The sequence below is a fragment of the Equus caballus genome, chromosome 27 (assembly GCF_041296265.1).
Source record: "Equus caballus isolate H_3958 breed thoroughbred chromosome 27, TB-T2T, whole genome shotgun sequence".
NCBI classification, from domain to species: Eukaryota; Metazoa; Chordata; class Mammalia; order Perissodactyla; family Equidae; genus Equus; species Equus caballus.
In genome coordinates, this window is record NC_091710.1 from 16,856,276 (window position 1) to 16,921,725 (window position 65,450).

Consider the following 65,450-nt stretch of genomic DNA (forward strand, 5'->3'; position numbering starts at 1 on the left):
GTGTTTCTGCACACTAACAAAAACTAGCAGGAGGAGAAATCAAGAATACAATCCCATTACATGGGAAATAGAGCAGTCGATCAGTTCATGTAAGTGTGCATTCACCCATGTGGTCAGTGATCTCAGCGTCAGGGAGAGAGGCTAAGGGTGACTCCCAGGTGTTGAATTTGGAGAGCACTGGGTGGACTTGACATCATATAACTGGAACAGAAGCTGAAGAGCAGAGTCAGGAAAATTTGGGGATCTGCTTTCTGTACACTATAAGGCACCATGGCAGCAGCACCCCCTACCTGGGCAAAGGCTGTCTCACTGCCAGAATGTGTGTGTCTGGGGAAGAGCATCTATTACTCACAGTTCCCAAGAGGAGGGGCTTGCTAGGCCTCTCAGGGCTGCACAGGGAAGTGCCAATGTCACAAAGGAGAGGGAGTGATGAGGAAAAAGGAAGATGATACCATTTACAGTTACAATTAAAAAATAAAATATCTGGGAATAAATTTAATCAATGATGTGAAAGCCTGTACACTAAAAACTATAAGGCACTGTTGAATGAAATTGAAGAAGACATAAAGAAATGGAAATATGTTCTAAGCTCATGGTTTGGAAGAACTAACATAGTTAAAATGTCCATATTACATAAAGCAATCTACAGGTTCAATGAAACCCCAAGAAGAATCCCAACATTTTTCATGGAAATAAAACAAAGAATCTTAAAATTTATTTGGAACAAGGAAAGACCCTGAAAGCCCAAAGCAATCCTAAGAAAAAAGAACAAAGCTGGAGGTATCATACTCCCTGATTTCAAAATATATGACAAAGCTATAGTTATGAAAACAGCATGGAACTGGCACGTAAACAGACACAGATTGATGGAACAGAATTGAGAGCCCAGAATTAACCCACACATCTGTGGACAGCTAATTTTCAACAAAGGAGCAAAGCATATGCATTGGAGAGAGGAAAATCTTTCCAAGATCTTTTGATCTTTGAATACGTTATTTTATAGCAAAGAGAGTTTAAGGTAGCAAGTGGGATAAGGTTGCTAATAAACTGACCTTAAAAATATTAGCCTTGCTTTGCAGGTGGAACTAACTTAGTCACATGGTTCTTTAAATACAGAAGAGAGAGACAGAAGAATTAAAGCGAGAGAGAGACTTGAAATTGTTAAGCTGCTGGTTTTAAAGTTAAGGGAAGAGCCAAGAGCCAGGGCATGCAGGTGCCCACTCGACCTGGAACAGGAGAGTAGTCTGATTCTCACCTGGAGCCTGCAGAAGGAACCAGGATGTGCGGACCTCGTTGTTTTACCACAATAAGACTCCTTTCAGGCTTCTGACAACCAGGATTGTAAGATGAAATTTTGTTGTTGTTAAATTGACTAGTGTGGTAATTTTTTATAGCAGCACAATAAATCTAAAACATTTATTTGTCTGATGAAATTTTGTTTAAGGAAACTGAATTTAAGCCTCTCAGTTTATTTAGCCTCCTTCGGGTAAATCATTTCGTGTTTGTTTCCCTCCTCAAGTAGAAGTAGAAATCTAAAGTCAATTTGGAGATATTGATCCTCATTATCTGATTCAGAGAATTTTGTATTTTAGAAATGAAAATGTGGTTCTGACTTTGAGGTTTGTGAGACACTAAGATAGAAAAAGTAATTCATTTTTAAATTTGGGATCACCTAGTCTACTTTAAATCCTGGATCTAAATTTCTACATTTCTTTAATGTCATGTTAATTTAAATGTTCATCCTTTCATTCCTATACCCTCCAATTTTCTTTCAAGTTGCCAGTAAACATTAAAGAAAGGATAGTAAATGCACTTGGGTATGTACATACGTGTGCATGTGGTTGTTTGAAAGACAATATATACAAGCACACCCCTACATGAGGACACATCTTCCTCTTGAACATTTTCTTGGGACTCAACAAAGTATTTCCACACATTTCATTTATTTCTTTAGACGTTTACCTAAAGTTATATTTATTATCTCATATTACATTCAGAAAAGAGGAAATTGAAGCTAGGGATTTTAAAATTTTAGGAATTACATAACAACATTGAAAGCTTACTGTGCATGCTCTTGAATATATGCAAAAAGAGTCAGGCACTATGTGCTCTCCTCTTTTGTATGGCTCCTTCAAACCTGCAAATTACACATTTTATTTAATTTTATCTTTTTCCAGCTCTATTGAGATATAATTGACATATAACATTGAGTAGGGGTACAACGTTATGATTTGATATAGACACATTATGCAAAATGATTGCCACAATAAGGTGAGCTAACACCTCCATCACCTCAGGGACTCAGTCCTTTCTCTATGGGTTAGAACATTTAGGATATATTCTCTTCACAACTTTTAGGTGTGTAATACACCTTGGCTCACTATAGCCTCGATGCTGTAAACTAGATCCTTAAAATGTATTCATATTATAACTGGAAGTTTGAGCATGAGTATTCTCTTTATTTGCATTTGTTTAATTTTTAGATTCCACATACATGTGATATCATACAGTATTTTCTTTTGCTGTCTGACATTTCACATAGCATAATATCCTCAATGTGCCTCCAAGTTGTTGCAAATGGCAGGATTGCCTACTTGTGGCTGAATAATTTTCCATTATATATATTTATACACAAACAGACACATATAAATGTGTATATACATATATCACATTTTCCTTATTCATTCATCCAATGATGGACACTTAGGTTTTTTCTATGTTGTAGATATTGTGAATAATGCTTCAATAAACATGGGGGAGCAGATGTCTCTTTGGGATTGCAATTTAGTTTCCTTTGGATATGTACCTAGAAGTGGGATTGCAGCATCACACGGTAGTTCTATTTTTATTTTTTATTTTTTTGAGAAATCTCATACTGCTTCACATAGTGGCTGTATCAATTTACGTTCTAACAAACAGTGCATAAAATGTTTACTTTTCTCCACATCCTCGCCAACAGTATTTATCTCGAGGATTTCGGATAATAGACATTCTAACAGGTGTGAAGTAATAGCTAATTGTGGTTTTGATTTGCATTTCCATGATGATTACTGACGTTGAGCATCTTTTCATGTAACTTCCGCATTTATATGTCTTTTTGGGAAAATGTCCATTCAGTTCCTCTGAGCGTTTTCTAATTGGATTATTTATGTTTTGCTATTAATTTGTATGTTTCTTATATGTTTTGGTTATTAACCCCTTATCAGATCCAAAGTTTGAAAATATTTTCCCCCAGTCCATATGCTACATTTGCATTTGGTTAATTGTTACTTTTGCTGTGTGAAAGATTTTTAGTTTGATGTTGTTCCACTTGTTTATATTAACTTCTGTTGCTTGTGTTTTCGGTGCCATATCCAAAAAACCATGGCTCGAACCAGTGTCAAGGAGATTTTTTCCCTATATTTTGTTCTAAAAGTTTTATGGTTTCAGATCTTATGTTAGAGTTTTAAATCTATTTGGAGCTAGTATTTGTGAGAGGTGTCAGATAGGAGTCCAATTTTATTCTTTTGCATGTGACTATCCAGTTTTCCCAGCACCATTTATTGAAGAGACAATCCTTTCCTAATTGATTATTGTGTCTCTCTTATAAATGTAGTGGCCCATATACACATGGATTTATTTCTGGGCTCACAATTCAGTTCTATTTGTCTATGTTGCTCTTTTTATGTCAGTACTATACTGTTTTTCTTTTTACTAATACTTTTTATTGAGTTTATGATAGTTTACAATCTTGTAAAATTTTAGTTGTACATTACTGTTTGTCAGTCATGTTGTAGCTGCACCCCTTCACCCTTTGTGGCAACCCCTCCTTTCCTTTGGTAGCCACTAATCTGTTCTCTTTTTCTAAATGTTTAAATTCCTCATATGTGTGGAGTTATACAGAGATTGTCCTTCTCTATCTGGCTTATTTCACTTAACATAATTCCCTCAAGGTCCATCCTTGTTGTTAGGAATTGGTCAATTTTATTCTTTTTTATGGCTGAGTAGTATTCCATTGTATATATATACCATATATTCTTTATCCAATCATCAGTTGATGGGAACTGAGGTTGCTTCCACGTCTTAGCTATCGTAAATAATGCTGCAAAGAACATTGGGGTGCGTGGGGCTTTTGGAATTGCTGACTTCAAGTTCTTTGGATAGATACCCAGTAGTGAGATGGTTGGGTCATATGGTATTTCTATTTTTAATTTTTTGAGAAATCTCCATACTGTTTTCCATAGTGGCTGCACCAGTTTGCACTCCCACAAGCAGTGTATGAGGGATCATTTTTCTAATGGGTGTAAGGTGATATCTTAGCATAGTTTTGATTTGCATTTCCCTGATGATCAACGATGGTGAACATCTCTTCATGTACCTATTGACCATCCATATATCTTCTTTGGAGAAATGTCTGCTCATGTCTCCTGCCCAATTTTTGATCGGGTTGTTTGATTTTTTGTTGTTGAGTTGTGTAAGTTCTTTCTATATTATGGAGATTAACCCTTTGTTGGATATATGATATGCAAACATTTTTCCCAATTAGTGGGTTGTGTTTTGTTTCAATCCTGTTTTCCCTTGCCTTGAAGAAGTTCTTTAGTTTGATGAGGTCCCATTTGTTTATTCTTTCTACTGTTTCCTTTGTCTGAGAAGACATAGTGTCTGAAAATATCCTTTTAATACTGATGTCAAACAGTGTACTGCCTACATTTTCCTCTAGAAGCCTAATGGTTTAAGGTCTTACCTTTAGGTCTTTGATCCATTTAGAGTTTATTTTTGTGAATGGTGAAACAGAACGGTCAATTTTCATTCTTTTACATGTGGCTTTCCAGTTTTCCCAGCACCATTTTTTGAAAAGACTTTCTTTTCTCCATTGTAGGCCCTCAGCCCCTTTGTCAAAGATAAGCTTTCCATAGATGTGTGGTTTTATTTCTGGGCTTTCAATTCTGTTCCATTGATCTCTGCACCTATTTTTGTACCAGTACCATGCTGTTTTGACTGCTGTAGCTTTGTAGCATGTTTTGAAGTCAGGGATTGTGATGCCTCCAGCTTTGTTTTTTTTCTCAGGATTGCTTTAGTAATTCTGCGTCTTTTGTTGCCCCATATGCATTTTAGGATTCTTTGTTCTATTTCTGTAAAGAATGTCATTGGGATTCTGATTCGGATTGCATTGAATCTATACATTGCTTTAGGTAGTATGGACATTTTATTCTTCCAACCCATGTACATGGAAGGTCTTTCAATCTCTTTATGTTGTCCTCCATTTCTTTCAGGAAAGCCTGGTAGGTTTTGTTGTATAGGTCCTTCAAGTCCTTAGTTAAATTCACCCTGAGGTATTTTACTGTTTTTATTGAAATTGTGAATGGTATTGTGTTCTGGAGATCTTTTTCTGTTAGTCCATTATTAGAGTATAGAAATGCTACTGATTTATGTAAGTTGATTTTATATCCTGCAACTTTGCTGTAGTTGTTGATTATTTCTAAAAGTTTTCTAATGGATTCTTTGGGGATTTCTGTTTGTAAGATCATGTCATCTGCAAACAGCAAGAGTTTCACTTCTTACCTCCCTATTTGGATTCCTTTTATCCCTTTCTCTTGCCTAATTGTTCTGGCCAAAACCTCGAGTAGCATGTTGAATAAGAGTGGTGATAGAGGGCATACTTGTCTTATTCCTGTTTTCAGGGGGATGGTGCTCTGTTTTTGCCCATTGAGTATGATGTTGGCTGTGGGTTTGTCATATATGACCATTATTATGTGGAGGTAATTTCCTTCTATCCCCATTTTGTTCACAATTTTTATCATAAATTGCTGTTGGATTTTTGTCAAATGCTTTCTCTGCATCTATTGAGACAATCATGTGGTTTTTATTTCTGAATTTGTTGATGTGGTGTATCATGTTGTTTGATTTGCGGATGTTGAACCATCCCTGAGTCCCTAATATAAATCCCACTTGATCCTGATGTATGATCCTTTTGATGTATTGCTGAATTCAAGTTGCCAAAATTTTGTTGAGAATTTTTGCATCTATATTCATCAGTGATATTGGCCTGTAGTTCTCCTTTTTTGTGCTGTCCTTATCAGGCTTTGGTATCAACATGATGTTGGCCTCGTAGAATGTGTTAGGAAGTGTTCCATCCTCCCTAATTTTTTGGAATAACTTGAAAAGAATAGATATTAAATCCTCTTTGAAAGTTTGGTAGAATTCAGCAGGAAAGCCATCTGGACCTGGGGTTTTATTCTTCGGGATGCTTTTGATTGCTGTTTCAGTCTCCTTCTTTGTGATTGGTCTGTTCAGACTGTCTGCTTCTTCTTGACTTAGCTTTGGGAGATTGTAAAAGTGTAAGAATTTATCCATTTCCTCTAGGTTATCCATTTTGTTGGCATATAGTTTTTCATAGTATTCTCTTAAAATCCGTTGTATTTCTGCAGAATCTGTTGTTATTTCTGCTCTTTCATTTCTGATTTTGTTTATTTGAGCTTTCTCTCTTTCTTCCTTTTTGAGTCTGGCTAGGGGCTTGTCAATTTTATTTATCTTCTCAAAAAACCAGCTCTTTGTTTCATTAATCCTTTCTACTGCCTTTTTTGTTTCAATAGCATTTATTTCTCCTCTGATTTTTATTATTTTTCTCCTTCTGCTGACTTTGGGCTTTGTTTGTTCTTTCTCTAATTCAGTTAGGTATAATTTGAGGCTACTTATTTGGGATTTTTCTTGTTTGTTAATGTGTGCTTGTATTGTGTTGAATTTCCTTCTTAATACAGCTTTTGCTGTATCCCATATGAGTTGGTATGGCATTTTATCATTTTCATTTGTCTCCAGATATTTTTTGACTTCTTCTTTAACTTACTGAATGATCCATTTCTTGTTCAATAGCATATTGTTTGGTCTCCACATCTTTGTCCCATTCTCAGCTTTTTTCTTATAATTAATGTCTAGCTTCATATCATTATGATCAGAGAAGATGCCTGTTATTATTTCAATTTTTAAAAAATTTATAGAGGCTTGCCTTGTTTCCCAACATATGGTCTATCCTTGAGAATGTGCTGTGTGCACTTGAGAAGAATGTGTATTCTGCTGTTTTTGGATGGAGTGTTCTATATATGTCTATTAATTACAGCTGTTTTAGCTTTTCATTTAATTCTGTTTCATTGTTGATTTTCTGTCTGGATGATCTGTCCAATGATGTGAGGTCCCCTACTATTATTGTGTTATTTTTAATATCTTCTTTTAGGTTTGTTAATACTTGCTTTATGAACTTTGGTGCTCCTGTGTTGTGTGCATAGATATTTATAAGTATTATTTATTCTTGATGTAGTGTCCCTTTGATCATTATATACTGACCTTCTATGTCTCTCTTTACCTGCCTTATCTTGAAATCTACTTTGCCTGATGTAAGTATTGCAACACCTGCTTTCCATTGTTTGCCATTATCTTGGATTATCATCTTCCACCCCTTCAGTCTGAGCCTGTATTTGTCATTGGAGCTGAAGTGTGAATCCTGGAGGCCACAGATTGTTGGATCTTGTTCTTTAATCCATCTTGTCACTCTGTGTCTTTTTATTGGAGTGTTCAATCCATTTACATTGAGGGTGATTATTGATGCATGAGAGCTTAATGCTGTCATTCTGTCACTCGTTTTCCGGTTTTCCTGCATTACCTTTGTTTCTTGTCCTGTGTGTTTTGGACTACCCATTGACATCTGGAGTTTCTTATTTCTTTACTTATTTTTTGTGTCTCTGTTCTGTTTTTAAGTTTAGTGGCTATGCTGAAGTTTGTATTCAGAATCTCGTGCATGACATAGTCCATTTTCTGGTGGCCTTTTATTTCCTTAGCCTAAACTGATTCAGTCCCTTTCCTCTTTCCCTCTAAAGTTATTATTGTCATCTCTTCTTCCAACTTGTGTTGTCTTTGTGGTTAAAGTGATAAGATTGTGTTTCTTTTTGGTCATTCCCTTCCCTTTATCCTATTGCTATAGTTGTATATTTGCTATTATATTTTGATGCTATTTGTCTCCTTACCTGGTGTTTTGTGACTCCTTTCTCCCATTTTTTCTTTTTTTGGTTATGAGGGCCTTCTTGAGGATTTCTTGTAAGGGGGTCTTGTGGCTACGAAGTCCCTTAGCTTTTGTTTGTCTGGGAAAGATTTAATTTCTCCCTCATATCTGAAGGATATTTTTGCTAGATAGAGTATTCTTGACTGAAGATTGTTATCTTTTAAAGTTTTGAATATGTCATTCCAATCTCTCCTAGCTTGTAAGGTTTCTGTGGAGAAATCTGCTGAAAGTCTGATAGGGGTTCCTCTGTAGGTTATTTTCTGCTGCCTTGCTGCCCTGAGTATTCTTTCTTTGTCATTAACTTTTGCCAGCTTTACTACTATATGCCTTGCAGTAGGTCTTTTTACATTGACATATCTAGGAGAGCTGAAAGCTTCCTCCACAAATATTTCTTTCTCATTCTCTATATTTTGGATGTTCTCTGCTATTATTCCTTTGAGCACCCTTTCTGCTCCATTCTCCTTTTTGCAGCCCTTGGGGATTCCAATTATTCTTGTATTGCATTTCATCATTGAGTCGTCTAGTCCTCTGAGATAGTCTTCATTCTTTTTTTATTCTTAAGTCTCTCTCTTTTTTTTTCTGCTTTATTTCCCCAACCCCCCCAGGGCATAGTTGTACATCTTAATTGCAGGTCCTTCTAGTTGTGGGATGTGGGATGTTGTCTCAATATGGCCTGATGAGCGGTGCCGTGTCCGAGCCCAGGATCCGAAGCCTGGGCCTCCGCAGTGGAGCACTCAAACTTAACCACTCAGCCACGGAGCCGGCCCCTTAAGTCTCTCTTTTATTCTATCTGCAGCCATTCAACCTTCCTATCTTCGATTATGCTGATTTGCTCCTCTATGGCATCCACACGGGGATTCAGGGATTCAGTATTATGTTTTATTTCTTCCATTGTATTTTTCATCTCTAGTATTTCTGATTGAGTCTTCCCTATAGTTTCAATCTCTTTTGTGAAGTAACTCCGGAACTCATTGATTTGTTTCTCATTGTTTTCCTTTACCTCATTGAGATTTTTGATGATAGCTATTCTGAACTCATTGTCGTTTAGTTTACTTATTTCTGAGTCCTCAGGGCATAATTCTGGATGCTTGTTTTCCCTGTGGTCTGGAGATTTGATGAATTGATGGATGCTGGAAGAAGCGTGGGTCTTCCCCATGGTGATATGATTTGGTTGCAGTTACAGCCGGTCGCCACTAGATGGAGATGGAGAGCTGTGTATTGTGAGCCCTCTGCCTTCAGCTGAGATGGTGGCACACAGCACGGGCTGGGGAAGGAGGAGCACTTTCTCTCACGCACAGACCAAGTTTCCAGATCAGCTCTCCCTATCTTGTCTCCTGGGGTTTTGGCTTGATGAGGTCACTCCATGCGAAAGCTTTTGCCCCATTAGAGGGCTTTCCTCTAGGCTGCATGGCATGGGACTCCTGAGTGATCCTGTGGACTTGCAGCCCCTCCCCTGCTCCTTCCCTCACAGAGCTTCCAGTGGCTGTGGTCCCAGTCTTTAATGGAGGTAGCGAAGTCCTCTCTTACCCCATTCCAGCTCCTCCGAGTGGGGTTCCAGCCTCTCCACCCTCCATTGTTTGGCTTCTGTGGGTCTCTGAGGATTCCTGTGCTATTAGAATTTTTTTGTTGGAATATGGTTACTCCTTTTTGTTGTATGTTGGAGGGGAGAGAGTCCCGGGTGAGCTTACTCTGCCATGATGCTGATGTCAGTCAGTACTATACTGTTATAATTAGCTTGATAAGAAAATTCAAAATTGAGAAAGGTGATGCCTACAGCTTTGTTGTTTCTCAGGACTATCTAGGATATTCAGGATCTTTTCTGATTCCATACAAATTTTAGAATCATTTTGTATATTTCTGTGAAAAATGGTTTTGGAATTTTGATGTGGATTGCGTCCAATCTATAGATGACTTTCAGTATTCAGGCATTTTAATAGTAAATCTTCTAATCCATGAACATGGGACACCTTTTATTTCTTTCCATCACTTGTGTATGCTTCAATGCCTTTCATCAATATCTTATAGATTTATGTGTATAGATCTTTCACTTCCTTGGTTACATTAATGTTTAAGTATTTTATTGCTTTTGATACTACTGTAAATGAATTCTTTCATTATCTTTTTCAGAAATATTGTTCATTGTTGGTGTGTAGAAATTCAACTGATTTTTGGACTTAGACTTTCTATCCTGAAACTTAAGTGAATTTATTTATTATTTCCAAAAATTTTTTGTGGAGTATTTAGGCATCTATACACAAGATACTATCATCTTCAAACAGAAACAACTTTACTTTTTCATTTCTCTTTTGCACCCCTTTCTTCTTTGTTTTTTAATCTAACTTGTCTAACTAGGACTTCTAATAGTACGTTGAATAGGAGAGGCAGGACTGGCATATTTGTCTTATTCCTGATCTTAGAAGCTTTAAACCTTTCGCTGTTAAATTAGATGTGACTTGTCATATATGTTCTCCATTATTTTGAGGTAGCATCCTTCTATACCAAATTTGTTGAGAGTTTCCATCATGTAGGGATGTTGAGTTTCCCAAAAGCATTTTCTGCATCTATTGAGATTATCATATATATTTAGATAGATAGATAGATAGATAGAAAGATAGATATTTACCTTTAATTCTATCAATGTGATGTGTCACATTTATCTGTTTGCTTACAGGGAAAAACTTTGCATTCTATAAATAAATTCCTCTGATCATAATATATGATCCTTTCATTGTGTTGTTCACTTCAGTTTGTGAGTATTTTCTTGCTAATTTTTGCATATATATTAATCAGGACTATTGACATGTAGTTAGTTTTCTTTTCTTGTAGTGTCCTTGTCTGGGTTTGGAATCAGGGTAACGCTGGCCTCATAAAATAAATTTTGGAATGATCCCTTCTGTTAAATTATCTGGCAGAGTTTGAGAGAATTTGCGTTAATTCTTTTTAAAAGTTTTGGTAAGCTTCACAAGTGAAATCATCTGGTCTTTATGTTTTCTTTATCTGGAGGTTGTGGGTTACTCATTCAACCTCCTTACTCTTCATTTGTTTGTTGAGTTTTTAAAAAATATTTCTTTTATGATTCAATCTTAGTTGCCTTTTTTCATGAATTTTATCCATTTTTCTAGGTTATCTAATTTATTTTGTATAATTGTAGTAGTTTCTTTGATTGTTTTTCTATTGTATCCATTGTAATGTGTTTTCTTTCATTTCCAATTTTATGTATTTGAGTTATCTCTTCAGTTTTCTTGGTTAGTCTAGCTAAAGCTTTCTCAACTTTATCTTTTCAAAGAGCCAGCTCTTTTTTTGTTGTTGATATTTTCTATTGTTTTTCTATTTTATTTATTTCTGCTCTGATATTTATCTCTTTATTTCTGCAAAATTTGGACTTTGTTATATTGTTTTTAACTCTTTGAAGAGCAATGTTAGGTTGTTTATAGATCTCTATTTCTCTTGGGTCTTAGAAATTTTTTATTTTGGAGGGTGGTCTCATATTCCTTGAATATTCATGATGCTTGTCTCCTTGATCTTCTGTCTGCACATTTGAGGAAAAAGACATGTCCAGTTTTGGAAGATTAGCTTTGGCAGGCAAAGCCCTTCAACAGTCAGCCTGTCAAAGATTCTGCATGGGCTCTCTGGTGATGTGTGCAGGCAAGGGTGCTTCTGGAGAGCTCTAGAAGGCAGGCTTGGTGCCTTAGTCAGGAAGTGGCAAGCCTGGTGCTTGGATTCCTGGGGTCCAGTTTGGCACCTGATATCACTAGGGGTGGAGTCTGGAGCCTGGAGTCACTGGGACATTTCTTGCTGTTGAATCTGCAAAGAAGGGAGTGGGACCTTGGTCTGTGTGGTCAGGCCTGGATTCTGAGTTCAAAGTAGCCAACCAAGTGTCAGGGAACCTGGGAATGGACTTGACAATCCAGTCCGTGGGGATGGCCTGGACCTGGGGGGCAGAATCTTCAGTTCATGGGAGCTGGCTAGAGGCTGGAGACACATATGTCAGCCTGGTGCCAGGTGGAGCCAGAAAGGTGGGCACCAGAGTCCAGCCTGGTGTTTGAGTGGGCTAGGAGCCTGGATTGGTGGAGCCAGCCTGGGGCCTGAGATTATGAGTCCTGGCTTGGTGCTGGAGCAGACCAGGAACTGAATGTGCAGGACTTGGTCTGGAGTCTAGACTCAGAGGAGTTAGCCTGGCACTGGGGTAGGTCTTGCATTGAGGTCTGAGGTGAAGTCAGGTGCTCACTTCACCATAATGTCCTCACTTAGAGAGCGTCTCTCTCCACAACGGGCCACACAGGCTTGGGGTAGGCATGAGAGGGGTTACATAATAATGTCCTTTTCACTCTCTTAAATGTGTCTTTTTTTATTAATTTGATCCACCAAGGTGCTTTAGTCACTCATCTGGGATCCTTGACTCCTGCGAAGGTATTCTGGTGGATGGATAGCTGTTTAATGTGATGTTTCTGGGAGCAGACAGGTACTAGAAAATGTCATACTGCCGTCTTGTTGGTGTCACTCAGGAAAGTCTCTCTACTCCCTCTATTGTCTGAACTTTTTAAATAGGTGCAGTTTATATTAAGTCATTATACTCTCATTAATTAGTTAAAAGGAAAATTTCTACTGACACGTGACTCAGGGTAGGGTCTAGGGCACAGGTAGCTGAGTCACTCTGAAGAAGCATGTTTGATACATCAAACTGGGAAGAAAGAAGAGTGTTACATATGGCTATCGTGCAGTGGAATTAATTTGATAATTATTTTTTTCTGTAAACTAGATTAACATAGATATAAGAATGAATGAAATAACCTTAACTTGGTTTAAAAAGAACACTACAGCAGTGCAGAGATTCATGGATGAGCCTTAGAATCACAGCATAGAGAATCACAGCTAGTTACAGATTTATGAGGCACCACAGAGCTCAGAACAACTCCCCACCATACCATTCAATGTGATAATATATACATAAGATTAAACCATTTTATTTTGTGTTGAGTAGTTATGCAGCAGCAGCTAACACATACAATAATCAAGTTATTCCATGAAATAAATGGAAATTTCCAATTGTTTTCTTATCAAAGGTTGGGAATAAATTAGGAAAATAGGAAGAAAAGGAGGAAAAAAACCAGTTAGATATCAGAGAGAGAGAAAAGCATAATAAAGTCTCTAAATTGTACAAAGAAGTTGAAAAAATGATAATTCCAGGAAATAAATAAAAAGAGCAGGTTCTACTTCTGCAATGTGATTAAAGAAGCACAATTCTGCCTCTGAGGCTTTGAGTCCTGCAATTCTGGGCATTTCTTCTGCCCAAGTATAACTGGCCCTTTTGTACTTGCCATCCCAAAGAATCTTTTCAGAGCCCCTTTTATTTCTTTATTCCTCAGACTGTAGATGAAGGGATTCAGCATGGTGTGACAATGGTGTACATCACTGAGGCTATTGCACTTGAGTGTGATCTCTGGCTAGCAGCAGAGCTGAGGTACACTCCTAGGCTTGTACAAAAAAATAAGGAGACAACTGAGAGGTGAGATGTAAAGGTGGTAAATTCTTTATACTTCCCTTGAGCTGATGAGATTCGACATATACAGCAAACTATCTTAAAGTAAGAATAAATTATACCAGCGAGGGGACCACCACACAGCAGCATAGCTGTAAAATACATAACCATATTATTAAGAAAGGTATCAGAACATGCAAGTTGGATCATCTGACTGAGTTCACAGAAAAAGTGGGGGATTTCCACATGTGTACAGAATGAGAGCTGCAACACCATTAAGGTTTGTAAGAAAGAATGCAAGACACTTGTGGTCCAAGACACTAGAAGCAAGGTTACACAGAGCTGATGGTTCATGCTGACCATGTAGTACAGGAGGTGACAGATGGCCACAAATCGATCATAGGCCATCACGGCCAGGAGAGAGATGTCCAGCCCCGAGAAGATTACAAAAAAGTACAGCTGGGTGATGCAACCTGCATAGGTTATGACCTTGCTCTGCATCTGGATGTTCAGCAACATCTTTGGGATGGTGGCGGAGGTGAAACAGATGTCTACAAATGACAGGTTGGAAAGAAAGAAGTACATGGGTGTTTGGAGGTGGGAGTCAGAGCTGACAGCCAAGAGGATGAGCAGGTTTCCAAGCACGGTGATGAGATACATGGAGAGAAAAAGCCCAAATGTGAAGGACTGCAATTCTAATTCCTCTGAAAATCCCAGAAGAAGAAATCCTGAAATGCCTGTTCCATTGCCTGGTTCCATGTGGCTGGACTGACTACCAGGAAAGAGGAAAATGACATTACATATTTCACACAAATGGTATTACTCCCATAGTTGGAATGCTACGATTTCTTTATTTTGCATTCAAAAAAATCAATGTCAGTATTTTATGCATGGATTTGTTCTCTTTAAGTGATTCCCTGCTAATCTCTGATTAGGCATTTTTGACCCATTCTCAGTATTTTACCCAAGAGCACATGCATTACACTGTTTTACTGAGTATACCTTTCATGCATTTGAGAAATATGTATTTAGTTTTGAACATGTTCAAAGCACTTTACAGGCAATGAGTATAGAGTGCTGGAAGACAGAAGCCACCACAATCCAATGATGGTGAAAGAATAAAAACAAATAAAAATAGTATATAATACACCAGATGATGACAAGTACTGTGAAGAAAAGAAAAGCCAGTATAAAGCAGAGAATAGGTAGGAGTTTTATTTTTTAATTGGTGTTCAGTAAACACCAGTAAATAAGGTGACTTTTGAACAGAGAACTCAAGGAAGAGATGGCAGGAGCCAAGAGCATACCTGGGGAAGTGTGTGCCTGGCAGTTTGAAAAACTGCTGAAAAGGCCCTGAGGATTATATCACTTCATTTATTTATCAAAAAAAGGAAGCAAGTCTGAGAAGGGGAAATAATAAAGAAAATGTGATAGATATGGTTTCACACAATTTTGAAGAGACAGGTGGCCTCTTTGATGGTTAAACTTCAAGACAAAAGGACTCACTCATCCACACTGTATATCCTCATGTGCTTTATAAATCTGGTTGCAAAGTCATCCTGTAAATTGAAATAGATCCCCTCCTTAACACCATCTGTTGAGTTCTGGCCTCTGCATTGTAAGTGTCACCTTGGAATATGTGAGACGGTACCCCTGTTCTGATAATGGCTCACATTCCACAAGGCACACACATACATGTCACATCATTGTTTCCTGGACTGTGTTCTTACCATGACTTTTTCACCTGCAGCCCCAATAATAAGCTAGAAGTACATATAACTTAAGCTGGCCACATCAATTACTATTACCCTAAATAATGTAGAAACAGTATTTGAAATTCCAATAGTGAGCCCCCTATGGAGAAATATAACTTAGAATCCAGGTTGGATAATCTCATTTTCTGCCCTGTAGTTAAAGAAACATAAATAACCTATTCAATAAACAGAGGGAACATATGTGAGAGAGGGAGAGAGACAGTGACAGAGAGAGAAAGAGAGAGAGAGAGAGAGAGAAATGGGCATGAGTGGTAAAAAAGATCTAATAGTTCAGATGGTACCTGAGAATTTACAAAGAAGAAAAATTATCCTTGGTTCTGGCAACAATCCAACACTTGTTAGATCTCCTTGATGCCCAGAAAAATAATAAAGGAGTAAAAATATTTTTGGCCAGAAGACAAAAGTAGTGATGTGTGTATGGTGTCAATCACCTTACAGATTAAATACTCCAAAGAAAAGAAGTTTGATAGGGAATCAATCAACACTTCACAAATGAAAATATGCAAAGAACAACAAAAGTTGGGCATTTTATATATGAAGCAGTAGAAGACTTGTTTCTATATTTATTTGATCAGCTGGATTTTATATGATCTCTTGGGAGGTGAGGCAAGTCACTTACACTTTTCTTTTCTTTTTTTTTTTTTTAAAGATTGGCACCTGAGCTAACAACTGTTGCCAATCTTCTTTTTTTTTTTTTCTGCTTTATCTTCCCAAAACCCCCTCTACATAGTTGTATATCTTAGTTGCAGGTCCTTCTAGTTGTGGGATGCGGGACGCCACCTCAATGTAGCCCGATGAGCGGTGCCATGTCCACACCCAGGATCCGAACCCTGGGCCGCCGCAGTGGAGCACGCAAAGTTAACCACTCGGCCACGGAGCCGGCACTGCACTTTTCTTATGTGCATCTTTTCTTTGTTTTTCTTGAACTTTAGGTTTTAATCTCTTTTTTGACAAATGTAATCGGCATACTCTAGTCCTGATTCTGGCCTTTGTACAACATGCTAAGGCCTCTTCAGACTATGCTCTAATAATAGTGTTGTTTCATACAACTCTATTACACAGCATAGAATGGGACATCAAAAACAAATTGAAATGGGACATAAAATAACAGTTATTGAACTATATCAACATGGATCAATATTTCATTTAGCAAAGCCCTTGACATAAGAGACTACAACATAAAATGTACTTAGAACTCTCTGGCATGTAGCAGATGCTCTGTTATTATTTATTGAATGAATCAGAAATCATTTCTTAGTACATATGGACATTTAATATATGACAAGGTGTACTTCACTAATTTAGATAGTGAAGGTGTATTGTTTCATAAAAGCTGGCATAAATGGCTGTCATCTAGAAGAAAATGCAGTGACTGTCTATCTCACACATCTTAAAATATCACAGGGGTTAAAAACCTCAATATAAAGGGAAATAGTACATTTCAGCGGAACATGTAGATAAAAAACAGGTGAACATGTAAAATAAACTACAAATAAAAGCTACAAGTAGGCAAACCCATAATTAAGGCAAGAAAATCTGAAGTTAAAATTTAAAACTTTTTATAGACAGTAAATCCAACCAAAATCAATAATCTGTAAAAAAAAAAATCAATAAACAATAATCTGTCAAAATATTTGAAATGCTGCTAACTGTAGAATAATAGAAACATAATTCATGGACATATAATAATAGGTATATAATAATGACCATGGGGATCAAGTATATGAATAGTTTCTCAAATTGAATAATAGTCTCAAAATAAAACAAGAAATCTCTTTCACATTCCTCAACCTGTGAGGTCTTCAAGTTTTAAAGATCTCTCACATTGATTTGAGTTGGAATTTCTAAACAGGTAGCAAAATAGGATTCTCTAATTTTGCTGGCAAAAGTGTGAAGTGTTACATGTTGGGAAAATGACCTGAAGACAGCTATAAGTATCAAAACATAGATTTTTTTTTAACTCATGATTTCTCACTCTTGGCACTATTTACATTCTGGGCTAGGTCATTCTTTGTTGTGGGGTCTGTCCCGTGCATTGTAGGATGCTGAGGATGCATCCTCAGCCTCTACTGATAGTCCCTCATGTGACGCCAAATATGTCTTTGCCTGTTCCTCAGTGTCCTCTGGATGTTCCTGTCTTTGGAGGAACAATATTGCCTCTGGTGGAGAAGCAGAGTTTTAATATAACAATCTCAAAATACTTTTGTATAATTGTTATAATAGTAATGTATTGAGAGAGAATATGTAAGTGTGAATAGCATAGCCATAACATTTTGCAGCAGACATTTAAATAATTAGTTGGCTTTGCACTAATTAGTGGATATAGCCCTATGAGCTATTACTGAGTAAGAAGGAAGAGTGGACACAGAAAACAAGATCTCACTAAGACATAAAGAGGATTTATTATGGGCACAAGATGCTACTCATGATTTTGTTAAAAGAGTATGAATACGTATGTGTGCTTAGCATAGAAAGATAATTTTAAAATAAACCAAGAACTTATGGAACAAATATTGTCAAGAGGAATAAAATTAGATTAAGCGTAGTGGTTTCAAAACAGCTGTATGAGGCAAAATTGAATAAGAATCTAAAACTAACATATATAGACAAAAAATAATAATAATTTACTAGTATCAACATGGGTTAGTAATTCCAGATTACATTTCCAAAGACTTGGAAATAAAAGAATAAAATAGAATGGCTTTTAAACTTTGTGAAGAACAGTATCTAAGTTATAATTTCTTCTTATATAAAGATATGTGGATTCAAATATAGTTATGGAAGTTGAAGTTAACCTTTAATCAAGTGTAAAAACGAATATCTTTCAGTTATGGTCAAAGATAATGTGACTCTTAGAAATAGATCTAACCGAAAAAGGGCCAAAGGGAACAAGAGGGAATGAAAAGGATGTAAAAACTAGTTGGTAATATGTATAAAGGGTGACATTAGCATTAAGTGTACAGAAGAAAATTTACTTTGGCTTTTGTTTATAGCAAATATTCACAAGTGAAGAATGTAAAAGTGAGAGCTAAATACTTTCGGGAATAAAAATAAAATCTAAAAAAGCAATAGAAAGAACGCAATATGACTGAGTGATAAATTTGTCCCCACATTACTAATAAACATGATTCCCCACATATTCGTCTATACGTAAAATAATTCAATGACAAAGAACAAAATTAGTGAAAAAAACTCTACTTCCTTGTTTAGAAGAATGCAATCAAAAACAAGTATAAAATCACTCTGACCTCATTTCAAAATGTATAAAGTACTTGTACAATTTACAATAGAGAAAACAGTTGAATAACTAACCCACAAGTATATTCAGCTCATGCATATGAAATAATTGCAGGGTAAAGTTATTTAGCATGCCCCTTTTTATTTATCAAGTCAAAGTGTTGATTTTTTTTTTTAATGTGAATACCCGGAGGGAAAGAAGATACTATGAAATGAATATCTTATGAACTGTTGTTGCAAGGAAATATTTGCAAGTAACACATTAGTCTGGGTCTTTCTCATCAATATGAAGACACAGTTGAATATGCCCATTAACAAAAAAAAAAGGAGATGCTCTCACTTCACTGGACATCCTTCCTCGCATGACACCATATTTTCCTACACCCTTTGACTGCAAAACCTCTTGGATATGTTCTATTCTATTGGAGGCACTTTATGCCTTTCCTTCCCTTCTCTAATTGTGGTGTATCACTTAATTGTGAACAATCACCCATGCATTGCTGAGTTCAATACTCATTTCTATTTTTAGCGTGATAAATAAATTGATTAATTCATTAATCAGGTGAGCAAACAACTGTAGCCGTGTCTTGGCTCTGGCCTAGGCTGGTGGCTCTCAACTGACCTCAGGTGTGTGTGCTTGCTTTGATTCTCGCCTTTTCCAACAGTCCCCACTGGGCTCTCAGACTCACCTGGTTAGGAACTCAGAGGAGAAGCTTGCCGAGTGGAAGTCCAAATTCCTCGTGGATGTTTGATGATGGAGATTGAAGCTCTGTCTCTACATAAGGCAGCAGGAAGCAGTCAAGCATTAGTCTCCCAGTCAAACTTAAGATTCCAAAAACAACAACCACGTCCCATCCAGCCCAAGCTTGCAGAAGGGAAGAGCAGAGGAGGTATTTACAACTCCCTGTGTCTGCTCATTAGGCACATTTCACTCTTGTTCCTCAAAGCTCGAAGTACTGATTTCCCTGTGGGACATTAATCTGGACAGAAACAAATGTTTTCCTGCAGATTCTATGCTCCTAATAGATCAGGTTAGAATCCTGTGAATGCAGTTTTTATTAGTCTCCCCTCATGATCTCTGCCAGATTTCAGAGGTCTAACTTCCCAGCACCTTATCCCAACACTGATTTTAAATTTTCTACAAATTCGGGACTGAGGATTCTGTCTAGATTAGATGCCTTAAATCTTCAACATATTGACTTGTGGTGGAAAAGCAGCCTTTGATATCTGTGGAAAATAGCTATTCTCTTCATAAAGAACTTTGGTTTTCTTGACATAAACCTTGGGCACTACACACTTATGTTTCAACACACGTGCCAAAAACAATTAGGAATTTCATACTTTTATCACAAGTTAAGAGCTGCCACATATGAAATATTTGTTAGTTATAAGACATATATTTGTACTTTTTGCACTATAATCTCAGTTAGAATAGGAAAGTAAACAGAGTTTTCCTTGAAGCCTCCAGAAGGAATCTACTCTGACAAACATCTTGATTTTAGCCTGGTGAGACCTATTTCAGACTTCTGACCTTCAGAATTGTAAGAGGATAAGTGTGTTTGTTTTAAATCACTAGTGTGGTAATTTTTTATTAACATTAGGAATTAAATACAAACATTTACCAAATAAATTTTTTTTCAGGAAACTGAGATTAAGCTTCTTGATGAATTCATTTAGTTTCTCCTGTGCAAAGGCGTTTTGCATAATCTCACTTAAAGTAGAAGAAGAAATTTAAAATCTATTCAGATATATTCAGCCTCTTTAGCTGGTGCAGATTTTCCCTTTGCTTAAGAGAAAGTGTAATTCAGTCTTTGATGACTTTGAGACATTAAGATATGAAAAGCAATTCATCATTTAAATTTATGTATAGCATTTTCTTTAAATCTTTCTGTCTAAATTTCTACATCCTTTTAATTTTGTGTTAATTCAAACATTTATTCTTTTCATGTCTATCTTCTGCAACTTTCTCTCATTTCCTTTCAACATAAAATATGACTAGAAATGAACCTGTGTTTGTGTGCATATATTCATTTGAAATATAAATGTGTACAAATGCATACATGTGTGTACACACACACAACTTTCTCTTTGAACATCTTTTCAGACTCAACAAAATATGTATATATATTTCATTTATATCTTGCAACATACATCTAAAGTTATGTTTACTGTCCCAGATTATCTTCAGAAACAAGGAAGGTGAGGCTCAGAGACATTAAATTTTTAACAATTGCATAAAATACCATTACAGTATATTGTGTACTTCTATGAATGATACACAAATGGAAACATACAGCATCTATTGTAATTTTTGTATGGCTTCTTTAATCAAAGTGTGCTTTTTAAATATATGCAGGATGTAGTATGTGATTTTCTTCAATAAATCAGTTATAAGTAAGCAATCTAGGGTGCATGGATCAAAGAGGAATCTAGAGCATTGGTAGCTGATTCACAGTGAGCAATGGTAGGAGATATCTCTTATACCTGGGAAAAAGAAGAGTGTCCTAGATGAATATAGACATAATAATAGTAAATTAAAGCAATTCACACTTGATACTCTTTTTTTTTTGGTAAAACATAAGATAAAAACTGATACGGAAATAGAGTAAACTGATCATATATTGGTTCAAGTGAGAAGAGTACCATGGCCACACATCAATGGCCACACATCAAGGAAGAGCCTTAGAAACATACTGGAGAGACTCACAGTTGACTATAGATTCAGGCAGGGACCAGCAGAGCTCAGAGGCCTACCATATAATCCCTTCATTTGCTTTTAGGATGGCATTTCATGCAACAATGGCTAGCTGATGCAATAATCAAAGCTAACAGAAGTGAGGACAATTATAATAATAATCAGCTGCTGCTTATCTTTGGCATTTGTTCTTATATTTGAAGACAGCATTAATGGTCTGTTATTTCAGATAATTATTTTAAAAAGTGTTTCATCAGGGTTCTCTCTAGGTAACCAGGAGAGGTTGAAACTACTTGCATAGCTGTATAGAAAAACTGATGATCCTGATTCACAAAATTGGACAAGACTTAAAGGTCTCTCTTGAGTCATTCTTTGACAATAAAGGTAAATAGATGCTTGAGCATAATGGAGCTATATAGTGGGTGATAATGATAATGATCATTCACCACCCCTTTAGTGATTATGAAAAAATTTAGAAGCGGAAGATTTTTTTGTTTAGAGCAAAGCAAGGAGTCATCTTATCTGTGGCACTGGAAGTTTTCTAGCAGAAACAGGAAGCTAGTAGAATAAAAATGTTTTAAAAAGCCAATCAACTCTTCATTCATATGTATAAACTCCTTTACACATGGACACCAATCCTCTATGCTCTAATGAGTAGATGTACAGCATGAAAAATAAATACTTTTGCATAGTAATACTTTGTATGACTTTAACTTTTGCTCCATCATATATAAGGTCAACTCTACCTCTAATGTCACATAGATCAATCTATTTATTAAAATTTGCCTTTCAATGAAGCCTCCTCCTGGAGACATATGTTTGATGATCAGTTTTCCATAGGGACTATGGTTGGTATTGTGGACACTGTATAAGAGAGCTGAATAAGAAAGCAAATTCCTAATAAGGAGAATAAAACCCAATGATCAGGGGCCAGCCCGGTGGCTCAGCAGTTAAGTGTGAAGGCTCCACTTTGGCAGCCTGGGTTCACCGGTTCGGATCCAAGGTGTGGACATTGCACCACTTGGCCAGCCATGCTGTGGTAGGCATCCCACATATAAAGTAAAGGAAGATCGGCATGGATGTGAGCTCAGGGCCAGTCTTCCTCAGCAAAAAGAGGAGGATTGCCAGCAAATGTTAGCTCAGGGCTAATCTTCCTCAAAAAAAAAAAAAAAAAACAAAGAACCTCGATGATCAGCTATTAAATACATTATATGTTAATGTCTACATTTTCAGAAGAGCCGTTAAGGTAGTAATATACAAAGGATTAATGTACGCATAAGTGAAAAACTGTGGTCTTAGATTTCCTTCTACTTTAAAATTTTATAAATGACTTTAGTTGCCAAATGTAGTTTTTTTCATAGCAGGAGTACAACTCATGACTTTTGCTTTAGTAAAATAAACAAATAAAATTATTTGGTATGATATATGTCATTTGAGAAAAAAATTGTTGTTAATAATCACATTGTGCTTGGCAGGCAGGTGGGGCTTCCTCACTGGGACCCGAGCTAGAGCTGCTGGTAGGCACCGCAGGGGCACAATGAGCTCCCTCTACCCACCAGACTCAAGGCTGCTGGGACTCTCTCCACAGCCACCCAGGACCCAATCACTCTTCCAGGGCTCAGCAGTCCTATGAATGCTCTCTCTGGCCTGTTGAGCAGCTGCCCCACTGGGTAGATCTGTTTATGGTCCCTGGTGCCAAATTGTCCCATTTGCAACAACATGGATGAATCTGGAAGGTGTGATGTTAAGCGAAATAAGCCAGACAGAGAAATACAAATACTGCATGATTTCATTCATATGTGGAAGACGACAAATACATGGATAAAGAGAACAGATTAGTGGTTACCAAAGGGGAAGACAGTTGGGGGCTGGGCGAAAGTGACAAAGCGGCACGTATGCACGGTGATGGCTAGAAATTAGACTACTTGGGGTGAGCACAATGAAGTTATTCAGGAAGTGATAAACAATAATGTACACCTGAAATTACACAATGTTACAAACCATTATAATCCCATTAAAATTACATTTTAAAAAAGAAAAAAAATCCAAGTTGTCTTACTGGGTAAATGGATATTTCCATACATTTATAACTTAAGGTTTGGAATAAATTTTTCAAAGTAGGAAAACAACAGGGAAAAAAACGATAGATATCAGAGAGACCAGAAATCTTAATAAAGTGAGTCACTTAATTTGAATAGAGAAGTTGAAAAAAAAACTTAAGGAAACGCTTAAAAGGAGTAAGTTCTACTCTCAATGTCTGATCAAAGAATTACAATTTCTGACTTGGAGGCTTTGACCTCTGCAATCATAGGCACTTCCTCAGTTGTAGGACAATTGGCCCTTTTAGAAAAGTTTTCTTAACAAAGCGTGCTTTCAGAAGAAAAGGATCACCATCCAGCAGCACAGCTACAAAATACAGCACTCTGTCATTTAGAAAAGGTGTCAAAACAAGAAAGTTGGTCCATCTTCTTGAGTTCACAGAAAAAGTGGGGGATTTCTGAATCTGTGCATAAGGACAGTCTCAACAGCATTCTTGTGAAACACGGAATTCAAGAACTCATGATCCAGGTAACCAGAACAAACAGCAGTCCATGCAGCCAAATGTTCATGATGACTGTGTGTTGCAGTGGATGGCAGGTGGCCATGAAGCAGTTGTGGTCAAGAGAAAGATGCCTGAAACTGCAAAAAGAATGAAAAAATACATCTGTGCAATGCAGGCTTAATAGCTTATAATTTTTCACTGGGTCTGGATGTTCACACTCCACTTTTGGATAGTTATAGAGATGAAATAGATGTCTGCAAAGGAGAGGTTGGAGAGGAAGAAGGACATGGGTGTGTGGAGGTGGTAGTCTAGGCTGACAGCCAGGAAAGCGTGCCGATTTCCAAACACAGTGATCAGGTACCTGGAGAGGAAAATCTATAAAATGAGTGACTGAAAGTCTGGTGCCTCAAAATTCAAGAAGAAATTCTGAAATTTGTGTATTATTTCTTGGTTCCATGTGTTAGACATGACTACCAGGAAAGAAAAAATACCATGACTAATTTTCACACCAATGGGCATTAGTAACGTAGTTCAAATGTTAGAATTTACATTGTGTATGCAATAAATCAGTATCTTTAACTTTTGCATGGAACTTTTCCTTTTTATGGAACCTCCCATGCCATCTTTGATTAGTAATTCCTATCCAACCCTCAGCCTTTCCCCAAAGTGGTCATATATTCTATGCTTTTAATGAGAAATTCTGTCATGCCTTTGGGGAATATAAATTGAGGGCTGATCATCTCCGATGCAAAGAGTATAGAGTTCTGAGTAAGAAAAGTCTCTACAATCTATGATGGAGAAAGAACACAAGAAAATACAAACATTGCATACCATCAGATATTGACAGGTACTATGAAGAAGAGCAAGCACAGAAAGGGTGGATTTGGCTATTTTTAACTGAATGTTCAGGCACAGCTGGCAAACAGGTAACATTTGAACAGAGACTGCAATAGGAGAGGTTGAGTGAGGTGATGTTATCTGGGGAAGTATGCCCTGCAGGGGAATTGGCCACTGCAAAGACCCTGAGAAAGGAAGTCATATGTAAGGAGAACGTGCTGAACAGAGAGTGATGAGAGATAGCGTCAGAGGATGTTGAGGACTGAGATGGCCTCCCCACTACAGCTGAAACTCAAGACACAAGGAGACTTTCATTCACATGTTGTTCCTCCCACTTGATTAATATTGTTTTCAAGGAATCCTGGCCTAGAAATAGATCTCCACTTTATTTTCATCTGTTGATTAATATTCTGGCATTTGTATTTTGGGAGTTACATTTTGGAGTATATCAACTCAGGTATCCCCACTCTAAAAATGTTCATAATTCACAACACACACATGCGCACACAGTGTACTATGACTTCCGGGGTCCATTTTACGATCAGGCTCTTCACACCTCCAGCCACAATAATTAGGAAAGAAATGATACAAGATAAGCTGTGAACCTCAGATTATCTTTCCCCTAAATAAGTAGAAATAGGATTCAAATTCCAGTTGATAAGCCTGCCATGGACATGTACACAAGGGGCTCCATTTTAGTATGACCATTTTGTGTGCTGTAGTTAAAGATATATATATATATATATAATTTCTATTAAAAAACTTACAGAGAGAGGAAAGTAATGGACATGAGGGGGAACAAAAAATCTAATAAGCTCATGTGACCCCTGCGAGATTGGGATGTGGAGGAAGCTTCCTTGGTTCTGACAGTATTTCAACCCCAGTTATATTCCCATGGAGACAAGAATAACTAATGAAGCAGCAAAAAATAATTCACCTAAAAGAGAAAAGAGTAGTAATTTTTATGATGTCAAGACAACTTACAGATTGATCATCCCATTAGAAAAATGATCAAAGGAAGTAAACCCACAATTTATATCAGCAAAGATACACCATACAATAGTGGGGAATTTTAAAGATGAAATGTAGAAGTCTTTTCTAACTGACATTAAATGAAAAACCTTTGGAATCAGAAAACCAAATTTTGAATGTTGGATCTACCACTGTTTGAACTTGGAGAGCCAAAGAAATCTTTCTAAGTGCTAACATCCTCACTCAAACACAGGGAAAAGCCCTATCCATTCTCTTAAGGTGGTTGGTGGAGATAATAATATACACAAAAGTCTTGGCATAGTTCCTTCACCTTAGTAAACAGATATCACTAGTGATGAGATTTGGTTGATTTTTTTTATTCTACTTCTATAACTTCTTTAATGCTTCCTCACCTCTCTGTTTCCAATTCTACAAACTTATTTTAGTTCCTTGTCATCTCTGCTATGTATCACAGGATGACACCCCTCTAATTGATATTCACATTGACCTAGAAAGATATTTCTACAAAGCTGATCACGAAACTGTCGACTGACATCAGTGACACTCATGAAAAGTGTAGCTAAAATTCTGTAGCTTCACACATGACGTTCTGCTCTCGGTGATGTTTCTGCCAGCTTCACCCTCTTGCTGAACTGCCCTTGCCACATTGACCTTCTAAGCCTTAAACTTGACAAGCAGCTTCACTTGACAGCACAGGTTTAATGCTTGCTATCTTTATGCACCACTTTCCTCTGCTTAGAGTCTCACCCACTGGTCTATTTGGAACTTTTCACTCCCTCTCCATCTTCAAAGCTCCATCTCATTTTTAGACTATGTAGATCATCTCCTTAGTTAACCTTTTATAAAATATTCCCACAGAAAAAAGGCTCTTCTTCATGTGCTTAATTTAGCTGTAAGTGCCATCATTCATTAATTTTTATAAATTTTATGTCTTTTTTTCCTGTTAGACTGTGAGAAGCTTGAGGCAAATAGCAACGTTACCTACACGTATCACTCTTCCATCCCCAACTAGACTTAGTTCAGTTGTCAGTAGTCGCTCAACAAATACATATTGCATGAAGAAATGAGAGAATGTGTTCTCAGAGAAATTGCTGATGATGGGAGAAAGAACAGAAACATGGGAATACTGATATGGAGGACAAGAGAGGAATGTTTCCCATATTCTGAGATCTGGACCCAGTTAGGTGTCAGTCTATGTTTTTAAAGAATTAAATAAAATAGAATAAACAAAGCACACAAGAAAATATCAAAGTATATCAAACATATAAGAGTACATGCCAAATTATTTCATGATTCATTTTGTTCAGTTGAGTGTGTGTGTATGTGTGCATATGTGTTTATTTCTGTGTTTGTGTGTGCACATATGCTGGATCATGATGTAAAAGACATGTCTTATTTGGGACACAGGGGAAAAGTTTCTTATCCACTGCAGAAAATGCAACAATAGTTTTAAAAGAACACCAGTACCTGCTAGTGAGAGAAAGACAATATGAATGAAGAACCCAGCAGAAGAGCTGGGTCCAGAGAGAACAGGCACCCAGAGTGGGTGCTGAAGCTCCCCAGAGTCAAGGGGCTGTAACCTTATTGTTCCCCTTGCTTCCCATGGCATCCACCTCTCATGGACCCTGATCTAATTGTTATCCCTGTACCTATCTCATGTGTATCTGACCACACTTGTTTTTATATGGTGTGATAGTGGATAAGACTGGCCTTTCTCTAATTTATTGGGGCATTCTTTCCTTTGTTATTGTTTGGCTTTAAGTTTTGATCTGTTTTGTGACACGTCCAATGAATAGACTAGTCCTGGTTCTCTTCCTAGTCCAGTAGGCAAAGGCTTCCCTAGATGTACCATAGAATCCTACTCGTGCCACAGCTATTTATCCTCCTTCTTCATGTACTTAACCCTGAGATCACTACATTATACCACATTTATTTCATCATACTAGGCCTTCTTCATTATGGTGTACAATATACATTTCCAGGACTTCATTTATTTTATCTTTTGTGGTTTCATAAATTTGTGCATTTATATAGAAAAACGTTTTAAGAAATGGAGAATTTGGAAAATAAAAACAATGGCAGGGAAAATAAGACCTGGCTAAATCGAGTGGAGTCAAATAACAGTCTTAAGCAAAACTGAATAAAAGTCTAAGAGTAACTTCTAAAATAAAAGATGCAAAATGCAATAATTTAATCACATTGACATGTCTCTCTAAGTTAAGATAAAGAGGCAAGGTCCTGGAAATGAAAATATAAAAGATAATTTTTGAAAAGTAGTGGAAGAAGCAATATATAAAGTTGTAATTCCTATCCATATAAACAGATAGATTTAAATATGCTTATGAACATGATAGAGGTGATAATTAGTTGTATGCAAAAGAATGTCTTTCTCCAGATAGAGAAGATATAGAACTTTCTACATTTAAAAAGTAATGAAGGGCAGCACAGTATGATAGATGGATAGATTTGACCACACAAAATTTATAAATTGTCATAATTCCCCGAAATGTATCTATACATATATAAAGAAATTCAATGCCAAACAGCAAAATTGGTGGAAAAAATTCCAATTTTTGTTTGAAAGTATGCAATCAAAAACAACAATAAACACAGACTCCAGTATATAAACTGTGCAAAGAACTGACACATTCAATTTTCAATAAAATGAAAGTCTGACAAACCCAAAATATATGTGCATCCCCAGTAGTAATAAAATAATTGCAAAGTAAAACTCTTTAACACTCTTCTTCATGTGTTAAATAATATTTTTGTGAGTACTCAGTGTGAAAGAAGATTCTGTGAAATGTAAGTCTCATAAACTGTTGTTGCAAGGTAATATCGACCTCCACTGATCTGGATCTTTTTAATGAATACAAAACATATTTAAATAAACTGCATATTAAAACTTTTTTAAAGACTCTCACTTTACTGAAAATCCCTCCACACCTACTTTTTGATTTTCTTACACACTTTGCTGCAAAACTCCTCAGATATGTTCTAATTTCACTGGAACCAATTTATGCCTCACATTCTTTCTTCAGTCTCACCTAAATGGACTTCCATGCCCATCACTTAATTATCAACAATGGTTCTTGTATTGCTGAGCCCAGCAGTCAATTCTCTCTTTAAATATTATATAATTTCATTATAAATTAATTATTTAATCAAGCAAACAAACATGGAAATCTCTTGTCTCTGGGCTAGAATGTTTAGGTGACATCAGCTAAAAATTCTCATTTTCTGTTCTATCTCAATCTTTGCAGTACCTTCTGTGCTATCAAACTTCCCTGGGTGAAGTCTCTGAGAGGGAGCAGTCTGTGTAGAAGTCCAAATTTCTCTATGGACGGTTGATTTTGGAGACTGAAGTTCTGTCCTCCCACAAGATAGGGAGGATTCAAACATTAGTCTCTGAGCCATATTTAGGACTCCAAAAGAAACAGATATGCCCTGTCCAGCCCAAGGATGCATACGTGAGGGATTACAGCAAAGGAGATATTTATGGCTGCCTATATCTGCTCATTAGACACTGTTTTCATTGTTACTCACACCTAGGAACACACGACTTCCCTGTGGGACACTGGTCTGGACAGAAAGGAAATTTTTCCTGCTGATTCTCTCTTCACAAGTAATCATGGTAGAAATTAAGTGAATCCTGATTTTGTTACTCCTTCTTCATGAACTCTCCTGCCTTTCAGAGGTCTAAACTCCCAGCATCCTATCTCAACCCTGAGTTCAAGTTCCTCAGATTCTAGATTGAGGAAACAACTGTCTGGATTAGGGACACGGATCTTCAAAGTGTGGACTTGTGGTGGGCCACAACTCCTGATATTTTCAGGAAGTCACTATTTCCCTCATCAACTAGGGAGAGAACTGTGTTGCTTTAAAGCTCTGGGCACTATACTCCTTGGTTTCATGACATATTTGTGAAATGAATGAAGAATTCCATACTTATTAGATAAGAACTGTCTTTAGCCCCACATTATGAAAACTTTGTGAATTATGAGATGTATTTATAAAATAGTATGCTATATAATCTGAACATAGCACCTTATAAACATTGTCTAATTTAATTTTTGGAAAATCCATTCTGTGAAGAAGGACTATTATGAATTCCTTCCCCTGTTACAGGAATGGAGCTTGTAGGAGTTTAGTGATCTGTCCAAAATTATAAACAGAATAAGGAATAAGCATTGATTGGAATTCTGGCAGAATGCTTTTGATTTTAAAACTCTGAGCCAATGGTTCTCAAACAGAGATGGTTTTGCCTCTGGGGATTTATGGCAGTGTCTGAAGGGATGCTGCTAAATACCTACAATACACAGAACAGCATCCAACACAAATAATTATCCTTTCCCAAATATTAAAGTGAGAATGTGAGAAAATCTATTCTAGGCCAGCACTTCTCCAATATACATATAAGTAACCCAGAATTCTAGCTCAAATGCAGATTCTCATTCAGCAGGTCCTGGAGGGCAAAGGGATTCTGCATTTCTAGCAAGCTCCTGGGTGATGTTGATGCTGCAAGTCCCGGTCTGTGGACCAGTATTTGAGCAGCAATGCTGTGGTCTTGTGTTACAGTCAGGTGTAGATAGTTTTAAATCTTCTGAATGAAATATTGTATCCATATGTAATTCTGAAAGTATATTGTATTCGATAATTCCAGAGGCTGTGATAAAGTTTGTGTTTGATTCTTTTATATAAGGATCCTTGAGTGACACCAAGTAACATATTTTTAAAAAATATATACTTCAGGTAGAATAACAGCCTCCTAAGTATGTCCGCATCTTAATCCCCAGAATCTTTGAATAGGATGGTTAATGTAACAGATAGATTTAAGATTGCTAATCAGATAACCTTAAGATAAGAACATTGATCATGGGGTTCATGTCAAGATGGTGGTGTAAGCAGACTCTGAACTCATCTCCATCCATGAACACAACCAAGTTACAACTGTTCTTGGAACAATTACCCCTGAGAGAGAACTGAAAACTGGATAAAAATTACCCCTGCAACAAGAGACAGTCCAGACTAAGGTGGAAGACGCCTTCACAAGCCACAGTGTTTCACAGCTGGCCAGGAGCAACCCCAAGGTACACAGCTTTCCCTGGAGGAGTGGAGGACCTGAGAGGGGAAGGTTACCACTATAAGCATCCTATGGACACAGCACAACTGAGACAAGTCTCATAATAACTGGCTTGTCTGTTTATTAACTAGAATGAGGGAATCCCTGTAGAAAACCTGTTGGACATAAGTGGAAAAGATCCAGCTCTTAAAGGGCCCATGCACAAATTTACCCATTTCACAAAGCAACCTAGAGTCACCAGAAAGAATGGTGCACAGTCCTTTGGCAAAAAGAGATTCACGTGATAGGCTTTGATTGCATCTCAGTGAGAGGCGAGATCTCTCCAGGGACTGAGAAATTGGTCGTAACCATTGTTGTGACCTAGTACTGGTGTGCTGACACAGATGATAACAGAAGCCATTGGAGTAAGAACTCCAGTCAGCCCAGGGCCTGCCCCACCTATTATAACACCAATTTAATCCATCTCAGCCAGGACAAGCAGCCCACCCTAGAGAGAAACCCCACCCAACAGCAAGCCCTTGGGCAACTTGTCAGCCTGCATATGCTGGGTGCCTGGATCCTCTGCAGGCAGGAGAGTGGGTCTTCTTCTGTGTGGCAGGGCATGTGACAGTAGTGGGCAGAGTGTGTGGGGCACTGGAGGAGTGTGTGGAGCCTCTGCAGTGGTGTGAATGGGTCTGCTTCAGGGGGTCAGGACATACACACAGGGAAGGACTGTGTTGATGGTGTGTGTGGCCTTGTGGACCTTATCAGCTGCAGATGACTTGTGCTTCTTAAACAGCTACATAGGGAATTGGCTCCACTTTCCAAAGCCTGAAACAATCAGGTGCTGCCATGCCTGGGCCAGCCCCACTAAACTGCAATCCTGAGAGAGCTGATGACAGACTTTCAGGACAGAGGCCTACAGTAATTGAAAGCCCCTGAGCCTAGCAACTAGCCACACTGGGGGTCTACTCACTTAACAGAAAAAGTACAAAAGGAATGTGTCTTTAGACCTTGCATCCAACTGTGCTGGGGCTCTCCATGCCTTATAAACTGACTGGAGGGTCCATAGTAGCTACATGCAGCTGAGCATTACAACCAACCAGCCAAGGGGACAGCCTGGCCACCCTGAAGCAAAAGTAAACATGCCAAAATAGAAGGAAGCATGTAGCCAATGTAGGTCACCACTGGAACATTTGGAGCAGGTGACAAGAGAAGCACACTGCTGGGCCTCATAAGGCATCACTTATGTAAGGCTACCTCTCCAAGATCAGGAGATGTAGCTGACCTACCTAATACATAGATATAAGCACAAAGAAAGAGGTAACATGAGGAGACAAGGGAATATGTTCCACGTAAGAGAACAGAACAAAATCCCAGAAAAATAACTAAATGAAACAGAAATAAGCAACCACCTGACAAAGAGTTCAAACAAAAGTCATATGGATGCTTACTGGTCTTCAGGGAAGAATGGATTAATTCAGTAAGAACTTCAACAAAGAATTGGAAAATATGAAAAAGAACCAAGCAGGAATGAAGAATACAATAACAGAAATGAAAAATTGCCTAGAGGGACACGTAGTAGAGTAGATGATACAGAAGAATGGATCAGCGAGCTGAATGAAAGACTAGAGGAAATCACCCAAGCTGAACAGATAAAGGAAAAAAGAATTAAAATGAACAAAAACAGTCTAAGGGACATCCGGGACAAAAATCAAGCACACTAACATTGTATTATAGGGGTCCCAGAAGGAGAAGAGAGAGAGAAAGGAGTAGAGAATATATGTGAAGAAATAACAGTTGAAAACTTTGCTAACCTAAGGAAGGAAATAGACATCCAAGTAGAGGAAGCACTGAGAGCATCAAACAAGATGAATCCAAAGAGACCCACACCAAAACACATTATAATTAAAATGTCCAAAATTAAAGATCAGGAGAGAATCCTAAAAGCCACAGGAGAAATTCAACCAGTGATATACAAAGGAAAGTCCAAAAGGCTGTCAATTTACTTCTAAGCCAAAACTCTACAGACTAGAAGGTAGTGGCATGATATGTTTAAAGTGGTGAAAGGAAAAAAACCTACAGGGAAGAATACTCTACGCAGCAAGGTTATCATTCAGAATGGAAGGAGAGACAAGTAGTTTCCCAGTCAAGCAAAAATTAAGGAATTTTTCACCAAGTAACCAGTCTTACATGAAATGTTAAAGGAACATATTAAGTGGGAAAGAGAAAACCACAAATAGGAATAAGAAAATTATCAAAAATAAAAAGGCAGTAAAATCACTGGTGAAGGCAATGATACAGTAAAAGTAGCAGATCAACCAGCTATTGAAGATCTGAAGTTAAAAGTCAAAACTACTAAAATTACCTATTTCTATGATAAGAAGGTAATGGATACACATACAAAAAGAGGTTACATATGATATCAAAAACATAAAATCTGAGAGGATTGTCTAATAGAGATTTTAGCAAAAGTTCAAACTAAACAGACCATCAAATTAATATAGATTGCTATATACGTAAATCAGCATATATGAATCTCATTGCAATCACAAACCAGAAACCTATAATAAATACAGAAAAAATTAAGAGAAAGGGACCCAAACATAACACTAAGTAAAGGCATCAAACCACAAAGGAAGAGAACAAGTGAAGAAGAAAGGAACAGAGAAGAACTACTAAAACATCCAGAAAAAAGGTAACAAAATTGCAATAAATACATAATTATCAATAGCTACTTTAAATGTCAATGGACTAAATGCTCCTTCAAAAGACATAGGATGGCCGATTGGATAAAAAATTAGACCCACGTAAATGCTGCATATAAGAGACACATTTCAGACCTAAAGACACCCAAAAAATGAAAGTGCAGGGATGGAAAAAGATACTCCATGCAAATGACAAAGAAAAGAAAATTAGGGTAGCAATATTTATAGCAGACAAAATCGACTTAAAACAAAAACTTTAATAAGAGACAAAGAAGGGCACTATATAATGATAAAAGAAACAATACAAGAGGATATAACATCTGTAAATAAGTGTGCAGCCAAGATAGCAGCAATTAAATATATAAAGCCATTATTAACAGAAATAAAAGGAGAAACAGACAGTAACACAAGAATAGTGGGAGACTTTAACACTCCAATTTCACCAATGGATAGATAATCCAAACCGCAGATCAATAAGGAAACATTGGCCTTAAATGACACATTAGATAAGATGGTCTTAGTAGATGTATATTGAACATTCTATCCCAAAACTGAAGAATTTGAGTTGGCCTGGGGATGCCGTGGTTAAGTTCACATATTCTGCTTCAGCGGCACAGGATTTGCCTGTTCAGATCCCAGATGCAGACCTAGGCACTGCTGGTCAAGCTGTGCTGTGGCAGGCATCACACATATAAAGTAGAGGAAGATGGGCATCAGCTCAGGGCCAGTCTTCCTCAGGAAAAAAGAGGAAGATTGGTGGCAGAAGATAGTTCAGGGTTATTGTTCCTAAAAAAAGAAAGTGAAGAATACACATTCTTGTCAAATGCTCATGGGAAATTCTCCAGGATCTATCACATATTCAGCCACTAAACACATCTATACAAATTTAAGATCGAAATAACAGCAAACATATTTTCTGACCACAGCAGTGTGAAACTAGAAGTCAACTACAGGAAGACACTTGGAAAAGCCACAAATATGCAGAGATTAAACAAAATGATACTGAACAACGATTGGGTAAATGAAGAAATCAAAGGAGAAATCAAAAAATACTTGGAGACAAATGAAAATGAAAATACAACATGCCAAAATCTATGGGATACAGGAAAAGTGGTTCTAAGAGGGAAGTTTAGAGCAATAAAGGCTTACTTCAACAAACAAGAAAAATCTCAAATAAACCATCTAACAGTGCACCTAAAGGGACTGCAAAAAGAAGAACAAACAAAGCCCCAAATCAGTAGAAGGAAGGATATAATAAAAATCAGAGCAGAAATAAATAGAGACAAAAAATAGGAAAAATCAATGAAGCCAAGAACTCGTTCTTTGAAAAGATAAAGAAAATTGATGCACCTTTAGATAGACTAACCAAGAAAAAAAGAGAGGTTAAATAAATAAAATCATAAATGAAAGAGGAGACAATACAATGGACATCTCACAAATACAAAAGATCATAAGAGAATAATATGAAAAGCTCTACACCAACAAATTGGATAATTGTGAACAAATAGGTAAATTCTTAGAATCATACAGCCTTTCATTGCTGAAACAAGAAGAAATAGAGAATTTGAATAGACCAGTCACCAGTAAGGAGATCAAAACAATAATCAAAAAGTTCCACAAAAATAAAAGTGCAGGGACAGATGGCTTCTCTGGTGAATTCTACCAAACATTCAAAGAAGACGCAATACCTATCCTTCTCAAACTCTTTCAAAAAATTGAAGAGGAGAGGAAGCTTCTTAACTCCTTCTATGAAGCCAAAATTACCCTGATACCAAAACCAGAAAAGGACAACACAAGAAAAGAAAATTACAGGCCAATATCAGTGATGGACATCGATGCAAAAATTCTCAACAAAATACTGGCAAATCTAATACAACAATACATTAAAAACATCATACACCATGATTAAGTGGGATTTATCCCAGTGATACAGGGATGGTTCAACATCTGCAAATCTATCAATGTGATACAGCACAGTAACAAAATGAAGAAAACATGTCACTTGACCATCTCAATGTATGCATAGAAAGCATTTGACAAGACATAGCATCCATTTATGATAAAATCTCTGCATAAAATGAATATAGAGGGAAAGTGCCTCAATATAATAAAAGCCGTAGATAACAAACAAAAACTAACATCATTCTCAATAGAGAAAAACTGAAAGACATCCCTCTAAGAACATGAACCACACAAGGATGCCTACTTTCACCATTCTTATTTAACATAGTATTGGAAATCTTAGCCAAAGCAATCAGGAAAGAAAAAGAAATAAAACAGAACCAAGTTGTAAAGGAAGAGGTGAAACAGTCACTATTTGCAGATGACATGATTTTATGTATAGAAAACCCTAAAGAATCCACCAGAAAAACTTTTAGAAATAATGAATATGGTCAAGTTGCAGGATACAAAATCAACATAAAAAATCAGTTGTATTTCTATACACTAACAATGAAGTAGCAGAAAGAGAAATTAAGAATGCTATGTAATTTACATTGCAACAAAAAGAATAAAATACCTAGGAATGAACATAACCAAAGAGGTGAAAGATCTGTACTGTGAAAACTATAGAACATTGTTGAGAGAAATTGAGGAAGACAAAAAGAAGTGGAAAGATATTCCATGATCTTAGATTAGAAGAATTAACATAATTAAAATGTCCTTACATCCTAAAGCAATCTACAGATTCAATGCAATCCCTATCAAAGTTCCAACAGCATTTTTCATAGAAATAGAATAAAGAATCCTAAAATTTGTATGGAACAACAAAAGACCCCAATTATCCAACAGAATCCTGAGGAAAAAGAAGAAAGCTGGAGGTAGCACACTCCCTAATTGCAAAATATGTTACAGAGCCATAGTAACCAAAACAGCATGGTTCTGTCACAAAAACACACACACTCACATAAATGGAGCAGAATTGAGATCCTGGATATAAGCCCACACATCCATGGACACATAATTTTCAACAAGGGATCCAAGAACATACAGTGGACAAAGGAAAGTCTCTTCAGTAAATGGTGTTGGGAAAACTGGACAGCCACATGCAAAAGAATGAAAGTAGACCATTATCTTACACCATACACAAAAATCAACTTAAAATGGATTAAAGAATTCATTGTAAGACCTGAAAGCATGAAGTTTCTTGAAGAAAACACAGGAAGTACACTCTTAGACATTGCTTTTAGCTGTTATTTTCAAGTATTTGAAATGTCTGACCAGGCAAGGGAAAGGATAGAAAAAAGAAACAAATAGGACTACATTAAACTAAAATATTCTGTACAGCAAAGGACATTATCAACAAAATGAAAAGACAATCTAACAATTGGGAGAAGATATTGGCAAACCATATATCTGATTGGGGTTAATATCCAAAATATACAAAGAACTCATACATATCAGCAGCTCAAAAACTCACAAGCTAGTTAAAAAATGGGCAAAAGATCTCAACAGACATTTCTCCAAAGAAGATATACAAATGGTAAACAGGCATACAAAAAGATGTTCAACATCATTAACTATCAGAGAAATGCAAATTAAAAGTTATGATGAGATACCACCTCACTCCCATCAGAATGGCTGTAATTAACAACATGGGAAACAACAAGCGTTGAAGAGGATGTGGAGAGTAGGCACCCCTCATGCACTGCTGGTGCGAGTACAAACTGGTGCAGCCACAATGGAAAACAGTGTGGAGATCCCTCAAAAAATTAAGAATAGAACCACCATACGATCCAGCTATTCCACTGCTGAGTGTTTATCCAAAGAACATGATAACATGAAGGTGTAAAGATACAGGCTCCTTTATGTTCATTTCAGCATTATTCACAATAGCCAAGGATCAGAAGCAACCCAAGAGCCAATCAATGGACAAATGGATAAAGAAGGTATGGTATATATACACAATGGAATACTACTCAGCCATAAGAAATAATGAAGTCCAGCCACTTGTGACCATATGGATGAACCATAAAGGTATTCTGCTAAGTGAAATAAGTCAGAGGGAGAAAGTCAGATACCATATGATCTCACTCATAAGTAGAAGTTAAAAACAACAACAAACAATCACATAGAGACAGAGATTGGATTGGTGGTTACCAGAGGGGAAGAGAGGAGGCAGGAGGGTGAAAGGGGCAATCAGGCAGGTGTGTGTGCTGATGGATTGTAATTAGTCTTTGGGTGGTGAACGTGACATAAACTACAAAGAAAGTCAAGTATCATGATGTACACCCTAAATTTATATAATGTTATAAGTCGATGTTACTGTACTAAGAAAATAAAATAATATTTTGAAAATAATGGATCCCAAATAAGGGATTGAAATTCTGTCAGGATACTTGCAGCTCTCAAATATGGGACAATAGTTCTCAACAAGAGGTAATTTTGCCCCTGGGGATATTTGGCAATGTCTGAACAAATCTATGTTTTGTAATCCACAGGACAGCACCCTGCACAAATACTTATCCAAACCCAAAGGTGAACAGTGAGAAGGTGAGAAAGCCTTCTCTATCCAGCAGTTCTCTCATGTCATTGTGCATACGGATCACTAAGGTTTGTACTTCAAATGTAATTTCTGACTCATCAGGTCTCCACGGGGCTCAAGGACTGCATTTTCTAGCAAGCTTCCAGGTGTTCTTGATGCTGCTGGCCCTGGTCTGTGGACTCCACTTTAAGTAGCAAGACTGCGGTTCTGTGTTAGAGTCAGGTGTAGGTAGATTTAGGTTTTATCCATCAGGAATCTCTTTTGCATGAAATTTTGAAAGCTAATTTCTCACTCACTCTAGAGGGTTTGAGAAATTCTACATTCATTTTTCTAAATATAAGGTCTCTTGAATGACATAGAAAAAGATGCCCTTGAAAACAACTTGTAGTAGGCGGGATTAAGACCTCCAAAGGATGTCCACATCTTAATCTGAAGAGTTTTGGATATCAATGCTTTTCTCTAGAATTCTGTCAGGAAAAATAATAAATGATTGCATTCATATTGCATCATAGATTGTAAATTTAATTTTAATAACAAATCAGGCTTTCCAACCCATGACTATTTGATCCTTGCATCAAAGGCTGAAGGTCAGTATAGTATAGAAGAAGGATAAGAATACTCGATGATAAAATTGAGATCCAAGTTTGGTAGCTGCAATAAATACATGGATTTGAACAGCGAGTACAATCTCACTTCTGATGTGAAGAGCATTAGACTTACTCCAAATATTTCAGATGAAGAAAATAAAGCTAAGGTTCTGCTTCAATAATACCTATATGTGTATGCATCTATTCTTGGCTAGACATAGAAATATGTGAGGAGGATACACAAGTGAAAGAGAGATTGTGCACGATATCCAGGAACCCACACTCTAGCTGTAGAGAAAGCCATGTAAATACACAAACTGATAATTACATCACACTGTGACCCAAGCAATAACTAAACAAAGGATGATTCACAGAAATTGTGACTTTCAAAGAATAATAACTTTTGTCTGGAAGAGTTAGAAAGGTTTCATGGAAGGGTTCATAATTTAGCAGTGCTTTGTGGATGAACGAGATACGTGGTAAGTTAAGGGTATCCAGATTGATGAGACATTGCATAAATATGCAGATATATAAAACAGCATAAATATAGATGGATAGATATATAGATGATAGATGTAAATAAATATAGATGCAGACACTTATAGAGACTGAAATTTGCACTGAAAATGTGAGACGGAAAAGTGTAGCAGAGAAAACCTGGGAGGAAATTTTAGGAACTTGGATATGTACCTATAAGTGACTATGAATCACTCATATTTACAATCCTGCAACTGACTTGCTCATTATAGTTTTCATTTATTTATTTTAATTTAGTTTATTCTTAATGTATTTTTTTGGAATAGTTGATATATTCCCATGGTTCTCTTCTTTTCCCTCAGCCAGTGAAAAATACCTAATATACACTTCCAGAGATATTTTATGCATATTCAACCAAATGTCTAAATATTAGTTAAGTTCATTTGAAAACAGTTATTTTAGTGGCAGTGTGGCAGACAGATATAAGATGGTGAATCTGTAGGCGTAAAGACCAATTTGGAGGTTATTGAACAGTAAGTGTGAAATAATAAAAATATAACCTAAAGAAATGTCAATGATGATAGATTTTACCAAGCAAGGGCTTGCCCCTGTTGCACACAGAATCTGAAACTGTGGTATATCAGTCTTTGAATGAAGAAAGGCTTTATTGTGCAATTAATTGGTAAGAAGACAAGAGGCCAGGCTTTCAAATCTGTCTCACCTGTCCAAGGTATGGAGTAAGGTTTAAGGGATCAGGGAGGACTGGCTCGTATGCAGAAATGCTGGCAGGATACGTTTCCACTGGAAGATCAAAATTTCCTCTTCTGTGCATGATCCTGGCTGGCTTCCTGCCCTCCCCCAGAAAAATAGCTTTACCACCCTGTTGTGGAGATAGGGTCCGTTACAGGAGGTTACCAGGAAAAGAACAGTAATCAAGGGTAAAGTTGTTATGCAGTTAAAGCTATTTCCACTAATAAGAGTTTTTAGAGATTTAGAGTCATCCTTCTCTTCTTGGCACAGAGTGGGAGGCACCCTTACAAGTGGTGATTTCTCTCATAAATTTCCCTTACAAAAGGGTAGCTTCTACTAGCTTTTCAGAGCTTTCCCTGCACCTGCTATTTTTTATTAACCATCAGCTCAAAATAGCCCTTATGTCAAAGAGGCATATTTTGGGGTGGCAAATTCTTTTCCTGGTCCTGTCATTATATAGAAAGGAGAGAATCAAAAATTTTGTGGAAATGTGGTATTTTAATTGAAAGCAAATATATTATCATGCTGTGAATACACTATATTTTTTATCAGGTATCCAGGATGTTTGCAATAACTTTAGAAATGCTAATATACTGGTTCTAGCCAGACATAGCTTCCTTTTGAGACAACGAGAAGCCCAATTCTTACCTATAGTCCTATGATTGGTATACATGAGCAGACGCCCTGTGCCTGTTACCCTTGGAAGGAATATAATAAAGTAGCTGAGGGTCATGAGCAGGATCTTCCCGCTCCCTCAGTGCAGTTAGGTCAGCAGGAGCAGTAATGATTTACAGAGCCAAGGGACATGGTAGATACGTAAGAAATATTTTTGAAAGACAAATACTGCATGATTCACTTATTTGTGGAATCTAAAACAGTCAAATTCACAGAAGGAGAAAGTAGAATTGTGGTTGCCAGGGACTGAGGAGGGGGAAATGGAGAGATGTTGGTCAAGGGGTACGAAGTTTCAGTTATACAGCTGACTGCATTCTGAATATCTAATATACAGAAATGTGACTATACTTGATAATACTGTTTCACATACTTGAAATTTGCTAAGAGGTTAGAACTTGTGTTCTCACCAGAAAAAAAAAAAAAGAAAGGTCATTTGAAGTGATGATATGTTAATTAGCTTGACTGTGGTGATTGTTTCACAAGGCATATGTATGTCAGAACACCAGGTGGTACTCCTTAAATATATTTATTTGTCAATTATACCTCAATAAAGCTAGAAAAAAACTTAAAAAGAATAAAACAATGTACTAAAAAGAGAGCAATATTTGTTGAGTAAATAAAAAAGATAATTTCTGCTATGACTTTTTATGATACAGGAATTTGAGTTTGAGGAGACTATGAGAATGATCATGGTGCATGAGGAGAAGACATTTAAACTTTCAGTTAACTTCTATATAAAATATTTCTAAAGCTGCTATTTTTATTCAGATTTTCAAGAAACCAGCATTACATCAGAAAACAATAGTTTTAATTGCTTGATTTAAGTCCTCTGGAAAATAAGGCAAGCAACTATCTCTAGGGTCCTAGGGGTACAAGGAGTGGAAGTAGATATGAATCTTAGCATCTCCCTCATACTAGCTCTCCAGAGGAAATACAGGGGCTGCCTTTTCCACTAGCAGGTTTGTTTGTAGCTCTGAGAAATATGGATGTTCTTTTTTCATGTAAGGTATATAGAAGATGCCTTAGGTTCAGTCAGTTCTTCATGGGAAAAATCATTAGGGGAAAATTTTGAGCCACTGTAAACATTAAGTCTCTGGAATAGGAAGGGCCCTCTTGCTACAGAGCTTTGTACAGACGGTCTGGCTTAGCTGAGCTACTATACAGCAGTGTTTGTACAACTTTTACCAGGAAGTGGGAGAATGGAAGGACCTTGAGAGCTTTCAAGTGTATGTCTGTGATCTTCTGTGACATTTCGGAAGAGTTGTACAAGGGAGAATAGGCAAATGTTAAATACAATTGAACTGAAAGATATAAATTGAAGCTTCTGGGAAATGTAATAAACAGAACCTACTCTAAATAAGATTGTAAAGCATGGTAAAAAAAATATATTGGCTCACAAGAGAAAAAAGAAAAAAAGGAACAAATAATTAGAAAGAAGATTTTAAATATCATACTTCCCAGATTTAAAGACACAATTATACAATAATACAAATTCTACACAAAGATTCAATAATACAAATTTTTTTATTCCATATAATAACATCATTTGGGAGATAAGAAACAATATTTAATTTGCAAATTAGTTTTCAGTTGAATTCAGACAGAAGGAAGGTGAAAATTTACCAGATAAGGCAATAGTTCTTAACTACAGATGATCATATATCCCTCTCCTCTCCCAAAGGGATGTTTGACAATGTCTGGAGACATTTTTGATTGTCACAATGGAGGGAAGAGGGATTTGGGTGATATTGTCATCGAGTTAGAGACCAGAGATGCTGCTACACATGGTGTAATGCATAGGGTAGGCAGTTCAATAGACATTCTTTATTAAAAAAACATAAATCACTATTTACTTTGATATCTGAAGTAGTCACAAAGAGGAATTATAGTTAAAGTGCTAAACTGATATTTCAAATACAGATATAATTAAGTAAACAGACTATTTCTTCATATGACAATATATGCACATATTTTTACAGAAATTATTTCCAATTATAAAAGTTATTTCAAGTGCTTTGCTTTTCATTAGTAACTGTAGGAATGAAAAAACATTTTTTCATTTCGCTAGACCTTTCTTTGCAGAATTCATGAATTCAATAAGATTTAGAATGCCTTACATGAGGATTTGATTACATGTTACCATTTAACTTCTTTTTTATTTTTTAAAGATTGGCAACTGAGCTAACATCTGTTGCCAATCTTCTTTTTTTTTAAATTCTTCTCTCCCAAAGGTCCCCCAGTACATAGTTGTATACTCTAGTTCTATGTCCTTCTGGTTGTGCTACGTGGGACGCCACCTCAGCATGCCCTGATGAGCAGTGCTAGGTCTGCACCCAGGATCTGAATTGGCAAAAGGCTGGGCCACCAAAGTGGAGAGCGCGAACTTAACCACTAGGGCACAGGGCGGCCCCACTATTTAAATTCTTGAGTTCATAATTACATTCTTAAGTCTTAGAATTATATTTCAGAACATGAATAGAGTTGTTTTATAATGTTTGAAAAAGTAAAATTAACTAGGAATTCTTTTCTGAATCATTAGGTATTCCTGTCTTGGATACTTAACACCTATCAGGATTGTAACACATGTATTCTGTCTCACCTTATATTCTACACAGAAGAAAGTTAAGAATGCTTCACGTTCCAATTGTCCTCCATAATTCATTTATTCTAAGACTGATTTTCAGTTCCTACCATCAGGAAAAATATTTGCAACAGAGAAATATAACTGCTGGGGCCATATATACCCTCTTGGGCTTCTCATATTTCCCAGAACTGCTAACACCCCTCTTTGTGATGTTTCTGGTCATTTACAGCTTCAGTGTGGTAGGAAATCTTCGAATGATGGTGATTATCAAAACTAACCCCAAACTACACATACCCAAGTATTTTTTTATAAGCTATTTCTCATTTGTGGATTTCTGCTATTCCTCCATCATTACACCCAAGATGCTGGTGAGCTTACTTGCAGAAGACACAACCATTTTGTTTTCAGGATATATGGGGCAATTCTTTTTCTTTTGCACCCTTGTGATGACTGAATTAATTCCACTTGCTGTGATGGCCTATGACCACTTTGTGGCCATTTGCAACCCTCTGTGCTACACAGTTGCCATGTCACAGAAACTCTGTGCTGTGCTAGTACTTGCAGCATATGCATGGGGAGTAGCATGTTCTTTGCTACTCACGTGTTCTGCTAAGTTATCTTTTCAAGATGTCAATATAATTAATCACTTCTGTGAGCTGTCCTCCTTGATTTCCCTTTCTTGCTCTGATTCTTATCTCAGCCAATTGTTTCGTTATTGTTGCCACCTTTAATGAGTTGAGTACATTGCTCATCATTCTCATCTTATGTGTTCACTGTCGTGACCCTGAAGATGCATTCAGTTGATAGATGCTGCAAAGTCTTTTCCACCTGTGCTTCACACCTGACCACCATCACCATCTTCCATGCCGCCATTCTCTTCCTCCGTTAGGTACCCAACTCCAATAACTCCAGGTACACAGTCAAAATGGCCTCTGTGTTTTACACAAAGTAGTGATCCTCATGTTGAATCCTCTGATTTAGAGTCTGAGAAATAAAGAACTCAAGGAGACCATCAGCAAAATAATGAAAACATTTTCTACATATCAAATGCATATACTGGTAAATATTCACTTCAGTTTTTGCAGAACATCTTTCTGATTTTGTGATGAACTTTGTATCGAGTTGACTTTTAAAAGTCACTTTAGATTTTCAAAAAGAAAGAACATTTACAATGAAAAGACAATGAATTTTAAGTTAAAGAGACCAAATCTGATGGTATAAACCAGAGAAGATCAATTGTCCTGACTCCGTCTTTAGTTAAAAAAATGATGTAATATGACTTAGCTCATAAATTGATATGTGGAACAAAATAAATCATAGACAACATATCTGGTATATACTATATGTGCCATAAATGCTAGTTCTGTTATTATTTCTTCCTTGATAATTGAAAAGTTATAGGTGCTAAATAGGAAAACAATCTTGTGTTTTAAATTTAGTGACATAGATAACAGGAAAAGATGTAGTCTCACTTTCAAGAACCTCACAATCCAGAGTTGTTGGTAAATATAATAAAAGTGTGGGTGCGGAAAGAGATTGTAAAATCATTTGTTTCTGTGAGAGGGATTGTTTCATAATTGCATGCCTCCTTTACCTGACTCTGAAGGATAAGCAAGTTATTAAGAGAAACCAAGGAGAAAGATACTAGTTTTATTCAGGAGTAAAGAGCATGAACTATGTTCAAGAGATAAGTACATGTAACAATCTCAATTACTAAACACTTATTTTGAGCTACTATTGTATGCTCTATGCATACAGGGTATATTGTTAGGTGCTTAAAAGAATGAAAATTTGCATAACTTTTAGCTACTGTTCTAAATGATCTCTACAAGTGTTCCAGTGTATAGGATGAAAAGATTTATAAGAGATTTAGGCATGTTAGCTTGCTTCTTGAAATAGAACACAAAAAGAAAATATATTCATGTTCTATACTGTATGCTTCCTTTATATCACCTACCAATCAGTGTAAATATATTATTATTATTATTATTATGGCAGCTTGACCATGAGTATATCTTAGTTTTCTCCATCAGGACTCTCTAGGCAGTCTTCATAATATAATTCAACGGATTTGTTGTAAGTTTTGAGAGCTGTTTGCTTTCCTGGAATGTGAATGTTGCTTTAAATTAACTCTAATTTTTAATTATAATCTAAACAAAGAAAAAATCAAATCCAGATTATTGTGTATATGAGGGAGGATTAATTTTCCCAGTAACAGTGGAATATTTATTATAAGATGCCATCATAGACACAGGTGTCTAATGTGGACACTTTATTACATCACTTTGATCTTTTCTTTTATTTCTTCTATCATCAGTTTTGCTTGAAATGTTTTTTTAAGATTTTATTTTTTCCTTTTTCTCCCGAAAGCCCCCCAGTACATAGTTGTATATTCTTGTTTTGGGTCCTTCTAGCTGTAGCATGTGGGACGCTGCCTCAGTGTGGCTAGATGAGCAGTGCTATGTCTGTGCCCAGGATTCAAACCAACGAAACACTGGGCCACCTGCAGCGGAGCACGCAAACCCAACCACTCAGCATGGGGCCAGCCCCTTACTTGAAATTCTTATACATCAGTTTTCCCTTTTATACTTTTTGTGTCTGAATAAAATTCCAAATTTAGTCAGTAATATATTGAGAGAAGAAATTCTAGCAGTTTTTATTTAGGGTAAAATAAAAACTAGGCAACGATTTTATGTTGGTTCAATGAAATAATTTGATATGATTGTATGATTTTAAACTTAAAATGATAAATAAATATCACCTTTTTATTGTTGATATTTAGAGAAGAAATAACCAACATTGTTTTCTGTATTCACAAATAAATGGTCTTCCTCTAGACATTGTCATTTATTTGATATGTAAATAAACTAGAACAATGATTGCTACATAGCAGAAAAGTTGTACAAATTTTGTTGGGAATCAAGGATAAACAATCCATTTTCAGAGATTAAATCTTTTCTATCTTGGCAAAGGATGACTAAATTTTTGTGAAGTCAGAGACACAATCCCCTTACTTTTATTCTGAGGAAATGGAGATATGTATTGTTTAAGTGCTCTGACAACTGTTTTAAAATTAATAGGTGACACAATCAAAACAATAATTTGAGACTTCAACCCTACAGGCCTTAATACATTTCATTAAATACTGATATAAAATTTCATATGCTTTCCTTTTCTAACTTTAAATTTCAAATTATCTTTGGTAACTTCCATAGCTGCTATAGAGCTAGATTTTTATTAGTTTTATTCAACCTTTTTTACCTCATGTGCTTCTTAAATAAATTAATTTTTAAAATTTATAAATCTGTTAGAATTTTCAAATGACTTCAAAAATAACTTATAATAAGTTTCAGTGAAAAAGAAAAATCTAATGTCCAATGTATACTGTGGTTATGCTATGTTCATAAGAATTAACCTGAAATATACAGATCATCAGATTTCCTGTCATTTCTTTTGTCCCGGGAATCATGTTTAAATCCACCTGCTCTCCATAATTGTAGCCTTTAATAATCACACTAGCATATTACGTTGCACCCAAAATATATGTATATTGACCATTTATTTCATTTGTTAATAAAGTTATAAGTGATTTTCGTCTACACAGACCTATCATTATAATGATCATTATATTGGTCCTATTCAATAACTTAACTATGTTACAAATTTTTGTAAAATTTTCAAAAGTAAACTATAAAATGTCCCTGGAAATGCATCTCTTAATGATATTGATTGAGATGAATTTTATTTTTTTATTTCAATTTAAAACTATCCATGGATGAGTATTTTTACTACTAAAATAATACAGATTTCAGTATACTTAAATTTGGTCATCTTACAAAAAGAAGGATGGGAACACAGCTGTGGTTTTTTGAGTAATAGGGCTGTCACTCCATATTTCTTAACATCACACACATATTAAGTCAAAAGATCTCTAAACCCTTATCATTAATGATTTTAACAATTTACTAAATATAATTATATCCATTTCATTTGTCATTTAAGGTGTATCTGTTAATATTCTAGTTTTGAAATGGAATTGTGCAATCATTAGAGAAATTCACTTGTTTAGTTTCTTAGAAAGTTATGAAAAAGGCTTTAGTATGATTTATTAAATAACAAATTTAAAAAACATGTTACTGTTTCACTTAGTTGAATTTTTCTTAAATCAATATGATTAGGCTTTTGGCTTAAGTGTAGGAGGTAGAAAGCCAGAAAGAGATTTGCTTTCAATATTACAGTACAAAAAGCTAGATATTCTGCAAATTGAAAACATTTTCAAAACCCGTTGGATAGCTTGGCTCACTGTGCAACTAACCAACACAACCATAGAGTTGCCAGTAACAGCATTCCATTGCTAGGAAAAGGGGAAATATCAGGAGACTGTCTGGGATATATGTGCAAAGAGAAGGCTTACAGCTTAAAGTTAATAAGATATTAAACATATCTTGTAGGCCAAGCCCCATCCTAAGTATAAGGTAACACTAGAGGAATTTGGATCTTTTGGTACGTTGAGGTAGCCACCGTATCAACCACACTGAAGCCCAGCTCAACTCCCACACTTAATGTTATGCAAAAAGTGAGTTAATTTCCAGGCATAACTATCATTTACTTCAGTATCTATTGTTCTAAAAACCATATCCATTCTTAAGAAAAATTATATGGCACACAAATAAGTGGAAGAAAATAACTCACTACAAAAAGACAAAGATATTAACAGAATTAGATTCAGCTATGACCTAGATATTAGAAATAACAGACAGGCAATCTAAAATAAATATGACTCCTGTGGGCTCTAGTGCAAAGGTAGACAACACGAATGGATAGACGGGGATTTCAGCAACGTCATGGAACTATGAAATTGAATCAAATAAAAGTGCCAGGAAAAAATAAAAAATAACAGAGATAAAGGATATTTTTAAACTTTTTATTGAGATTATGATAGTGTACAACCTTGTAAAATTTCAGTTGTACGTTATTGTTTCTCGGTCGTGTTTTAGGTGCACCACGTCACCCTTTGTGCCCAACCTGCACTCCTCTTTCCCCTGGTAACCACTTATCTGTTCTCTTTGTCTACATGTTTAACTTCACTTATGAGTGAAGTCATACAGAGATTGTCTTTCTCTATCTGGCCTATTTCACTTAACAGAAGACCCTTAAGCTCCATCCATGCTGTTGCAAATGGGACAATTTTATCCTTTTTCATGGCTGAGTAGTATTCCATTGTGTACATATACCATATCGTCTTTATCCAATCATCACTTGATGGGCACTTAGGTTGCTTCCATGTCTAGGCTATTGTAAATAACACTGCAATGAACATAGTGGTGCATGGGACTTTTGGCATTGCTGATTTCAAGTTCTTTGGATAGATAACCAGTAGTGGGATGGCTGGGTAATATGGGATTTCTATTTTTAATTTTTTGAGAAAGCTTCATAATGTTTCCCATCACGGTTTCACCAGTTTGCATCCCCAACAGCAGTGGAGGAAGGTTCAATAAAGGGTATTTTTAAGGGGCACATAAACGGCTTCCACCTAGATGAGGAAAGAACTAGTGAAATTAAAGATAGAATGATAGAAAACACACAAAATTACATGCAAAGAATAAAAAGGACCAAAGAAAACATCAAAGAGCTCGGTACCAATATCAAATAGTAAAAAATACTATAATTTGAAACTCAGAAGCAAAAGAGAAGGAGGTTAGGGCAGAGGGAATATGTGTAGAGATAATGGCTAAGAACATTCCAAAATTAACAAAAGATACCCAAAACAAATCATGAAAGCTCAGAAAATACAAAGCAGAAAGAAAACCTACACACACACACAATAAAACGCAAAAGAACAAAAGTAAAAGAAAAAATATTGAATACAAGAATCATTATATATTGAACAGTGCTTTTCAACCTCAGAAATATTGGCATTTTGCACTGGGTGATTTTTGTTGTGAGGCACATTCCTGTGCATTGTATGCTGCTTAGCAGTGTCTGTGACCTCTTCACTATTGATGCCAGCAGTATTCCCTTGCAGTTGGGAAAATTAAAGACATTCCATGTGTTGTTAAATGTCCTCTTTGTGCTTGTTGGGATGGGGAGGATGGAATTGGGTATAAAACCAATTCTACTTTAGAACAGCTGATCTAAAGGAAAAAGTTAAGCATTATAGCACATTTCATTGCAGAAAATGTGAAAGTCAGAATAAATGGACAGAAAGTTGAAAATGTGAAAGGGGAAATAACAAAAAATTCAGGCACTCCAGAACGGTATACACGTGAAAATATCGTTCACAAATGGAAGACAAAACAACTTTTTTGGAGACTAACAGAAACTGACAGAATTTATTACCTGTAGGCATGTATTATTAGAAATATTAAAATATGTTATTCAGGGAGAAGGAAAATACTACCAGACAGAAAATTCAAGCTACACAAGGAAATGAACACTGGTAATTGCACAATGAATAAATGTATTTTGCTCATATTTTTATTGTTCTAAAAGACATCTGATTGTCTGAAGGGAAAATGTAGCATAAAATGACATTTACAGAGTCTGTACAAGTAAAATATATAATAGTAGCATGATAAGAGAACTTGTAAGTTTACTGTTTTTTAAGTCCGTAGAAGACCTATAATTTATTTGAAAAAGGTCTTTGTAAACTCTTAGAAAAACATTTTGATTTTAAAGAAATAAAAATATGAAGGCAATAGAGGAGGGAAAATAAGGGGAATCATAGAAAAATTCTTTCCAAAGAAGACAAAAATGAAAGACACAGGATAGATTAAACAAGTAGAGATAAGGTATAAAGATGGTAGATTTAATTCAGCCATATAAGTAATTACATTAACCATAATAGACCGGACACCCAATTTAAAGATGGAGGTTGTCATACTGGACACATAACAAAAAACTCCGGACTATCTAAATAAATCTTCTTAATTGTAAAGACATATTGTGTTAAATATGAAAAGATATAAAATATCTCATTCATGAATCTATTAATATAAAACAAAGTAGACTTTAGAACAAGAAATATTACTAAGGATAAGGAGGCCATAAAATAAGGAAGAAGTCAATTCATGATTATTCATAGCAATCTTAAATGTATTGATTGAAAGAGTATATATTGTTAAGATAGTAAGACTCCCTAAATTGATTAATAGATTCAATGAAATTCCAGCCAAGATCTCAATAAGACGTTTTTTATTAATTGACCAGCTGATTCATAATTTATATACAGTCAAAACTAGAAAAAATAAACAATATTGAAATTCACAAAATCATTGAAAGAATCTCACTACCTGGTTTCTTAATTTTTTAAAAATTTTTTTATTTTATTTTTTTCTCCCCATATCCCCGTGGTACATAGTCGTTTATCTTAGTTGCAGGTCCTTCTAGTTGTGGCATGTGGTACGTCGCCTCAATGTTGCCTGATGAGCAGTGCCATGTCTGCACCCAGAATCCGAACTGGGGAGACCCTGGGCTGCCAAAGTGGAGCACACGAACATAACCACTTGGCCACGGGGCCGGCCCCTCACTACCTGATTTCTATACTTACTATAAAACAAAGTAACTAAGGCAATGTGGTATTCAAAGTATAAACATATAGACCAATGGAACAGAGCAGCGGATCCAAATACAAACACACATCTAAATTATCAGATCATTTTCCACAGATACAAAGTGTGTACAATGGAGAAAAGACAGTCTTTTAACAAAAGATACTAGATCCCTTAAATACCCACGTGCAAAAGATCGGCTTCAGTTGATAAATCATACCACATAAAATAATTAACTCAAATGGTCATAAAACTAAATGTAAAATCAAATTTTAAAGCTTCCAGAAGAAAACATAAGAAAAATTACTTGTAATTTTACCTTAGACAAACAATTCTTAGATATAAATTCCAAATCATAATCGATAAAAGAAAAATGGTAAGTGAGATGACATCAAAATTAAAAACTTTGCTCCTTAAACAACACTGTTGAAAGAATGGAAAAGCTAGACATACAATAGAAGAACTTCTTTCCAAGCACACATCTGATAAAGAATTTGTATGCAGAATTTAGACAAGACTCTCAAAATTAAACAACACACTTCTGAATAAGCCAAAGGTCAAACAAGAGAAATTGTAGAACATTTTGAATTGAATGAAAATAAAAACAATCTATAAAATTTTAAAAGATATTTATAAAGTACTTAGAGGGAAATCTAGGGCTTAAATACCTATGTTAGAGAAGAAGAAATATCTCAAAACTAGAACCTTAACTTCCACATTTAGAAGCTAGAAAAAGGAAGGATGAACTAAAAACAAAAAAAAGGAAAAGGAAGCATATTATAAAGACTGGTACGTGCACCAATAATAGAAAGATGAAAAACAATGGAGAAAATCAAAGAGTTTGAACTTGAAAAGATCAGTAAAATTTATAAAATTTTATCTAGAATTTAAGAAAAATCAGATAAGATACAAATTACTATAATCAGGAGGCATACTGTCCTTGTAGAAATTAAAACGACTATAGCAAATATTAAAAACAACATATGCAAACACATTAGTCAACTTACATGATAAGGACAAATTCCTAAAAAGGAAAAATTACCAAAATTGACAAAAGAAGAAATAGAAATCTGAATAGACATATAAAAATAAATAAATTGAATTTGTTTTTAAAATATTCTTCCCTCCTACCAATATCTAGACACAGATGGCTTCACTACCTAATTTTACTAAACATCTATATAAAAATAATAGCAACTGTTGAATAACTCATGTTGAAAATAGACTAAGAGATCTTCTTTTCAATTTATCTATTAAGCCAGTAGTACCCTGATAACAAAGTCAAAAAAGAAACATGAGGAAAGAAAACACAATACGATATCTCTCACATTTGTAGATACAAATATTCTCAGCAAAAATATTAGCAAAATAAATCTAATAATGCACTTAAAGAGTAATAAATCACAAGCAAGTAAGATCTATCCCATGAATGCAAGGTGGGTTTAACAAACAAAAAGCAATCACTGTAACACATCAATTCTGTAAAATAAAACACAAAAACCATAAAGCCACCTCAATAATTGTGGAAAAAGTGTTTGAGACAATCCAACACCGATTTAAGACAAAAAAGTCTGAGCAAAGTAGAAATAGAGAAAGTTACTTCAACCTACCAAACATTCTTCTGGCACCACACTGAATGTTTACGGAGTGAGTGATTTCCCCCTAAAGTAAAAAAATAATGCTGGATGCCCACTCTCAGTTCTGATGATAGATGGACAGATATTTAGAAAGGTAGATAGATACATGGATGACATATAGATAGATGGATAAATAGATGATGGATTAATAAATCAGTCAGTCATTTGAATTTGAAGTAAAACTGATTTTATTCACAGACTTTATGATCTTATAAGTAGAAAATGGCAAGTATTCCACATACACACAAAAAAACCACTAGAATAACTGAGTTCATCACAGTCACAAGATACAAAATCATTATACAAAACACAATTTTATTTCTAAATATTAGCAAAATAAAATCTGAATGTGAAATTAAGAAAACAATGTGATTCATGATAACATAAAAATACTTAGAATTGAATTTAATGAAAGAACAGTACTTAATCCTGAAAAGTACAAAACATGTTAATTGGTACTGGTATAAATAGACAAATATATCAATGTAATAGAATCAGTGATCCAATAATAAACACATAATGGCTGATTGCTTTTTGTCAAAGCTACCAAGGCTATTTATTGGGGAAGGATACTCTTCGCAATAAATAGTAAAAAGTAATTGACTACTCACATGCAAAAATGATGAACTAAAACCTATACTTCACACCAAACACAGCATTAACTCAAAATGGATCATAGACCTAAATTTACAAGCAAAAAGTACAAATTATATATCTGATGATAGTTTTACATCAATAATATATAAAGAATACTTACAACGAAGGTACAGTCACGCACTGCATAATGATGTTTCAGTCAATGATGGACCACATATTCATTAGACAGTGGTCCCATAATATTTGTACCATGTAGCCTAGGTATGCAGCAGGCTGTACCATCTAAGTTTGTGTAATTACACTCTAAGATGTTTGCACAATGACCTATTGCCTAGTGATGCATTTCTCAGAATTTATCCCCTTCATTAAGTGTTGCATGACTGTATAGAAAAGCAAATACAATCATTAAAATAGACAAAATACTTGAATACACATTTTAACAGAGAAGATACAATCTAAAAGGAATATTATGAGTTGGAAAGAGGCAGAATGACATGCTATGAGTTTGAGGTTCCTCGTTTAAGGCGTAAAAAAATCAAAGACTTAAGAACAAAAATATTCTAAGTTAAATATTTTTATGATATTGTTAGGTTTCTAATCCTAATTTCTAAGTCCTGTCTAATCGTCACCCTAATTATGATAGTTGAATCAATATACCTGTGAGCTGATCCTGGGGAATCAAGACAGTGAACTATCTCTGCTCAGTATATAAGGTGAAACTTTTGGATTTGTTTTGGGTTGACAATAAATTAGGTCTTATTATCAGCCTAGAACAGTAGGAAGAGAATTTTCCTGTTTTAACTCTGAAGTAGGTAAATAACTCGGGTTTTTTTTGTTCTGGTCAGGTAATACAAAAACAGTAAGTTCAGGAAAGTGATATTTTGACTTAAAAATTAGTTCAAGAAATGGAGAAAACATCGGATTATGTTTCCAGTCTAGAATCTCTTCACTCAGTGTCATTGTATGTGAGTATGTGAAGGTGTGTTTATATTCCTCCTGATGTCCTGGAAGGAAGGCAGAGGATAAAATTCCTCAACTTCCATCTTCCTTTTCTTTAGGGACAGGCCTGAAAGGAAGACCCCACTTAGATGGAATACACAGCATAACCACTTTCTCCAACCAACAACTTGAGTTAACTTGGAAAAAGTTTTCACTTACCTCCTTTTTATTCTGCTTTCATTCTCACTTACCCCTCCAGTTTGAAAATCTGTGTTGCTGTCTCTCCAGGGTTTTAAACCACTCTGTCCTTGGTTCTGTATTGTGAAAACAGAGTTTTCTGGTATAGCTCTGGGAACTCTTCTTTTGGAAAATTTCCTTCATGGACGACACACTGATTTAGACCTGACTCTTCTTTGTCCTTTGTCACACTAGTCTAGGCCTTGGGGAGCTAGACTAGACAGATGTATGGTTCTAAATCAATGTTTCTACCCACCATTGTAGCTGTACTATTTTCATAATTATCATGTTAATCTAATTCCAGAGTTGGCAAAAGAAACAACTGCTTTGAAAAAGTACTGTAAACTTTACGTGGTGCATAGTACCAATAGGTTTCACAACAATCACTTAATGTATATCTGAAAACAATATTTAAAAATTATGATTGGGACTGGCCCCATAGCCGAGTGGTTAAGTTCGTGCACTCTGCTTTGGCGACCCAGGGTTTTGCTGATCCTGGGCACAGACATGGCACCACTCATCAAGCCATCCTGAGGTGGTGTGTCACATAGCACAACCAGAGGCACTCAAAACTAGAATATACAATTATGTACTGGGGGGACTGGGGAGAAGAAGAAGGAAAAAATAAGAAGATTGGGAACAGATGATAGTGAAGGTGCCAATCTTTAAAAAAAATTACGATCGCTATGAATGGTAGATTGATCAAAAATATTATAATGAAAAATGTAAGAGTCAGATAATTAGCCACCTAAATGTTTAATTTATACATCTAAATATCCAGACTACATATTAAGTTTGTTATCAAAGATACAAATTCATAAGTGGTTGGCTTTAGTTTTTCTCTTGTCATGGTGTTTTGTCTTCATGTAGACTTAAGGAAGGAGTTAAAAAATTAATGATGAGTGCTATAACTTAACTGATGTTTGGTCAAATTATGTGAAATAATTGGGTTGTTGGCAAGATCTGCTAATGGTGCTGATATACCCTCAGGTCTAATTAGCCATAGCTAAGAAACTTCACAGAATTTACCTACTAATAGGATATGTGTTAGCACTTGTAAGGCTGAAGAGAAGGGCCGTATCCAGAGGTGCCATTTGTAAATCAACAAAGATACTAATCGCAGCTCAGCTAGTTGGCATTTTATTTATTTAGTTAGTTAGTTAGTTTTTAAAGATTGGCACCTGTACTAACATCTATTGAGAATCTTCATTTTTTTTTTTACTCTTCTCCCCAAAGCCCCCCAGTACATAGTTGTATATTCTAGTTGTGAGTGCCTCTGGTTTTGCTATGTGGAACGTTGCCTCAGCATGGCCTGATGAGTGGTGCCATGTCCACGCGCAGGATCCAAACCAGAGACAAAACACTCGCCCGCTGAAGTGGAGTGTCCGAACTTAACCACTCAGCCACGGGGCCAGCCCCTAATTGGCATTTTAATCTTACAACTTCACTTTGTTCTTGGTGAAGTAACAGCTCCCTGGGGCCCTGGCCATGAAGCCACGTCAGACAAGTTCATAGTGAAGTTGTTTTTTCCAGGAAGTCATTTAATTATAGAATCTGAGATTTCAATGGCTCTTACAAGTCATATAATTACCCCTCACCCCCACCAATCTGAGGTTGAAATCTCTTCTTCAGCATGTCAGGTATCAGGAAAGATAGAATAAATGACATTACTACCAACTTAGGAGTAAAAATATTTTGAGGACTTTTGTGCTTATTGATATATATTTAAAATAGTTAGAATCATATTACCTATTCAAATTTGCATCCAAGTTTTTCCCCACTTAACATTAAAATATAAAAATTTCGCTGTGATATCTCATAATTTTTAAAAAATCTATTATGAAAACTACATATTATTCAAATATATTCACTATATTTTACTTATCCATTTCTCTAATGTTGGAATTTCCCTGCAGTTTCTCAATTTCCACAGCTTTTAATCATTGTATTTAAAATATTTATACATAATTTTTTTCTCTTTTAAAAATATTTTCCTTTAAGGTTTATTCCTAGAAAGGTTATTGTGGAGTCAAAGAAAAACGAGAAAGTAATTTGTATTTATTCATAGTTATTTCTAAATCACTTTTATTAATTATATCTTATTTTTAATTTATGTCACTATACTCTTTTCTGATCTGTTGCAGAGTTCACCTCAGAACAAGAAAATTCAGCAAAGCCATGCACTTTGTTCTCACATATGTATAAGATCTCTATTTTGGATAATTAAATAGTAATGTTCTTTTCCACTATCTTTGAAAGGAAAAGAAACATTTTTGCAGAGTACAATTTCTTATATTTATGTTTCCTCTTTTCTTTCCTTTGGGAAATTTATGTCCCCAAATCTCCTCATTCTATTAGTAAAGTAATTTCCTATATCCAGGAATGATGCATGATGGATGTTATGGTGGATGGGACAAGATGATGTGAAAATGCATATGGCAGACACACAAAGGAGTGAGAGGATCTCATGGATGGATGACCTGCTGCCATTTGTAATAAAATGTTGGGGGAGGGATTTCCAAAGGTATTTAACAGGAACCCTTTTTAAGACTTTGTGTGGACAAATATATGTTAATATAAATAACAAGTGTCCAACAAATTGACTGAGTGGACGTGTAATAGGTACTTATAGTAAGTAATAGATTTTAAACGTGTTTGTGTGTATATATGTAGAGAACTTTATTTAGCAGACTCTTTCTTTCTGTTCTCCACACTAGGTTTGTATTTTTAGAGGTTTAAAAATAAGGGTTTCCTTAGCTTGACAGATCCTTATGTATTGAACACCTATCCAAGAATTTTTTTGTTATCCCTGTCTACTGAAGCTGGAAATTTCCTGAATGTGACTATGTTAAATTGTATTTGGAACAGAATTTTGAAGAACAATACCTATTAATTAACAAACACGATAGTTATCTGAAAAGTAAAATGAACCAATAACATACTCTTTCCTTAAGGCAATTAATATTTTCCTACTTACCCTATAAAGTGTGTCAGAAACTATTAAACTGGAAGGCAGCTTCCTTTCAAAAGTTTGTTTCTCATAAAGAAGAGAGTAGTGATAAATATAGTGGGAGGATGAGAAGGCTGGAATTCCTATGTTTGTAGCTGGGGAAGCGTGCATATTTTTACAAATGAAGATGTAGGAAGTGTGATAATTCACCCAGCATTTATTCATCACACAATAGGTGCCAGGCATTGCAGATGTTATGCCAGGCACTGTGCTAGGCACAGCAAGAAAATACACGTGAATAGCATAGTGTTTTGGTAGGTACCAGGGAGTGTGTGTCACCTATGACTTATTTGTTTCCCTGATCTGTCTACTTATGACAAATAGTTATTGACCACGTCTTTCTTTCCAGTTAGAGCCGTGGGTTCAAATGTAAATTCTCCTGGAAGAGGGAATGACTTTTACCTTACAAAATATATCTGAGAGTTGCAATTTGTAAGCTCACAGACACAGAAGAGGGTTTGGAAGCACAGGACATCAAAATAACTAAGCAAAGTCACAAAGTTGGAGGGGACCAGCCCCATGGCCAAGTGGTTAAAATTCCACGCCTTCTACTTTGGAGGCCTGGGTTCTCAGGTTCAGATCCCAAGTGTGGAGGTATTCCATTCATTGCCCATGCTCTGGAGGCACCCCACATACATAATAGAGGAAGATCAGCACAGATGTTAGCTCAGGGGTAATTTTCCTCAAGGGAAAAAAAAATAGAGGAGAATTCACAACAGACGTTAGCTCAGGGCAAAACTTCCTCACACACAAAAAAGTCATAGATTTGGAACCAGGAGAATCTAGATGTCAGATATATAGTATTTTCTCAGTAAACTACATGTCAAATATTGCCCTTTAGAGGTTTTATAAGTGACAGGTACTAGGTGTCTGAAGAGATTGAAAGCATCATGGAGGTAATGAGGAAGAATTGAAACAATTACTGGGGCAAAGAGTGCCAAGGACATGCTCCATGTTTACAGTGACTACTCCATTTTTGTACTATGAAATACAAACTACAACCCCTTCATGATTATTAGGTATTTTTTTTTTATCCCTTTGTAGGTAATGTAGGCCTCAGGAAGGTGTTACTTCCTGAATGGATCACCTCACACCTCCCAACAATATGACGGAATTTATTCTCTTGGGACTCACACAGAATCCAGACTTGCAAAAATACACTTCATTGTCTTTTTGTTCATTTTTCTGTTTACTGTGCTGGCCCATTTGCTCATTGTCATCACCATCTCCCTCAGCCTCACACTTTCATCTCCCATGTACTTCTATCTTACTTACTTGTCCTTTGTAGATGCCTCCTATCCCTCTGTCACCACTTCCAACATGAACATCAACAAGCTGTGCCAGAGAAAAACCATTTTCCTCAGGGGCTGCCTGATTCAGCTCTTTGTAGAGCACTTTCTCGGAGGATCAGAGATCATCCTCCTCATTGTCATGGTCTGTGATAGCCATGCGGCCATCTGCAGGCTTCTGTACCACATGAGCTCATGCAACAGGGGCTCTGCCACCTCCTGATGGTAGTGGTCTAGATAAGGGGGATCCTACACCCTACTGTGCATATTCTTTTCATGCTCGACTTGCCCTTCTGTGGTCCCAATGTCATTGACCGCTTCATGTGCAATCTCTTCCCACTGCTGAAACTTGCCTGCGGGGACTCCTACATGCTCGGAATGGTGGTGGCAGCCAACAGTGGGGCCAAGTGCTTGCTTATTTTTTCCATGCTGCTCATCTCCTTCATAGTCATCCTGACCTCCCTCAGGTCCTATGGCTCCAAAGGACAACACAAATACCTCCCAACTTGTGTCTCCCACTTCACTGTAGCTGTACTCTTTTTGTGCCTTGGATATTCACCTGCATGTGCCCTGTTGCCACCTACCCTGTGGTCAAGTTAGTGACTGTATTCTTTGCAATCCTCATTCCTGTATTAAATCCTGTCATTTACAGAATGAGAAACATGGAGGTAAAACATGACATAAGGGGAGACAAGTACCATATGATTACACTCGTTTGTGGAAGGTAATCAAACACATACATACCAAGAACAGATTAGTGATTACTAGAGGAGTGGGCAATGAGGGAGGGTGAAAGGGGTAAAGGGGTACACATGTATGGTGATGTATAAAAACTAGACTATTGGTGTTGAATATGATGCAGCCAATAAAGAAAATGAAATATAATAATGTACACCTGTAATTTACATAATGTTATAAGCTTATATAACCCAAACAAAATAATTTAAAAAAACAAAGAAAGGCAAAGGGAGAATTGATGATAGAAGGAAAAAGCAATGTCACAACAGCAGCAGAAGGAGAACAAGTGATGTGATGCTGGGCTATGAGCCAAGAATGCAGGTGGCCTTTAAAAGGTGGAAATGGTAAGGAGACGAATTCTTTCCCCAAGGCTTCAGAATAGTCAGCTCTGTCAATGTCTTGATTTTAGCCCCATAAGTCTCATTTCTGATTTATGAAGAGAACTATAAGAGAATAAATTTCTATTGTTTTAAGGCAAAAAAAAATGCCCCAAGGATTTTGTTGAAGATGAGAATAACTTAGGCTGTTCACGCCGAGAAGGTGATGATGTATATAAATAGGGAGGATTATATCTGTCATGATATGTGCAAGAACATCAACAAATTTTAAAGATCACTGACAGAAAAAGAAGTCCCAGATACTAATGTTTATTGAGTAATTAATAATGGCCAAGCCCTCTGACATGTGCTTTAATGTACTTTACCATGGCACCAATGCTCACGTGCATAGGTTCAGGCTTTGTAACAGAAGAACAAGCATAAACACATAGTGTGATGATCCTAGAGGATGCTTCCTCCAGGCTCGCTGCTCCTTTACTGAATGTTCATACGTATGTGACTGGGCTGGAATTGGCTTTTCCATAGAATCTTGATCTCAGAACTTCTTTTCTTTTTGCTTAGCCTTTGGTAAAGCAAAAAAGAGGACAGATGTTCTTTGATAGATGTATGGGGCAGGGACTGCTGGGGAGTGAAAGAATCACTGATGATTTTTTTTGACACTACGAATTTGTCAAAAGCAAAAAGAGGACTGCACAAAAGGAAGAAGGATAGTTTATAATGGATCTCTAATATTTTTCCTTGGCACAAAAATTAAGCCTGAAATTTTGAAATTACTCTTAATTTGGTCTTATTTTCTTAAATATCTTTATGGCTCACATATTTTCTTGAATATAAAAGATGTTTTTTTTTCCCCTTACCAAGACTTGAGAAGCCATTTGAAGCAACAAAGGTAAACATTCTTTTACTTAATCTGAGCAAAAAGGCATATGGCCAGGATCCAAAGCTATCGCTTTGTAGATGTCATACATATATTTACGTTAAATGAGCACTTTATTATCTATCAGGCACATTCACTTCGTTTAGGTGACTTATCCATGTAGTAAATTGGTAGTCCCATTATTACTATCCCCATTTTACAGAGTAGCAAATTGAAGTCGAGAGAGATTTACTAATTTACTTCCCTCAAGTCACAGATCCAAGAGTTTCAACTACAAAATTTGAACCCAAGTCTTCTAAATCTCAGTCCTACTTTCTTTCACATAAAGCACAGTTGTCTGTGGTATGTTGTATATAGCAAAGGAACTTTTCTGCAGTCTTAATGATTCACTTTATCCTTCATGAAAGATGGTGTTAAGTTTGCTGTAGCCTCATGACAAATGCAGCCATATCTTTAAGTGGTAATGCTGCTCTATGCATGTGGAACATATCAGGTCATTTTACATTAATATATAATATTTTATAAGTCAAAGCTTCTATAACTGTAACACCCCAACTTGTGTTACTTCTCACAAATGTCCCTTTTTCAAATTCACTAGTCATATGGAGCTATGTAATTTGACTATACAGTGATGCCAGAGCATGGTATACCTGTTCTTTGGGGTGATTGTGTGTTCTAACTTATACCTGACTGTCTAAAGTTCATAAGGTATAGAACATTTTCTCACAAAGTCTGAGCCTAGAAGATAATATAAACAGGACTTAATCTATTAAAAATGATCAACTTTGCAATTGCTGATGAAAATTAAACATTTCAACACAACCTAGGTTAAATGACGTGGTTCATTTTTACTCTCAGGAGATGAATGTAAGCCAGGTGTAAGGATAGGAAAAAGTGTCATTTCTACTCTAAGACAAAAGAGATGACTTGAAGAGGGAAACTAAGGCCAATGTTTTGTCTTAGGTGTGACCGTGAGTGCTCAGTGGAGGGGTGACAAGATTAACAAGACACAAATTATAAATTGTCAAGGCAAACCCGGAAGGCGTAAGAACTGAAGGAGGAAATGTGAGGGAGTTTTATATTCTCAGTCGGTGGAATCTTGCTGGTTTGTGAACAATTTTAAGGAATGTTAAGATGTTTCTTTGCACTCATCATCAGGACTCTCTCATGAAAGCCAACTGCTATCTGATTTTTTTCTGATACTTAAAACAACATATGAGGAAATGAGTATATTTAATCCAAAAATAATAAGATAAATAATATTTAGATCTATTGTATAAGGATACTTTGGTTTTTATGACATTTTCATTCAGTGAAAATATTAGGCATTAAGGGAGGGGAGTGAGCTAATGTTATTGAAGGCCAACTGTGAGGTACACATATTGATAGATCCTCTACAGGCTTTAACACTCTTAGTGTAGCAACAAGTTTTATTAGAAAATAAAAGGCTTTACTTTCTTTATTAGAAAGGACTTTACTCCATTTTATACAAGAAGAAAATGAGACTTAATGAGGTTAAGTGACAATATCAAATCTTTTAGACTCTGCCTTCTCTACTCTTCTCATTTCACAATACTCCTTGCTAGCATGATGTGAAAATATCAAAATACAGAACCGATCCTTGGCCACATTGTACAGACTGCCCTTGAGGCATTCTTCCCTCATTTTGGGGGACCACTTTCTTCCCTTCATCTGTCCCTTGACTTCTGCTTCCCAGGTTACTTGCACTCTCTTGATTCTTCTTATGCCAGAGAAAAGCCATCTGATGATCTCATTTCCACAGATGTATTCTTTTATGTGCATCATGAAAAGTGTGATGCAATGAGCTAAAGAAATGAAATTCAAATGGGTGAATTTCAAAGAAAGCGACACATGAGTGAGAGAGATGTTTGGGGAAAGAATAAACAGCTTAGTCACTCAGGAGAGTGATACTCTGTTTTGGCAGGAGGGTAGCACCCTCAAGAGCTAAATATTTTATCTATAGGGCTTTTCCCATTGTTTTCCCATAGTGTCAATATTTATTACTTGAAAACTGGCTCCGCGGTCATTTAAGTTCAGGAGATTTTCACTGATTTAATTTATCCAAAAAATATTGTTCAATTCCTACAATGTGCTAGAGAGTTCTGGGGACTGGGAATACAATGTTGAATACTACAGACTAGGGTTGCATTTGTATGAAACTTAAATTCCAGTTGGGAATATGTGGATAATAAATAAGGTGACAAATGAAAAATGTAATTCTGTTACTAATAAGGATGATAAACACATTTTATCAAGGGGGTGAGGCAGAAGAGAAGAAGTGTGTAGTTGTTTGAAGTACAGCTAGAATTTTAGTTAGGACCAAGTTTATATAACTTCATTGTTTACCCTCCTTTCTTTTTATAAGTAAGTTACTCTAACACATGCATTTGCATTGGGGATGATATCTCTCCCTGGTAGGTAAAAACAGTTTCTTGAGAGATGAAAATATCACACTTTTAATATATAAATCACAGAAATACATTGAGTACATAAATAATGTATCTATGATGTTAAAAATTTAGGGTGGGTGATTACAGGAAAGAAATGTCTAAAAAAGAGGCTTAAGGGGGCAATAATGACAAAAAAAGATTGAAGAGCACTGCCTAGCCCATGGTTAGATAAGAAGATGGAGTGATGTCAGCACATTGGTAAAGACAACCCAAGCACAGATGTTGGAACATCACCTGTGAGGATCATCTCTGGGAAAATTGAGAGGCTTTTCTCTTCTTAGGAAACTTCCCAGGTATATGGTCAAATATGTTAACAAACCAGTTATAATCTCCAAAATACATTGCATATGTAGGATATTGATTTTTTTAATTGTTAAAGGTGGAAAAATAAATGAATACTATAGCCCCAAATGTCTCTGAATCGAAAACTTGTCATTTGAGAAAACGAACTGTTAAGGAATGAGAAAAAATTTTGTCCTTATTTTTTCTGGCTGAAGTACATTTTTTAATCTTTAGTAATAGCAACTGTCCTTCAGTTAGATGTGACACAATTTTAATAATAGTCCCAAAAGATGAAAGAGCTTGGGGTTGGCCCCGTGGCTGAGTGGTTAAGTTTGCGCGCTCCGCTTCCGAGGCCCAGGGTTTCACCGCTTCGGATCCTGGTCAAGGACATGGCACTGCTCATGAGGCCCTGTGGAGGTGGTGTCCCACATGCCACAACTAGAAGGACCACAACTAAAAGTGTACAACTATGTACTGGGGGGCTTTTGGGAGACAAAAGAAGGAAACAAAAAAGAACATTGGCAACAGTTGTTAGCTCAGGTGCCAATCTTTAGAAAAAAAAAAAAAGATGAGAGAGTCTCCGATTAGTTAATAGAAAAATTTGGACATGGTACTTGCTAGGTCACCAAGAATAAATCCTATTGACTTTTCTTCATTTATATTATCAGGGCAGATGGATCATTGTGTGGTCATTCTGTTATTGAAGGAGAGAGCTTAGTTGTGGAGCAAATAATTGAATGGTTAATACCATGATCTGGTTTTGTGTTTGTGGTGCATCACCTTGGCCAGGCTCCAGTGATGTTCTGTGCCTGGGAAAAGTGGATCATTGCAGGGATAGATGGGAATTCACTGGTATGGTGATTAGCTCCTCAGTCAGTAGAGACACAGCCTCAAAAGGATGCAGTTGGAATGATGCAAGTGATCAAAATGATGCACACTTTGAAATTCTGTCACTTGAAAATGGCACTCTGTCCTCTTTTGGCTCAGGTCTATTACCCAAAGGGAAATGCCTTATTATTTTTATTCTAAAATGTGAATTGGAAAATGTTTACAAATTAAGCTCCAAGTGCACCCAATGGCAGAAACAGTTCTGTGAATGATTTTGTAAACAGCTTAGTGGCTGTCTTTTTTAGCAACCTTCCTTATTTTGATGGCATTTAAATTCCTTTGCCAACCACAAGGGTTGTGTTCTATTTAAGTCCTTGAATACTTAGAGCATGTGTTTTAAATCTCTCCTTAAAATCAATAGAAACTCTAGTCCTATTAAAATTACTTCCCAGTGACTGGTTGGATGATTTCTTTCCAGTGCAGGTCTTCTTGCCTTCACACTTGGATTTGCTACATTGAAACTCTAATGTGTCATGATTTCCTGCTCTTTTGAAGATAAAAGTCCATGTGAGTACATCTTGGATGGGGCCAGAGCTTTCGGTGGCCCTGCTGATCCCAGAAACTTTACTTACACAATATCCACCTTCTACTTCCTGGGACCATCAGGTAACCGGCTTCTGGAGGTCACGGAGAAGTCTTCAGACTGAGTTTTGCAGGTGACTTGAAAAACTTGAGTATTAAACATGTTCTTTTAATTTAAACTACTATTTTGAAATCATTGAAAAAACTGAATCACCTACATGTGCATAATTATATTATACCTAAAATGTGTCAGTAGTTCACCAATTTTATCTATATATACAAATTGTGCTCTCAGAATGGAGAGCTTTGAGCTAACAACAACTTTTAGCATCTTTTCCTTTAATTACTTTTGACAAATTATCCAAATGTAGGTGTCTACCTTTTGGCCTCTCTCCAGATCATGAGAGTTGCAAATAAAACAATGTGTTTATGTTTCACAGATGTTCCCTTAGGACAGGGAGGAACGGGACTTGCTGGCATGTCTAGGATGGCTTCAGAGAGATTTCTATTTCCCTTCTTTCATGCAACATTTGTGTGTGTGTATTATACACATGCATTGCATCTATATATGTTTCTGCTTTCCTCTTGTACTAGTTTCCTTTAACCTTTATTTTTCTACTAATCACTTTTGAGAAAAAAGTATGTAGTATTTTCTCTCTGTTTTGATTAGTTAATGATACTTCATGTTTCCCCAGACAAAAGCACAAACATTATTTGTGTGTGGCTCTGCCCACAAGGATGGTTTTGGTGCTGGTGCTGAGGGTGACACTGATGACGTGTTCAAGGATGGGGAGGTGAAATCAAGAAAGGCTGCTCAGGAATTAAGCCCCCTCTCTCCAGAAGCATTCCAAGAAAACAATGATTTTTTTTATCTACAATGATATAGCAGTTTTGACCCTATAAAAGTGCTACTACAGATAATTCCATATCCACATATCTCTCAAGGAAAGCCAAGTGAATTAGGAAGGCTACCAACAGAAAAAGTCCTTTAAGAGCCTTTAATTAGACATGTACACTAGTGATGATGTGCGTGCCCAGGACACAGATCTTCTGAAGAGGACAGGGCCACTGATCGTTCGTTAAAAACACTGACCCAGAGGAGCTCACTGGACACACTGCTATCACTTCTTGTTATCCAGGATTTTACTGAGGAAATTATTTT

General features: G+C 36.2%; 1 long non-coding RNA gene and 5 pseudogenes across 1 annotated transcript; 2 read left to right on the forward strand and 4 right to left on the reverse strand.

Moving 5' to 3' along the window:
- On the reverse strand, nucleotides 13,413-14,267 carry OR7A199P (olfactory receptor family 7 subfamily A member 199, pseudogene; annotated as a pseudogene).
- On the reverse strand, nucleotides 23,520-24,214 carry OR7AQ4P (olfactory receptor family 7 subfamily AQ member 4, pseudogene; annotated as a pseudogene).
- Nucleotides 43,035-43,625, forward strand: OR5D136P (olfactory receptor family 5 subfamily D member 136, pseudogene; annotated as a pseudogene).
- On the reverse strand, nucleotides 52,271-53,991 carry LOC138921104 (uncharacterized). The gene is made up of 2 exons (XR_011433387.1): nucleotides 53,856-53,991; nucleotides 52,271-53,763 (listed from the first exon to the last, which is right to left on the reverse strand). It is a non-coding gene; the product is annotated as an uncharacterized lncRNA (long non-coding RNA).
- On the forward strand, nucleotides 57,962-59,432 carry LOC138921093 (olfactory receptor 4C46-like; annotated as a pseudogene).
- OR4C322P (olfactory receptor family 4 subfamily C member 322, pseudogene) lies at nucleotides 57,985-58,846 on the reverse strand (annotated as a pseudogene).
- Nucleotides 59,433-65,450: the final 6,018 nt, after the last annotated feature.